This window comes from Pinus tabuliformis, chromosome 6, assembly GCF_031772625.1.
Source record: "Pinus tabuliformis cultivar Carrire ecotype Pingquan chromosome 6, CPIR1, whole genome shotgun sequence".
Classification (NCBI taxonomy): domain Eukaryota; kingdom Viridiplantae; phylum Streptophyta; class Pinopsida; order Pinales; family Pinaceae; genus Pinus; species Pinus tabuliformis.
The window spans coordinates 2,099,990,466-2,100,062,554 of record NC_142292.1 but is presented as its reverse complement, the minus strand read 5'-3'; positions in this window follow the sequence as shown (position 1 = coordinate 2,100,062,554).

Below are 72,089 nucleotides of genomic sequence, written 5' to 3'. Positions count from 1 at the left end.
CATCATTGATAAAGCTTCTTCTGTGAGCCTATAGAAGTTGGCTTGAGCCCTAGCGGACTTGTGCCAGCTGACCAAGTGACAGCTGCAACAAGAGCTAGTACTTGTGCATACAGCACCGTCGCTTCCAAGTTTGTACGAACTACCAGGTTGATAAAATGAGAGACAGGAAGCCCCAGGAGTTGTAGCATTATTGCTCTAATACTGGAGCTCACCACGGAGTATCTCTGATATATATATCGGCGATTGCCCTGATCGGCGCCGATAATGTCGGCATGATAAAAGGTGTCAGGGCGATATATATATCATGGCTTCGGGGTGTGGGCTGGGTCCACCGTCGATGGCCCATGCCCACCCCATAATAATATATCGGTATGTTATATATATGTGTGAGGAGGGTTTGGCGGGGGTTATGGCCGCCGATCCCGAATATATTATTGTTGCAATTTGCGATTTGCTATTTATGATAAAGAGCCAACAAATATGTTGGAGCATGAGGCATCAAGGACATCTCAAGGAAAGACAATTGTTGTACAATCTTTGCAGGAGCCTAACAAACCCTCGTATTCAGTAGATGTCTCGAAAAAGAAAAGCAAAAAGGAAAAATTGATGTATAATCTAGGAACCTAAATCTATAAAGAAAGAAAATGTAATGTTGTTTAGTGTTCTTTTAGTATAGGGCTCTCCAATGAAACATGTTGGTAAACGATAAAAATATCTTTATGTTGATAAATAGAATGTTGATTTAAAAAAATATAGATTTTGAAATTAAATTTTAAAATATTCTTAAAAATCGAAATATTGAACAGTATCTCTTGATATTGAATAAGATCTTTTTTGACATTGAATGAATGTTGCGGGGTTTGAGCACATTGAGAGAAGGCGTATAAGTACCAAAAATGTCAGTATGAGTACGAATCATGCGCAATGTGCCTCGAACCTTTAACCATTCGATCTTTGCTTCGACTAGGGAAGGATGTCCGGGTGTCGATGTCGATGAAACGAAGGCTGTGTCGGGTGGGATAGTGACCGATCCATTCTGGAGTGGTAGTTCCTATCGCAGATTGCAGATATCATTCTGGAGTGGTAGTTGCTATCAAAAAAAAAATAGAAAAATGGGCAAACAAAACATGTAAAAAATTGCAAAATATGGGATAACTCATAAAAATTCTAGGCAACCTGAAAAACATCTTAGAGTAAAATCTAAGTTTGTTTACAACATGGTGTTTTTGTAGCTCCAGGGCACACGGTAGGGAAGCCGGAATTTTGTAGCTACAGTCCACACGGTCTACTACTGAACCACCGAAATGCTTCGCTTTGGAATCTGTATTGTAAGTTGTTTGCTTAAGCTGATCTTGTAGTAAATTGATTGTTTGTAGCTATCAATTTTATAAAAACCTAAAAGAAAATTCAAGGTTGAGTAGAGGTTTATCTGAAAGAAATTTCAAGGTTAAGTAGAGATTTTTATTGATGCATAGGGGATGATGGAACAATGTTTTGCCCAATTTTCAACAAAATTCTCATCAATGTTTTGCCCAATTTTCAACAAAATTTTCAAGGAAGTAGAGCCAACACACATTCTTCTTTGAAGACAACATTATTGAAGAAGTAAATGAATAAAAATACCTCAGAATTGATTTCAACAAAAATCTTAATTGGGAGGACTGCGGAAACAAGAGAAGTTTAGGAGGATGGAAGGCATTATATGCTCTTCAAAATAGATGTAGAGAGGAAGAGTTATGGCATTGGAAAACATTTAAAGTGATTTTTGGGCTCCTAGTTTGTCCAGTGATATTATAAGGGTGTGTGTTGAAATCTGCAACCAGGTTCGGTCTTCATAATGAAATATGTAATCATGATTTTATGTATTTGATGTAAAGAGAAAAATAAATTATTATTGTCATTCTTGAGGCATGGGTTTCAAGTTCAAAGGAAATTTATTTATAGGTCAAGAAACCATTGAGTGCTTCTAGGGATTTTCATTAATTATAAAATTCAAATGAGTCATTGTCATGTATGGAATACCCTTTTGGGCATGTTACATATTGTAAAGAAAAATTTATTTGAGTCAAACACCCTCCAAGACCTAGTCATGGTGCCTCAAGCAAGTTGACCTACATGAAAGATCAAGTTAGCCTCAAGGAAGCAATTCGTACCCCTAGAAAGCCTATAAATAAGAAGGAACTCAACTTCATTTGGATACACACAAGCAAGTTCGATATCCTCAAGATAGAAGTTGCAAAATGACGAAGAAAAGAAGAACTAGATCAAAGTTCTGGGCCTCTCTCTCTCTCTCTCTCTCTCTTGTGTTAGGGTTTCTAAAGTTGCTTGGAAAGTTAAGTTGTTGCAAAATTGCTACGAAATTCAAAGTATTGGAAAGTTGTTGGGAAAGTCAAAGTACTAGAAAGTTGTTGGGCAAGTCAAAGTGTTGGATAGTTGTTGGGATTGAAGTTGCAGAAGAAATTGTTGGGTCAAATTTGTAGAAGAAACTCTGGGTCAAAGTTGTAGAAGACACTGTTGGGTCAAAGTTGTAGAAGAAACTACTGGGTTGAAGTTGTAGAAGAAACTGTCGGGCCAAAGTTGCAGAAGAAGTTATCGTGGTTGAAATTTTTGGAAATAAAGATCATCAAGGAAAAAGGTTGACTTGGCCTTGGTGATCTGAATCAGATCCATCAAGAACCATCAAAGAACCATGACTGTATCAGGTCGGGAAAAATCTCAAAGAACTCAGAACCGTGACCAAAAAACACCCCTAAACCAGTGGCAATGGCAGCTAGCGTGAAACGATGAGGACCTCGGTCAAAGCGCGCTGACCGAGGCCCATGGAGACTACGCGGGAGGTCGAATTAGCCCCTGGGAGGCCCGGATCGGGAAACAGAGGTGGATTTTGATGGGAAATTAGTAATCGCGCATCGCTGGGAAAACAGGGCCATAATGGGGGAAGCCCGAGCATTTGGTCACGTTGGGAACCAGAGAACCGCAGGCAAAAAGGAAAAAGTGCTAAACGTACAAGGCGGGACCCGCACTCTGGAAACCAATGGTATTGATCGGGGCGCCCTCAAATGGTAAACGGGTTTGGACAAGGGCGGAGCGATCCCACTCAACGATTGATGTGTGGCGAGCGAAGGTGAGAGAAAACCATCGTTGATCACGTGTTATCGGTCGAGCAAGTCAACCGCGCGGGACGTGCGTATGGTGTCAGATCTGGAGGCCCCCAGATTGGACGGCTGAGATCAAACCCGATGGAGGAAGCAGAATCGACGAAGGAGTATGCCGCGATTTGTGAAAAATTGGAATCCGTTTGACTGCCCCAGTGGAGGAAGAACGCATCCATGATGTAACTAAAGAAATGAACCGACGAAGCATACTGGTGCCATTTAGAGGAGGACACGTGGCCACTCCCTGAGCGTTCATGCTGACGCCGAACAGGGAACTCCAAGCGCAGCTGCAGAAGGTGAATTGACAGTGGCGAAAGAGGAACTGAACCGGTATGAGTTCGAATGGCTAAAAACCATGAACAACGAAACAGAACAAAAATAAAAGTCCAAGAGATGAGGAGAGACCAGAATCCCGAGAGGAGGACGAAATACACAGAGAAGAGGTAGTAAAGCAAGCGAAACGTAGGACGGGACAGAGGGCCGAGCTGACCAGCGACAGCTTCGAGCACCAGAGGCTTGAGGAATTCAAGCCATCCCATAGAGGATCTGCCTGAGTTGAGCACCACATTGGGCTCTTGCCACTATGGACCAGAAGGTCACAGAGCTGGTAGGAGGAAGAAGAGTCTGTGTACACCAGTGGCTTGGGGAATCCAAGAACCACCCTGCCAAGCATACTTGCTTCAGGAGAACTCACATTGAGTCCCTGCGTTGTAATTCTCTGCTTAAAGGCACAATAAAACAAGGCCACCACTGAAAGCTGGACCGGAGACGTAGCCCAGGGAAAATAGGGTGAACTCCTTATTAAAAATTGTTTGTGTCTTTGTGTTTGCTTACTGCATTTCTTTGTTGTCTTTCCATTTTATTGTCTGTGTATTGGCAATCTGATCGATCCGTTGCTTCAATAACACAGAACACACACACACCAACACATGAGTCTGTAATACCTTTAAACAATAAATCTTTAACTGATGTCACTCATAGGGTGAATATCAGATCAAGTGGTATCAGAGCTCTAGGCTGTAAGGTTAGACAAGCTTGTGTTGGTTTAGCTGTTGAATGCTCACTAGATCAAAGCTCAAATTAGGAGAAGGAGAGTTGGTGGAAACTAATCCTGAGATTGGGAGAGTCTATCCTCAGAAGACAATGTCAGAGGAAGGTTCTATGGGGCCATACCCTCAATTCATAGAGAGTTTCCTAGCTATAAAGTCTATGGTAGAAGAAATGTATAGGGACTTTAGAAAGCACAAGGATGAGGATTCATTAGGTTCTAAACAAGATAAAGAAGAAGATGAGTCTCATGACCACTCCAAAGGAAAAGGGAAAGAGGAAAGCTTTCTCACACCTCCTAATAGCCCTGTGCATAATAAGAAAGCATCTTTGATTAAGCTAGATGTTAAATTTGATTTGCCTATATATGATGGAGAGCTAAATGTTGAGAAGTTGGACAATTGGATTAGACAAATTCAGCTGGCAAGCCTACGCCTAGGAGGCACTGCCTTGGTTTGTTGGGAAGGCAGAACCCAAGATGATATGAAGAAACATGGCAAGACCATCTCTATCTGGAGTGAATTTGTTTCTACAATCAAGAAGCAGTTCTATCCATTGGCCTACATGTAACAAGCCATGATGAATTGGCAAACTCTTCGACAGTTGAAAGGGCAAAGTGTGCAAGGGTATACTCAAGAATTTAGAAAGAGAGCATTGATGTTGGGTATCTCATTAGACTCACCGGAGACTCTTTTGAAGTACATTGGTGGTCTACACAACTACATGAGGCATACCATCCTCATGTTTAATCCCACTAGTATAGATGAGGTATCTGTACAAGCTACTCATCTAGAAGCTAGAGGAAAGAATGGAAATCTAGAAGTTGGAGGACCATCCCAACCCACTGTAAGCAAGAGCAAGGAGAAAAGAAAGTAGAAGTGGAAAGCAAGGAAGGCTAACACTGCACAAAAAGGCAAAGCCTCATGCACTCACTGTAAAAAGGAGGGGCATGATGATGAGCACTGTTGGATTCTGCATCCAGAGCTGAGACCTAAGAAGTCCGAGGGCAAGAAGAAGAAGGCTACTGCAGCTATTCAGAAAGATTTGGGGTCAGACTCGGGAGATGAAACAACTATTGCAGCCACAGGTATAAGAGGTAAGAATTCTGAAGCATCTACTAGTATTTCTGCTCAAACTATTATTTATGAAGAACATGAGAGAAAAAGACATGAGCTTTTCCATACTCGAGTTATTTCCAAACATCAAAAAATTGATACTTTGTTTGATAGTGGCTCCCAAGTAAACTTGATTTTTGAGGCAATTGTAAAGAAAATGGGATTAGCAACTACACCTCACAAGAAACCATACCCATTAGGATGGTTGAATGATAAAGCACAACTACAAGTGACTAGATAGTGCAAACTCAAGTTTTCTTTTGGGTCAACATTTGTAGATGAGGTTGAGTTAGACATAATTCCTTTGGATATATGTGGAATTGTTTTAGGAAGTCCTTACTTGTATGATAGAAAGGCCATTTTCTATAGAGATGAAAACAAGTATCTTCTTGTTAAAGATGGAATCGAATACTTTGTAAGAGCTCATAAGCTCAAGAATAATTATACTCTCATAAATTCTGGGCAAATGAAAAGAATGATAAATTCATGCAAACAATTCTTACTAATGGTTGTAAAGGAAAAGAAACCTGATAAAACCAATGTATTTGAGGGCTGTAATACTCAGCAGCAAGCTGATATAGAAAACATTGTTTCAGAGTATGATGTCCTGTTTCAGGAACCTAAAGGTCTGCCACCCAAAAAGGAAATAGTACATGATATTATTTTGCAGCAAGATGTTCCATTTCCTAACATTGGGATGTACAGGTTGTCTACTTTAGAGAATGCTGAAATCAAGAAGCAGGTGTAGGAGTTGCTCGAGAAAGGGTTCATCAAGCCTAGCACATCACCATGTGGATCACCAATCGTTTTGGTGAGAAAGAAAGATGGCTTGTGGAGAATGTGCATTGATTACCGAGCACTGAATAAGATAACAATAAAAAATCGTTATCCCCTTCCTCGCATAGATGATCTTTTAGATCAATTGAAGGAAGTTGTTTATTTCACCAAGCTGGATTTGCACAGTGGATACCATCAGGTCAGAGTTGCGGAGCAAGATGCATCGAAGACTGCTTTCAAAACAAAGCAGGGATTGTATGAGTGGCTGGTTATGCCTTTTGGCTTGACCAATGCTCCTGCTACTTTCATGAGAATCATGAATGATGTACTCAGACCTTTTCTTGATGATTTTGTTATTGTGTACCTGGATGACATTCTGATTTTTAGTAAAACGTGGGAAGAACACTTAAAGCATGTTAAGCAGACATTAGATGTTTTGAAAAGAGAAAAACTTTATGTTAAACTCTCAAAATGTGAATTTGGCAAAACATCTTTAAATTATTTGGGTCACATAGTAGGGGGTGGTGAACTGAAAATAGATCCCTCTAAAGTGTCAGTCATTGTAAACTGGCCTAAACCCAAGTCTGCTACAGAAGTGAGAAGCTTCTTAGGAGCAGCACAATATTGGAGGAAGTTCATTTCTAATTTTTCCTCAATTGCAGCTCCCTTACATGCTTTAACAGGATTGAACAAGGTGTTTTAGTGGGGAGGCAAACATCAGAAAGCCTTCGACACCTTGAAAGAAAAGATCAGTACAGCACCTGTATTAGCACTGCCTGATCTACAAAGACCATTTGAAATCCAAATAGATGCCAGTGACTATGCCATGGGAGCAGTGTCGACACAACATGGTAAACCCATATGTTATCATTCTTAGACTTTTAATTTTGCGGTAGTAAACTATCCTACATATGATAAAGAATTGTATGCATTAGTTCAGAGTATGAAAAAGTGGAAACATTATTTAATGGGAAAAGAGACAGTAATACATACTGATCATCAACCACTTCAATATCTACACTCCCAAACTAAGTTGCAGCAATCAAGACATTACAGATGGATGGGTTTTCTACAACAGTTTCATTTAGTCATCATATATAAAAAGGGCATACATAACAAGGTTGAAAACATATTATCTAGACCTATTATAAATGCATCTACCATACTTAAGCATAATTCTGTACTACATGAAAGCTATATAGAACAATATGCTCAGGATATGGATTTTAAAGATGTATATGCAACTTTGAGTCAAGGCAAAAAGGTAGAAGAATTGGACTATCATGTGAAGGACCGACTCTTATATCGTTGTGGGAAACTCTGCATTCCACAAACCGAGAGAGTAAAGATAATTAAAGAGGCACACACTTCTCTGATATCAGGTCATTTTGGGGTAAGTAAAACAGTTGCACAACTGAAAAGGTTTTGTTATTGGACGAAAATGAATGAGACAGTTTCTAGATATGTAAGAGGGTGTACTATGTGTGCAAAAAGCAATCCCAGCAACAGAAAACTAGGCTTGTACACTCCTTTACCAGTTCCTTCTCACCCTTGGGAAAGTGTTTCCATGGATTTTGTTGGAGGACTGCCTAAATCTAGGAAAGGTCATGATTATCTATATGTGGTTGTGGATCGGTTCAATAAAATGTGTATTTTGATACCTTGTAATAAACAGATTACAGCTGAACAGACTACAAATTTATTCTTTGAACATGTATGGGTTCATTTTGGATTACCCACTTCCATTGTATCTGATCGAGACACCCGATTTGTGGGGAAATTTTGGTCGAGTCTGTGGGAACTGATGGACACCAAACTGAAGAAAAGATTTCATCCACAAACCGATGGCCAGACAGAAGTAGTTAACAAGACAGTGATCCAATTACTCTGGGAATATTGCAGCAAACATCCTAAGCTTTGGGATGAACATTTGTGTTATGTGCAGCATGCTTACAACAGGGCCAAACACTCTTCTACATTGAGATCTACTTTTGAGACCTATTTTGGTTTCACGCCAAGGTCACCTTTGGATTTTGTCTTTGGTAAAGATACCATGGTTGATGGACACAGTGACGTGGACAAGGCAACTAGGTTCATTGAGCAGATCCAGGAGATCCACCAGGCAGTACAGGAACAACTGGAAAAGAGCCAAGCCAAGTACAAGGCTAGGCATGATAAGCATCGGATGGAGCATAGCTTTTAAGTTGGAGACCAGGTCTGGTTGTATATCAACAAGAATATGATGCAAGGTGAAGGTAAAAAGCTAAAGCGTATCAGGTATGGACCCTTCAAGATACTTGAGAAGATTGGTGAAAATGCTTTTCGCCTTGATCTACCAGCTTACATGCACATCTACTCAGTCATAAATGCAGATTGCTTGAGATTGTTTGAACCTTCAATGATTGAGGACCTTGAAGAGCAAAGTCAATTGCCTTCTATTGATGACCTACTACCTGAATATCTTAATGAATTGCGGGAAGACACAGTGCTGGACAGGAAGGTAAGGACAACATGCAGGGGCGATGTTGAGTACCTCAGAATTGGACTCAAAGGTTCGAAGCCAAGCAGTGCAAAGTGGATTGAGATTGGACAAGTGAGACAATAGTATCCTCACTTAGTCGATGCTTGAAAGAAAACCAACTTTTGGTGGTTCAAAAGCTTTTTCAGTGGGAAGGTCGTGATCCAAATCGGATCCATCAAGAACCATCAAAGAACCATGACTGTATCAAGTCGGGAAAAATCTCAAAGAACTCAGAACCGTGATAAAAAAACACCCTTGAACCAGTGGCAATGGCAGCCAGCGTGGAACGATGAGGACCTCGGTCAAAGCGTGCTGACCGAGGCCCATGGAGACTGCGCGGGAGGTCGAATTAGCCCCTGGGAGGCTTGGATTGGGAAACAGAGGTGGATTTTGATGTGCGATTAGTAATCACGCATCACTGGGCGAACAAGGCCATAATGGGGGAAGCCTAAGCATTTGGTCACGTCGGGAACCGGAGAACTGCGGGCGAAAAGGCAAAAGCACTAAACGTACAAGGAGGTACCCGCACTCTGGAAATCGGCGGTATTGATCGGGTTCCCTCAAATGGTAAACGGGTTTGAATGAGGGCGGAGCGATCCCACTCAACGATCGACGTGTGGCGAGCGAAGGTGAGAGAAAACCGTCGTTGATCACGTGTTATCGGTAAAGCAAGTCAACCACACAGGACGTGCGTATGGCGTCGATCTGGAGGCCCCAGATCGAACGGCTGAGATCAAACCCGATGGAGGAAGCAGAATCGATAAAGGATTATGCCGTGATTTGTGAAGATTTGGATTTCGTTTGACCACCACAGTGGAGGAAGAACACATCCATGATGTAACTGAAGAAATGCACTGACGAAGCAGGCTAGTGCCATTTAGAGGAGGACACGTGGCCACGCCGTGAGCATTCATGCTAACGCGGAGCAGGGTACTCCAAGCGCAACTGCAGAAGGTGAATCAACAGTGGCGGAAGAGGAACCGAACCGGTATGAGTTCGAATGGCTAAAAACCATGAACAACGAAACAGAATAAAAATAAAAGTCTGAGAGACGAGGAGAGACCAGAATCCCAAGAGGAGGATGAAATACACAGAGAAGAGGCAGTAAAGCAAGAGAAAAGCAGGACGGGACAGAGGGCTGAGCTGACCAGCGGTAGCATCGAGCACCAGAGGCTTGAGGAATTCGAGCCATCCCATAGAGGATCTGCCCGGGCTGAGCACCACATTAGGCTCTTGCCACTGTGGACCAGAAGGTCACAAAGCTGGTAGGAAGAAGAAGAGTCTATGTACTCCAGTGGCTTGGGGAATCCAAGAACCACCCTGCCAAGCATACCTGCTTCAGGAGAACTCACATTGAATCCCTGCATTGTAATTCTCTGCTTAAAGGCACAATAAAGCAAGGCCACCACTGAAAGTTGGACCGAAGACATAGCCTAGGGAAAATAGGGTGAACTCCTTATTAAAAATTGTTTGTGTCTTTGTGTTTGCTTACTGCATTTCTTTGTTGTCTTTCCATTTTATTGTCTGTGTATTGGAAATCTGATCGATCCGTTGCTTCAATAACACAGAACACACACACACCAGCACATGAGTCTGTAATACCTTTAAACAATAAATCTTTAACTGATGTCACTCATAGGGTGAATATCAGATCAGTTGGAGAGATCTTCATCGAGGGTCATAAGTTTTGAAATTCATCATTTGAAGATTCTATAAGAAGAGAATAATTCTTGTGGGTTTTCCTCTCAAGAGGAGAGGTTTTGGCCCTGACTAGCAACCTACATTTTGTGTCCTCTTGTATCTGTGATATTCATTGTTTGGTAGTTGTTTGATGATATAAAACATGAAAGTAATCAAGTTAAAGAAGAAGCTAATAAAGATTAGTAAAAAGACATCACAAGTAGTTATAAAAGTAAGAGAAATATGTTAATTTAGTTGCCCTATATTTCACAACATGCTATTGGAGCTAAGGTCACAAGACAAGGGAAGTCAACTTGAAGAACAACCATCAAATGGAGTATCACGAGAGGTTAAAACATCAAAGAGGACACTGAACCATCAATAAGGGATTCATAAGGGCCAAGAAATCTAAGAAATATCATAGAATACCTCATAACCCTAGCTAATCCAAAGAAGGGTTCCACACTTGAAGCATTCTTAGGAAGCTCACACATTTTACAATAATCATCTCAAGGATAAGAATACCTCAAGGACCCTACCTCCACTCAAAGAAGGGCTACACATTTGAAGCATATTGAATTCTCCATTTCAAGGAAGAAAACATCATAATCAAAGTCAAGAGGGCATCAAGTTGAAGATATCACCATTAAAGGAGCATGTTCACTTGAAAAGTAAGTATCTTTATAGCTATTTTTGAATCTATAAAAATGACTTCATTTTGCAAGCAGAGCAACAATTTTGTTGGGTCATCAAAATTTCCTTGCATGGAAGAAGATGATATATTTGATCCTCATAGAAAATGAAGTCATTCGACATACTAAGGGTTTAATTGTTGAACTGACAAAGGAAGAAGCTCAAGCTCTAGAAAAGTATGTGAATGGGGAGATAAGGGCTCAAATAATCCTTATAAAATAAATCATGGTCTCTCTCATCCCTTATGAGAAAAATTGGAGAAGTCAAAAGACATCTATGACAAGCTGGTAGAATTATTCTTTGTAAGCTCTGCAGGAGAAGTAATATATTTGAGAACCGAGCTATATAAGATGAAGGTATCAAAGGAAGAAGGGATAACCTCATATCTTATGAGGGTGTTGCAAATACGAGACCAACTGTAAGAGTTGGGGGAAATAAATCGCGACAAAGAGATGACCACCATGGTGCTCAATGCACTACCTGATGAATAACGTAACTTTGTATCGAGGATGCCACCCCATTCAGTGAACTCAAGTCATTGTGTGAGATTGAAGAAACGAGGTTGAAGGAAAAAAGTAATGTAGGATCAAGTGAACAAGTTCAAGCATTTGCTGCCATGGCTAGGAGAAAAGGAAAGTTTGGTAAGTCCGGTCCTCAGAAAAAGAAGAAGATCAATATGTCAAAGATCCAATGCTATGGTTGTCAGGAATATGTGCATTCCAATAGAGATTGTTCGAAACTCAATAATGACAACAAGAAAAGGAAAGAAAGAATTGAATACCATATCATCGAAGAAGTAGAAGAACCCAATGAGAAGAAATCCAAGAAAGAAGGGATAGATATTCACTATTAAGGTCTCTCAGATATATAGTAAGGAGAGGTAGGAGGTGAAAAGACCTCTACTATGGTTAAAAATTGCTATTAAATGGGAAGCATTGTAAGTATGATAGGATGCATCATATTAGCATATGACATCATATTAGAAGCATACTATTGAAGAAAGAGCTCATGACATCATTATAGAATCTTGAAAGGATAGTTGAAGTAAAAGTCTACATGGTTGTAGCAGTCATAATGATAGTAGCTCATACCGAAGTAGTAATATGATTGGAAGAAAGTAATATAGCATAGAAAGAAATAATCATACATCATCTATAGGAAGGAGCATTTTTAGGATGAGGATAATCAAGATCATTCATTGGAATCTTCTTTAGAAGGTTCACCTTTACTTGGAAGACTCTACATTCCACGTTGTGTGGATATGTTTTTTAGAAGGACGTGATGGTATGATGACAAAGGATTGCAGCATGTTAAGTACTTTCAAGCAAGGAAAGGAATCTACAAAAGGAGGTCTAGATGACCAAAAGGAGAAAAGAAGTATGTATGCATGTATTTGATAGATTAATTCATGTCATCATATAGTTGCAGATAGCATGGGTAAATGATCTATCTCATGAGCATGATCAAAAAAGAAGGATCTCTTCCTTTAGAAAGATGCATGAAGGCATATACCTTGAACTAGTTCACATATTTTGATAAAATGAAGACAAAATAATATGTCCTCATATGGAATATGAGGTATTCGACAAGATGAAGGAACTATGTATGGAAATTCCTTGGGAACAATATGTGAGGAAAGGAAGGAGAGTCCGTGAAAGATGCAACTATGGTCACATAAGGTAAGATAAGTGATCAACATCCAATGACTAAAATAATTGGCTATGGTATCTCCATAGAAAGGATATGAAGACTATGATAAAGCATGTAAAGAAAAGAGACCCTTGATATTGAAATTCTTGGGGATATATTTATGAATGTGCAAGATGTTGATATTGCAAGAAGCAAATGTCATGATGAAAGTCCATCACAAAAGGTAACTTTGATTTAATGTTCATTTTTTATTTTTGAACAACATCTGGATGGGTTGATACAGGGCTATGGAAAGAGAGCTGTAGATGACACCTACAACTAGCACTCATGCAGTTGTGTTATAACTTAGGGAAAACCCTGGTTGTAGGGAAAAAACCCCAAGGTAACCTCAGAACCTCTTTTAGGTTGAAGCTAGCCATTCAACTTGGAGAGGGATCTCTCTATAAAACTCAACTACCCTATGGTCAATGTAGTATAAGGTTTTGGGAAATTGAGCTGAGGCGACCAGATTTAAATGTAGGAATGAGATTGGTTTGGTAATTTTAAAAACCATTGGGCATGGAGTCCAACTATTGAACAAATGAGGCCACATCTCCAATGAGAAGGTTGACCAAAATACTCCCCGTCTTTGACATCAAGGGAAAAGGGTGGACCAAAATATTCTCCCCCTTTGAGATACACTATGTTGTCCATGCTCCCCTTTAGTACATGCAGAGTCTGCAGAGATATGTTTCAAAAGAATAACATGACTTTATAACTCAACTATGTGAGTATGACCTTCCTATCACCAATGACTCATACATACATCAATCACCCAACCAAGTGGGGATACACCAAATTTGACTCATCCACCCAACCAAGTGGGGATATATCATTGTTTATACATGGATAAAATATAACAATTATTACATCATCCTTCCCATGCATAGTGGGGAAACAAATTACATCATATGTCCAATAGGACTCATTCGAAAATAGACTATGATAGAATGTGACATATTACACCCTAGATCTTTACATGACCTATGCAACAATGAATATCTGAAACCATAGCTGAAATCAGCAACCATAATTCCAACAATGCAGAATGTTTGTGAAGGCTAATGCTCCCCCTGAACCTGTGCTACCTATGCATTGTCAACAAACCATTCATCAAGGCATCTTCATCAGTCAGATAAAAATCAATGAACAAAGCATATCAGCAGACAGTAATCATCAATATCAGATTGAGCACCCATGTCAGAGTTTGACCCACTGTTTTTCTATCAGAAAAACATATACACTCCTTAAACCACAGAAACTCGCGTACATACGCGACTATCCTTCATGAAACCCACGTATAGGAACCTTCTTCTAAAAATTGGATTTAATAGTAGGATGATGCAGAAACTACTCCCAACTTTTGTCTGAGATATTCAAATGTTTCTCTGGGAAGCGGTTTGGTAAATATATTAGCAACCTGTTCTTTGGAGGGAACATACTCCAATTTAACCTTTTGTTCAAGCACTTGTTCTCATAGAAAATGGTACTTAATGGGTATGTGCTTGGTCTTGGAGTGCATGACAAGATTTTTCGAAATACTGATGGCACTTGTATTATCACATAAAATGGATATGGGTGGAGAACATGTGATTTGAATGTCTTGCAATGTTTGCATCATCCATAGTAGTTGTGTGCAACATGATGCAGCAGCCACATATTCCACTTCAGTTGTAGATAAGGTAATCGGACTTTGTTTCTTGTTGAACCAAGATACTAACCGCAATCCCATATAGATTGCACCTCCACTGGTGCTTTTTTGATCATCAACATTTCCTGCCCAATTTGCATCTGTATATGCATGAAGAGTAAGATCTATATCTTTAGGATACCATAGACCAAAGTCTTGCGTTACTTGAAGATATTTGAATATTCTTTTTACAGCCTGAAGATGTGATTCCTTTGGATTTGCTTGGAACCTTCCAACAATTCCTATTGCATGCATGATATCAGGTCTGGTACCTGTTATATAGAGCAGACTTCCAATCATAGATCTATAGGTTGGTTGATTCACTGTAGGTGATTCATCGTTAGAGATGAGACTGCATCCTGTTACCATTGGAGTACATACTAGTTTAGAATCTTCCATTTCGTATTTCTTTAGAATCTGCTTGATATATTTGGTGTGTGAAAGAAAAATACCATATTTTGTTTGATGTACCTGTAGACCAAGAAAATAAGTAAGTTCACCAAGTAAGGACTGTTAGCTCTGCTACAGTTTGCAACATTTGATGGAGTAAATCAGGCCAGATAGTGCTGGTTTGGGTTGCAAAGGGTTTGCAGCTGTCTATTAGATCCTTCCTCCTTCATTTTCATTACACCCTTATAACTCCCCATACCTCCGTTTCCTCATTCCTCTTAAATTCCCCTTATTCCCATTTAAACTCCTTTATCCCTGTTTTCGTCTCAAAACCCCTCATAAACCTTTATTTTTTTATTTCCCGGGTGCTTAAGTCTTAACACTTATAACCGCACACATAATGAAAACCATAAACCCGCGCTCCGTCCCTGTCACATCAACCCCGAAACTTGTGCATTAAATTCTATCCGTCCAATCCTCCGCCTCAGGATCTAACTCTTTTCGCAACTCCCGCTCTTATAAACTGCTCGACTATTAGCTTGCAGGGAAAGTGGTTTCCTCGCTATCACATCCACCACGTGCCTTAATCTTATTGCATCACGCTACCTCGTACGTAAACCATCTTTGCCCAAAGAGTGGTGCGAGGAAACCGTTTACCGCCATCCAGTACGGTCCCCCGCCCATTAATTGTTGATTACCTCTGTCGCCCGTCAGCCGTCCAATCATCCATCCCGCGACCGGACGGCCCTCGATCCTCCTCTTCGCCTACCCGCTCGATAGCCTCTCAAATCGAATCTCCACTATTCATTCTCATGATCTGACGGCCCAGACTCTTCCATCCGCATATGTCTTTCGATGGCCCACGCATTCTGATCCCGGCCATCTGTTTGAGCCATCCAATGGCTAGCGTTCTTCCTTAGATCTTCGTCCATTTTTAATGTATTTTGTAGTGTTTTCAGCCTGTTTTGTGCGCGAGGAAGGAAGAGATGATTCAGCAATTTTCACATTAAATCCTCAGCAACTTTATTCAAAGAACAGCACGGTCAAGGATGAGAAAGTAATGCCTCGAGCAGTTGAATTCATTCAGCGGTTATGGACATTTATTCATGAAACATTCCACCTGTTCAAGGAGTACAACAAAGCAGCATAAAGGCCGATTTTGTTCATTAAGACACTGAGATTGCAGCAGAGGCCCATTTCTAATTGTAGATGTGGTTGGTGGTCCATTAAGACACCTCCATGCATAGCATAGCAGAGCAATTTTGTAACCAACCTCTATATATACCCAGAAGCCAAATGTATTGAGGTTGATGAATGTTATCTTGTTGTAAGCTTCAACTTCTGGAGACTGTAACTACTGTGATACCTATAGTGTCTGGTCTTCATTTTCAATGAGTACAAGCTTCTTTTGCTGTTAATTGCTCACTTTCCACTTCTTCTTTGTTCCAGGTTGTGCCTGTTATCTATTCTTAATCTTCTTTGATGTTTAGCATTAGAGGGGCTATCATCCCACCTCTGTGTTAGAGTCTAGTTAGTATTATTGAATGTGTTCATGTTTCTATTTGTTTAATACCAAAGAGCTGTCATCCTATCTGTGTATTAGGGAACAGATTTATAGACCTTTAAATTGGTTGTAGCCGGCCATCACAGGGTCCAGTGTATCTGTTGGTGTGGTCAGTATTCTCCATGTCCACTTAATCCTCAAACTGTGAGTAGTTGGTGGTCTAAAGCCTTGTAGTCTGGGGGTGTTCACCCATGTCTGGGGTTAAGCACAGTAGAAGTGGTTATCTGGCTTGAATATGCAGCATTTCTTTCATTCATCCACCATTTATCCAATATTTTGTTGAGTTTGTAATGTTCCCGAGCATCTCCGGGATACAACCTAGGAGAGTTTCTTGGGGTGATAACATTAATTGGCGCCGTTGCCGGGGAAAGGAGAATTGAAGCTCAGCTTCCCTAGGAGAATGACATAGTTTCAAGATTTGATGATAGACAATGTTTGAACACAGTTTTTGGTTGTAATCATCTATCTGGCGACTCCACTGGACGGACACCATTCTTTAGCGACTCCACTTTGCAGTTCTGGCTCAGTTTGTGAGACATACTTGAAGAAATCCTCAGAAATCTCCAGTTGAACCATTGCATGACCCTGAGAGGACTGCCAAATCAAGGAAAGCTTCATAGAAAGGGGCATCAGGATTAGGTAAGCCTAAAAAATCTCATTCATCTCTGAAAGATAAAGTTATTGCTGAAGATATATAGTTTGAAGATTTAGAACTCAGCATTGTTAATAAAGAAATTCCTTCAGAGAATAATTCAGCCCCTTGTGCAGTTAGTTCCCCTTTGAATCTCAGTCCAAAGCAAACTTCGCATATAGTCCATAACATCCCTTTGTCTCTGCCATCCATCACATTACTTCCTACTATTCAATCTCCCAATCATGGTAGGCCAGCAAGCACCCACAAAGATAGAGAGAATTGTTGCTGCTAGATATGGACCTTTAGTCTTGCCTATGCCTTTAAATCCTATGCCTGTGGGGGAATATCGGAAATATATGCCTAAATTCACTAGTACAGAGGGAGTAACAATAGAAGAACACCTTGAAGCTTTTTACAGTTATGCTGATAATTTAGATATAATTGAAAATGATGTATGGATGAGAGTTTTTGTCCAGAGCCTTGATGGAGAGGCCAGAAAATGGTTCAGATAACTACCCCATAGGTCCATAACCGATATTGAAGCCTTGGATGATGCATTTCTAAAGCATTGGGGAGATAAAAAAGACTTGATGTACTACCATACTGAGTTTGGTAACCTGAAAAGGGAAAGTGGGGAATCATTGTCTGATTTTAATAAAAGATTTAATCGTATGTATAATAAGATCCTAGCTGAGGTAAATCCTACCCCCACCACTGCCAAACTCAGTTATGCCAATGCTTTTGACTCTGATTTCTACCTGTTATTGAGAGAAAGAAGATGTGCCACTCTAGCTGATATGCAGGATGCAACGCTAGAAGTGGAATCTAATATTATGGCTGCAGAAAAACTAAAAAGTCAAGCTAATAGAAGGAGGCAAAGAGGTCAGGCTTCTACTTCTTCTGCATCATCTTCAGAGCCAAAATTAGATAAAATGACTAAGATGATAGAGTCATTGGCTGCTGAAATTTCTAAGCTAAAGGTTGAGCAGAATTCAGGGAAAACAAGGCAGCAAAATACATTTGCTCCAAGAAATCAGAATCCATTCCGAAGAGAAAATGAGGAGTTACAAATAATGCAAAGGGGTGAAGAATCAAAAAAAGAATATAAAGTTAAGGCTCCTTTCCAAAATGTAGTCATGGAGGAGAAACAATTTGAAGAAGATGAGGATGAAATTCACTGCATGGAAGATAAAGGCAGCGCGATTTTTTTTACATTGGCTGCTTATGAAGAATCATTGCTGCAAGAACAAAACAGTCAGGAGTGGAACAGAGAAGCTGTTCTACAAACTGAGCAACAGCAGAGATATAATCTAAGGTCCAATGTAAAGAATGTCAAAGAGAATCCTGCACATAGAGCTGTTGTCCAAACAGAGCCACAGAATATCAAGCAGAGAAGACCAACAGCTGATCCAGTCATCCTCAAAGATCTAGTTCAAGAGGTAAAAAGTTCTGATAAGTCATCTTCTTCTTTCAGCTTTGAGTCAGAAGTTCAGAAATTGAAAATATCTGTGCCTCTGGTTGAGTTGTTGAAGAGTGAAGTATTTAGGAAGCCTATCCTTGAAGCCCTGGAGCTAGAAACCAAACAAACCTCCACTGACTCTATCAATTTGCAAGATGACAAGCCTGCCATTATGCTCAGCCCTATGATTGAACCTGCTGATAATAATTCTCCATCTTTTTATGTTTCCTTGACCATTCATGACAAAATCCTTCACAATTTCCTGCTAGACACAGGGGCCAGCCACAATTTAATGCCTAAAGCTGTCATGGAAGAGTTAGGCCTTGATATCACTAGACCTTATCATGATTTATTCTCTTTTGATTCAAGGAAGGTGAAATGTCTTGGATTGATTAAAGATCTAGCCATTACCCTAACTCAGCTGCCCATGAAGAGTATGATGATGTATATTGTGGTATCAGATGTCCCTCCTAATTTTGGCATGTTGTTGTCGAGAGGGTGGATTAAGAGACTAGGTGGGACATTACAGAATGATCCTTCTTATGCCACTATCCCAATTTTTGGAGGAGAAAGCAGGAGATTGTACAGAGAAGCACAGTTGGCATATATCATTAGTGATGAAAAGAATCCTACAAATCATCCCATATATGCAGTGGACACTGATTTTTGAGCATGTATTCTCCAAATAGAAGAGTCTCAAAAGGCCTCACTGCAGATCAGGAAACCAACAGTTCAGGCTGAGGAAGAGCAAGGAAGTCAAGTTTGGGAGATGTTCTTTGATGGAGCATGTTCCAGGGAGACTGCAAGAGTAGGGTTGGTGTTAGTATCTCCACAAAAAGAAAGCACACAGCTGTCTTTTAAGATGGCTTTTCAAGTCACAAACAGCATAGCAGAATATGAAGCTCTGCTATTGAGCCTCAATGCAGCAAAAGACAGAGGAATCAAGAATCTGAAAGCGTTTGGAGATGCTGATTTGTTTATTCAGCAAGTGAATAAAACATTTCAAGCAAAGCACCCAAGGTTGAAAGCATACAGAGATGAGGTATGGAGAATCAGAGATTCTTTTGATTATTTCTGTATTTCATATATTCCTAGAGCCCAAAATCAGCTTGTTGATTCCCTTGTTGTTTCTGCTAGTCTATTTATTCCTCCCATGCCTCCCAGACTGGTTTATGAAGTCCAGATGAAATACAGACCATCTTTGCCTGATAATGTCCACCATTGGAAAGTTTTTGAAGATGATGATGAGATAAATAGGTTCTTGCAAGTTATTGATGAGTTTTCTGAATTGCAAATTGACCAAGAAAATGAAGCCATGTTAGAAAGCCCTCAATCCCAGCTTAGAAATAAAATTGGTAAAAATAGCATTGTCCAGTTTCCTAGTAACCATATTCCTAAGGGTCTAATTCCTCTTGAAAGACTGTTTGACCAAAATGATGTGCCTTACAAAGTTGCCCAAAAAGAATACCAATTTGCAGTCTGTAAGCATGATATAGGAAGTCCAGGTCAACCTAGATATGTAAAATTGTCCACTCATTTGTCAGCTGATCAAAGTTCTGAATACTGCAATTTAATGAGGCAATTTGCTGATGTGTTTACCTGGGAGTATAGTGATCTGAAAATATATTATAAGAACATAATTCAACAAAAAATCCCTCTAGAGAAAGACACTGTTCATTTCAAACAGAAGCTAAGACCAATGAATCCTATGCTTCTTCCTCTGATTGAGAAAGAAATAAAAAAGTTGTTGGCTGCCAAGATCATAGTTCCTCTCAGATATTCAAAATGGATAGCCAACTTGGTGGTAGTGAGGAAGAAAAGTCAAGAAATCAGACTATGTGTTGATTTCATAAATTTAAACAAATGTTCCAAGAAAGACAACTATCCTCTGCCCAAGATGGAGCATTTACTGTAAAAAGACTCAGGAACTAAAGTAATGTCTTTCTTGGATGGATTTTTAGGCTTTAATTAGATTGCCGTTGATGCAGGAGCATCATCTCCGAAAAACACCTTGTATTTTACCTAAGCTAGGGGGTTTCATGCTTTGAAGAAATATTAAAATTTCATATAAATATTAATATTATTTTGAGTGATTAATTAATTATTTGTGAGAAATTGTAAATGTGATAGAAATTAGTTTCTAGATTATTTAGAATTAATGAGGGAGCCTAAGTTGGAATTAGTTTCTAAGTTTTAGGGATGAGAATCTATCTTTTAGGGATGTTGAGAGATTTAGGGATTTGTTGAGATATTAAGGGGATTGAGCATTTAATTAGACCATTTTTTAAAATTGTATAAATAGGAAGGGGTTTTCAGAGAACAAGACATTGAGATTGTGAGAAAGTGTGATTGAAAGCAGGCTTGAACAACCAAGGCTATAAGCCTTCAGGCAATTGTAAGGGCCAATTTATTGGAAATCAGGCCACGGAAGGAAGTTGTATTGTAAGTGTTTAGTGTGTTAATACAACAGTTTTTTTTTTTACTGAATGTCAATTATTGAGTTGCGTAAGATTGAATTTGTGTGAAAGGAAATTCGTTCTTCTTTGAAATCTGGGGTTATTATGTGCAAAGGAATGGTGTTTAGTTTATGAAAGAAATTCAATTTCTGCAGAGGTTCATTATGTGAGACTGCACCTTAATTTAAATCATGGAATTGGTAAATCGATCACCATGGATCGATTTCAAGAAGAAAAACTTCCTGTATCAGTAGATTGTTAGTTACTGTTTGAAAGAGGGTGTTATTTTATGTGATTACCGAGAAGTTCTGTTTGGAATGTTTTTGTTTACCGTCTCTGAAAATGAAATACGCTGTCACTAAAAGCAATGATCTTCACAAATTTGAATGGAACACATGGAGCGTTAATGAAATGGTGGTTACTTTAATGTTAAATAAAACATAATGAAATTGTAAACTAGAGTGGATTGTATGTTGTGGTATGCGGTGGAGCGTATTCACACCATAGTAGAGTGCGTATTGGGAAATCAATGGTATAAGTACCATAGCCAGTATTAAAATCGATCTGTGGAGGCGCTGAACCAGAATTAAAACTGGAATGGTGAGTCGATTTAATAATGGAATGAGAAGTGGTTTAAATGAGATCAGAACGTATGGGGTCAATGTTTGCAGCGTAAATGTATTAATGTCTGGCTTTTAAATGCTGAAAGAGCAGTACTGCGTTGAACTCCTATTGTCTAAAGTCCAAATGGGTTGCAGAAGAATGAATGCAGTGTTAATGAATGCCGGAAGGGCGTTATAAAGGAGCTAAACAGCGTGGAATACCTGTCTGGAATGAAATTCGATTGGCAGACTTTTAAACTTGCAGAATTGAAAATGATTTCCTTGTTTCATTAAGAAGAACATATTTTGGTTGACGCTGAATTAATTGTGTTTATTAAGTTGTAGGTGGAAAAGCAGTGGAACGCTTTTTGCATCGATATGATCAGTTTACAATTATTAAGTGACAGGCTCTGCGTGCAGGAGGACGATGTGTGCAAACAAAGTGCAACGAAACTTGGAGAGTCGATTTTTGGAAGGCGCTGAATTGGTTGGAAGATGTGTGAACAGTTACTTTTAAATGCAATTGTTGAACGCTTATGCAGAGAATAGATCAGAACAATTTGTCAGGTCTCTGTGCAGTATAAAGGGTGGAACGTTGAAAACCGGATGTGGAAGTAGTGAGAGTTGCGTGGCCAGATTGTAGATTGTGGAGGTAAGCTAAGTTACATGATCAAATTGTCATAGACTTTAAATTGGAAGCGCTGGTATTTTCTCAAATTAAAGCTGTATGAAGTTTTCATAGGCACTAAATCAAATAAAAATGAAATACATGAATTGGAACCTTCACATGTATAATGATAACAAGGGGCGCATTTATTTAATGACTTTTGATTGTGAAATCCGATCTTAAAAGGGTGTATGTACAAGATTTGGCTTTGTAATTGAATGGTGGGTATGAAGGCATACACACATGGATTGGATTTGAACTTCTGTATAAAGTTATGTTTTAAGATTTGAGATTTGGGTTTTATAAAAACCCTATGAAATGGGAATGAGGTATGATTAAAGTAGATGAGTTAATCATGGAAGTTATGGTGAAAGTTTGGGATGATGTGTATTAATCATGGTTTCATAACCATTGTTGTTTTGTAACAAAGAGGCTTCCATATGAAGATGAAATTGCCGTGTATTGAGGTTGATTTGGGAAATTGTTTGAGGCGTATGTTTGTATATGCATGAGTGAGAAAAGATCCTGGTTATTTGCAGGCTAGCCCTGCGTCATTTTTGGTATCAGAGCCAGAATGCTCTGTTGAAATATTTATTTTCTGAATAACGACAAGAAGGTTTTGTTGAATTGAAATGTATTTTGTTGAATGACTGAAAGGAAGATCAGATTTCTAAATCTGATATGCAAACTACACAAGTGAATAGGATTGCAGGGAGGAAAAGATCATGCAAGATCTTAAGAGGTGAGATGATTTTTCTGATTTGAAATTTGTAAATACAGTTTATGGTTGCAGAGAAGATGGCATTGAACCGACATTCAGCTAAAGGCTGGATAAGGAGGACAATTGTAGTGTCCTGAAGAAGAAGGTGAGTTGAAGAGACAGCCTAGAGAGTGAGCAGAGGAGAGTGCTCAAAGAGGTTCTAGAGGCAGTGAACCAGTACTTACCAAAAGACTGAGTGAGGAGGGCTTGGTGAGGTAAGTGGCAGCAGAAGAGATTGCTGTCGTAGAGGCTAGTACAACTCATAGTGAGTGAACAACTCATGGAGAAAGTGATCATGGAGGATCAGAGAAAAGGTTCAGAGGGATGCCACAGAGGTGAGATGACTGATGAAGTCAGAGAAAGAGAGATTGCAGTAATAAAGGTACAATTGCAGGTACTGGAAGAATGGCTGCAAGAGCAGGAAAATCAGAATAGAGGTTGGATCTTTCCACTGAAGGGAAAGAAAGTGATTTGGCGACAATTGCAGAGGAGGTTGAGGCAAATTGTGATTGCCTTGTTGAAAAAGGAACTTAGAGTTCTTGAGCCAGAGTTGGAATTTGAAGATTCCACATGCAGATTTGTTCAGAGGGGAGTGCTTGAGGAAGCAGTCAAGACTGAAAAGTCTTGTGGTTTTAAAACTGATGAATTGTGTGTGTTTGCAGGTACAGTACAGGGAGATGGGCAAGCTTTAGAGTTTGTTCAGGAGAGAGAAGAGTTGAATCTGAAGGCTGTTCAGATTGATGCTGAGATAGCAAGATCTCAGAAGGGAATAAAGACAGAGGAAGCAGAAAATGATAAGTATTCTGAAAAAGAAAGCAGTGATGCTTTTGCTGTTACAGTACAAGAGAAAATTCTTGTGGATGCTGAAGAAGAGAAGCAGTTTGAAGCGCAGATAAGGGAAGTAACAGCTGATACTGTTAAACATTCTATGCAAACTGAAAGTTTATGTATGAATGCAAGTGATGATGATATGCTTCAGCAATGCTACAAAGAAATTGCATTGTTGGAATACTTGTTGATAAATTCAGAGTATGACAAGGAGATTGCAGTAGATGAAAGAATTCAGTGTAGTGAACGAGTGCAAAAAGATATCATGGAAGCAGATGATGTGAGAGAAAGAGTAGTTGACAGTCTTGAGAATTCTTCAGAGAATTCTTTGGGTAAAAAGAATCAGCATACTGATGTGCTGATAGTGGAGGAGAATTCAGAACAGCATACTGAAGTGCTGGCAAAGGAGGACAAGGCACTGATGCCTTATGATTTTTGTTCTAACAAGTGTTTTGTGAATGCAGGTATTGTTGCAGAACATTTGACTCAGTTGAGTAGTCAAATGAAGGAAGAAGAAGTTTTATGTTCCAGAAGACAAGAGGGCATGGATGATCGGGTGGCAGTCAGAACAGAAACAAGCAAAGAAGCAAGAAGTCAGCAAGTGACAGTACAAATAGAGAAAGTAAAAACTGAGCAAGCCGTCTTAGCTCAGCAGGCAACAAGAAATCAACAGCCGGGAGATTATTTGGACCGAGAGATTGAAAGTATCAGAAGACTGATGACAAAAGAATCCCGGAAGAGACCAGCAGCGACAAGAAAGAAAAGGAAAGACAACAAGAGAAAGACAACGAAAGATTGCAAGAGCACAGCAAGTGGAGCATTACAGCACAAAATATGGAAACCTGGAGAACAACAACAGTAAAGCAATTGACAAGCAAAGAAAGATTACAAAATAAAATTTGGGATCCAGGAGGAAATATCCAGACTTATGACCAGGTGGTCATGAATTTTCTTACATGGGGAGTCTGGTGCAGGAGCATCATCTCCGAAAAACACCTTGTATTTTACCTAAGCTAGGTGGTTTCATGTTTTGAAGAAATATTAAAATTTCATGTAAATATTAATATTATTTTGAGTGATTAATTAATTATTTGTGAGAAATTGTAAATGTGAGAGAAATTAGTTTCTAGATTATTTAGAATTAATGAGGGAGCCTAAGTTGGAATTAGTTTCTAAGTTTTAGGGATGAGAATCTATCTTTTAGGGATGTTGAGAGATTTAGGGATTTGTTGAGATATTAAAGGGATTGAGCATTTAATTAGACCATTTTTTAAAATTGTATAAATAGGAAGGGGTTTTGAGAGAACAAGACATTGAGATTGTGAGAAAGTGTGATTGAGAGCAGGCTTGAACAACCAAGGCTATAAGCCTTCAGGCAATTGTAAGGGCCAATTTATTGGAAATCAGGCCACGGAAGGAAGTTGTATTGTAAGTGTTTAGTGTGTTAATACAGCAGTTGTTTTTTTTACTGAATGTCAATTATTGAGTTGCGTAAGATTGAATTTGTGTGAAAGGAAATTCGTTCTTCTTTGAAATCTGGGGTTATTATGTGCAAAGGAATGGTGTTTAGCTTATGAAAGAAATTCAATTTCTGCAGAGGTTCATTATGTGAGACTGCACCTTAATTTAAATCATGGAATTGGTAAATCGATCACCATGGATCGATTTCAAGAAGAAAAACTTCCTGTATCAGTAGATTGTTAGTTACTGTTTGAAAGAGGGCGTTATTTTATGTGATTGCCGAGAAGTTCTGTTTGGAATGTTTTTGTTTACCGTCTCTGAAAATGAAATACGCTGTCACTAAAAGCAATGATCTTCACAAATTTGAATGGAACGCATGGAGCGTTAATGAAATGGTGGTTACTTTAATGTGAAATAAAACATAACGAAATTGCAAACTAGAGTGGATTGTATGTTGTGGTATGCAGTGGAGCGTATTCACACCATAGCAGAGTGCGTATTGGGAAATCGATGGTATAAGTACCATAGCCAGTATTAAAATCGATCTGTGGAGGCGCTGAACCAGAATTAAAACTGGAATGGTGAGTCGATTTAATAATGGAATGAGAAGTGGTTTAAATGAGATTAGAATGTATGGGGTCAATGTTTGCAGCGTAAATGTATTAATGTCTGGCTTTTAAATGCTGAAAGAATAGTACTGCGTTGAACTCCTATTTTCTAAAGTCCAAATGGGTTGCAGAAGAATGAATGCAGTGTTAATGAATGCCGGAAGGGCGTTATAAAGGAGCTCAACAGCGTGGAATACCTGTCTGGAATGAAATTCGATTGGCAGACTTTTAAACTTGCAGAATTGAAAACGATTTCCTTGTTTCATTAAGAAGAACATATTTTGGTTGACGCTGAATTAATTGTGTTTATTAAGTTGCAGGTGGAAAAGCAGTGGAACGCTTTTTGCATCGATATGATCAGTTTACAATTATTAAGTGACGGGCTCTACATGCAGGAGGACGATGTGTGCAAACAAAGTGCAAAGAAACTTGGAGAGTCGATTTTTGGAAGGTGCTGAATTGGTTGGAAGATGTGTGAACAGTTACTTTTAAATGCAATTGTTGAACGCTGATGCAGAGAATAGATCAGAACAATTTGTCAGGTCTCTGTGCAGTATAAAGGGTGGAACGTTGAAAACCGGATGTGGAAGTAGTGAGAGTTGCGTGGCCAGATTGTAAATTGTGGAGGTAAGCTAAGTTACATGATCAAATTGTCATAGACTTTAAATTGGAAGCGCTGGTATTTTCTCAAATTAAAGTTGTATGAAGTTTTCATAGGCACTAAATCAAATAAAAATGAAATACATGAATTGGAACCTTCACATGTATAATGATAACAAGGGGCGCATTTATTTAATGACTTTTGATTGTGAAATCCGATCTTAAAAGGGTGTATGTACAAGATTTGGCTTTGTAATTGAATGGTGGGTATGAAAGCGTACACACATGGATTGGATTTGAACTTCTGTATAAAGTTATGTTTTAAGATTTGAGATTTGGGTTTTATAAAAATCCTATGAAATGGGAATGAGGTATGATGAAAGTAGATGAGTTAATCATGGAAGTTATGGTGAAAGTTTGGGATGATGTGTATTAATCATGGTTTCATAACCATTGTTGTTTTGTAACAAAGAAGCTTCCATATGAAGATGAAATTGCCGTGTATTGAGGTTGATTTGGGAAATTGTTTGAGGCGTATGTTTGTATATGCATGAGTGAGAAAAGATCCTGGTTTTTTGCAGGCTAGCCCTGCGTCAGCTGTTAACCCAGATGATCAAGAGAATACTGCATTTACCACTCCTTGGGGAAATTTTATGTATGCCAAGATGCCTTTGGGATTGATGAATGCTGGAGCAACCTTTTAGAGAGCTATGGATATAGCATTTGTGGGAGAGAAGGACAAATTTGTCCTCATCTACCTTGATGAAATAACAGTATACTCCAGCAGCCATCAAAATCATTTGTAGCATTTGAAAGAAGTGTTTCTGAAGTGCAGGAGGTTTGGAATTTCAGTCAATCCCAAAAAATCTCAATTTGCTTTAGAAGAAGGCAAGCTGTTGGGACATGTTGTGTCTGCTGTAGGTGTCTGAATTGACCCAGAAAGAGTAAAAGCAATACAGACTCTGTCTGTACCGAGATCAAAGAAGGATATTCCATCCTTTCTGGGCAAAATTAATTTTGTGAGGAGGTTTATACCAAATTTTGCAGAACTAGTGAAGCATATTACCTCCATGTTGAGAAAAGGATCAGAGGTAAGATGGACTGATGCAGCAAGAAAATCATTTGAGTCTATTAAAAAAGCTATTATGGAAGCTCCTACTTTGATAAGACCAGATTACAGCAGGGAGTTCCATATATTTTCTTTTGCTTCTAAAGACACCATTGCAACAGTTGTATTGTAGCAAGATGAAGAAGGTTCAGAACATCCGGTGGCATTTTTCAGCAAGAATTTGAGGGATGCTGAACTGAGGTATGATATTATTGAAAAACATGCATATGCTCTTATCAAATCCTTGAAAGCTTTTAGAGTTTAATCTTGCATTCAAAGATAGTTGTATATGTACCCTCTGTTGCAATTAAAGATGTCTTGACACAACCTGATGTTGATGGAAGAAGGGCAAAGTGGATTGCAAAAATGATAGAATTTAATATAGAGCTGAAGCCCACAAAGCTGGTCAGAGGTCAGGGACTTGCCAAGTTATTGGCTGAGGAAAATTGCAGGTCCTTAGATGTTGATTTCCTGTGCACAATTGCAGAAATTGGCCAGACAGGTGAAGAAGAGGAAGCAGCTGAACTTGAAAAAATTCAGACAGTGACCCAAAATCTAGCTTCTTGTAATTGGTATTCTGCAATAATTAATTTCTTGTTGAAGCTAGAAATTCCTTTAGGATTTACTCAAAGTCAAGCTAGAACATTAAATCTTAGAGCAGCTAAATATTGCATCAATGAAAATCTTCTCTACTCGAGGGATTCATCTGGAATATTTTTAAGGTGTCTGGACAAAGAATAGTCAGAAGAAGCTATGCAACAATTCCATTCCAGCATGTGTGGAGGGCACCATTATTGGAAAACTACAGCCCATAAAATTCTCAGAGCTGGGTACTATGGCCCACTTTATTTTTTGATGTATTTTCTTTTGTTAAATCTTGTGACAAGTGCCAAAGATTTGAATGAAAACAACAGTTGAAGTCCCTGCCCGTAAAACCAATTCAAGCAAAAGGACCATTTCAGCAGTGGGGCTTGGATTTTATTGGAGAAATCAATCCACATTCTAGTGGCCAACATAGATGGATATTAGTAGCCACTGATTATTTCACAAAGTGGATTGAAGCAATCCCTACAAGGAAGGCTGATCATAATGTGGTCATGAAGTTTTTGATAGAGAATATCTTTACCAGATTTGGTTGTCCACACAAATTAGTCACAGACAATGTAGCAGCCTTCAGAGCAAAAGAGTTGGTGGAAATGTGTGATTCAATGGGTATTAAACTTGTTCATTCCACCTCATATTATCCTCAAGGTAATGGTCTAGCAGAATCCTCTAATAAAATCCTGATAAGGATAATTAAAAAGTTGTTAGAGGACAATTAAAAGAATTGGGATTCAAAGCTAAAGTATGCACTATGGGCTGACAGAGTGACCATTAAAATATCCACAGGGAATTCTCCTTTCAAGCTGGTATATGGCATTGAGGTTGTATTCCCAATTCAATTAGCTCTCCCTGTGGCGAAATTCCTTCAAGAAGAGCAGAATGAGGAAGAAGACATGGCAAAGGATCACTGATTTAGAAGAGGTACATCAGATTAGAGAACAATTGGTTGAAAAGGCTGCAGCACATCAGAGAAGGATCAAGGAAGCCTTTGACAAGAAGGAAAAAACAAATAAGTTTTAGATTGGTGACTTGGTTTTGAAATGGGATGCACTAAAGGAAAAGAAAGGCAATCATGGGAAATTTGATGCTTTCTAGACACGGCCTTTCATCATTTCACAAGTTCAAGGGAACAACACCTTCATACTGAAAAGTATGGGGGGAGAAGCAATTTTTGATGGCCCAGTCAATGGGTGTTTTCTGAAAATTTATATGATTTAAGGTCTTTGGCCTTAAAAGTTGTAAATATTTTATTTTATCAGTTTTAATGTAGGATCAGCTAGACTCCATGCCCAATGGAACACTAGGAATTTTGGTTTTTATCAGGAAGGCATTGATCTGCAGGTTCTTGAGACCTCGCAGGGAGGATCTCATCCCTAGAAGGAGCTAGTGTTAGCTCTGCTAGAGTTTGTAACATTTGATGGAGTAAATCAGGTCAGACAGTGCTGGTTTGGGTTGCAAAGGGCTTTTAGCTGTCTATTGGATCCTTCCTCCTTCATTTTCATTACGCCCTTATAACTCCCCATACCTCCATTTCCTCATTCCTCTTAAATTCCCCTTATTCCCCTTTAAACTCCTTTATCCTTGTTTTCATCTCAAAACCACTCATAAACCTTTATTTGTTTATTTCCCGGGCACTTAAGTCTTAACACTTATAACCTCACACATAATGAAAACCATAAACCCGCGCTCTGTCCCTGTCATATCAACCCTGAAACATGTGCATTAAATCCTATCTGTACAATCCTCTGCCTCGGGATCTAACGCTTTTCGCAGCTCCCAATCCTATAAACCGCTCAACTGTTAGCTTGCGGGGAAAGTGGTTTCCCCGCCATCACATCTGCCACGTGCCTTAATCTTATTGCATCACGCCACCTCGTACGTAAACCATCTTTGCCCAAAGAGTGGTGCGAGGAAACTGTTTACCACCATCCAGTACGGTCCCCCGCCCATTAACTGTTGATTACCTCCGTTGCCCGTTAGCCGTCCAATCGTCCATCCCGCGACCAGACGGCCCTCGATCCTCCTCTTTGCATACCCGCTCGATAGCCTCTCAAATCGAATCTCCACTATTCATTCTCATGATCTGACGGCCCAGACTCTTCCATCCGCATATGTCTTTCGATGGCCCGCGCATTCTGATCCCGGCCATCTGTTTGAGCCATCCAATGGCTAGCGTTCTTCCTCAGATCTTCGTCCATTTTTAATGTATTTTGTAGTGTTTTCAGCCTGTTTTGTGAGCGAGGAAGGAAGAGATGATTCAGCAATTTTCACATTAAATCCTTAGCAACTTCATTCAAAGAACAGCACGGTTAAGGATGAGAAAGTATTGCCTCGAGCAGTTGAATTCATTCAGCAGTTATGGACATTTATTCATGAAACATTCCACCTGTTCAAGGAGTACAACAAAGCAGCATAAAGGCCGATTTTGTTCATTAAGACACTGAGATTGCGGCAGAGGCCCATTTCTAATTGTAGATGTGGTTGGTGGTCCATTAAGACACCTCCATGCATAGCATAGCAGAGCAATTTTGTAACCAACCTCTATATATACCCAGAAGCCGAATGTATTGAGGTTGATGAATGTTATCTTGTTGTAAGCTTCAACATCTGGAGACTGTAACTATTGTGATACCTACAGTGTCTGGTCTTCATTTTCAATGAGTACAAGCTTCTTTTGCTGTTAATTGCTCACTTTCCACTTCTTCTTTGTTCCAGGTTGTGCCTGTTATCTATTCTTAATCTTCTTTGATGTTTAGCATTAGAGGGGCTGTCATCCCACCTCTGTGTTAGAGTCTAGTTAGTATTATTGAATGTGTTCATGTTTCTATTTGTTTAATACCAAAGAGCTGTCATCCTATCTGTGTATTAGGGAACAGATTTATAGACCTTTAAATTGGTTGTAGCCGGCCATCACAGGGTCCAGTGTATCTGTTGGTGTGGTCAGTATTCTCCATGTCCACTTAATCCTCAAACTGTGAGTAGTTGGTGGTCTAAAGCCTTGTAGTCTGGGGGTGTTCACCCATGTCTGGGGTTAAGCACAGTAGAAGTGGTTATCTGGCTTGAATATGCAGCGTTTCTTTCATTCATCCACCATTTATCCAACATTTTGTTGAGTTTGTAATGTTCCCAAGCATCTTCGGGATACAACCTAGGAGAGTTTCTTGGGGTGATAACATTAATTGGCGCCGTTGCCGGGGAAAGGAGAATTGAAGCTCAGCTTCCCTGGGAGAATGACATAGTTTCAAGATTTCATGATAGACAATGTTTGAACACAGTTTTTGGTTGTAATCATCTATCTGGCGACTCCACTGGACGGACACCATTCTTTGGCGACTCCACTTTGAAGTTCTGGCTCAGTTTGTGAGACATACTCGAAGGAATCCTCAGAAATCTCCAGTTGAACCATTGCATGACCCTGAGAGGACTGCCAAATCAAAGAAAGCTTCATAGAAAGGGGCATCAAGATTAGGTAAGCCTAAAAAATCTCATTCATCTCTGAAAGATAAAGTTATTGCTGAAGATATACAGTTTGAAGATTTAGAACTCAACACTGTTAATAAAGAAATTCCTTCAGAGAATAATTCAGCCCCTTGTGCAGTTAGTTCCCCTTTGAATCTTAGTCCAAAGCAAACTTCGCATATAGTCCATAACATCCCTTTGTCTCTGCCATCCATCACATTACTTCCTACTATTCAATCTCCCAGTGTTCCTCTACATATCCCAATCATGGTAGGCCAGCAAGCACCCACGAAGATAGAGAGAATTGTTGCTGCTAGATATGGACCTTTAGTCTTGCCTATGCCTTTAAATCCTATGCCTGTGGGGGAATATTGGAAATATATGCCTAAATTCACTAGTACAGAGGGAGTAACAATAGAAGAACACCTTGAAGCTTTTTACAGTTATGCTGATAATTTAGATATAATTGAAAATGATGTATGGATGAGAGTTTTTGTCCAGAGCCTTGATGGAGAGGCCAGAAAATGGTTCAGATAATTACCCCATAGGTCCATAACCGATATTGAAGCCTTGGATGATGCATTTCTAAAGCATTGGGGAGATAAAAAAGACTTGATGTACTACCATACTGAGTTTGGTAACCTGAAAAGGGAAAGTGGGGAATCATTGTCTGATTTTAATAAAAGATTTAATCGTATGTATAATAAGATCCTAGCTGAGGTAAATCCTACCCCCACCACTTCCAAACTCAGTTATGCCAATGCTTTTGACTCTGATTTCTACCTGTTATTGAGAGAAAGAAGATGTGCCACTCTAGCTGATATGCAGGATGCAACGCTAGAAGTGGAATCTAATATTATGGCTGCAGAAAAACTAAAAAGTCAAGCTAATAGAAGGAGGCAAAGAGGTCAGGCTTCTACTTCTTCTGCATCATCTTCAGAGCCAAAATTAGATAAAATGACTAAGATGATAGAGTCATTGGCTGCTGAAATTTCTAAGCTAAAGGTTGAGCAGAATTCAGGGAAAACAAGGCAGCAAAATACATTTGCTCCAAGAAATCAGAATCCATTCCGAAGAGAAAATGAGTAGTTACAAATAATGCAAAGGGGTGAAGAATCAAAAAAAGAATATAAAGTTAAGGCTCCTTTCCAAAATGTAGTCATGGAGGAGAAACAATTTGAAGAAGATGAGGATGAAATTCACTGCATGGAAGATAAAGGCAGCGCGACATTTTTTACATTGGCTGCTTATGAAGAATCATTGCTGCAAGAACAAAACAGTCAGGAGTGGAACAGAGAAGCTGTTCTACAAACTGAGCAACAGCAGAGATATAATCTGAGGTCCAATGCAAAGAATGTCAAAGAGAATCCTGCACATAGAGCTGTTGTCCAAACAGAGCCACAAAATATCAAGCAGAGAGGACCAACAGCTGATCCAGTCATCCTCAAAGATCTAGTTCAAGAGGTAAAAAGTTCTGATAAGTCATCTTCTTCTTTCAGCTTTGAGTCAGAAGTTCAGAAATTGAAAATATCTGTTCCTCTGGTTGAGTTGTTGAAGAGTGAAGTATTTAGGAAGCCTATCCTTGAAGCCCTGGAGCTAGAAACCAAACAAACCTCCACTGACTCTATCAATTTGCAAGATGACAAGCCTGCCATTATGCTCAGCCCTATGATTGAACCTGCTGATAATAATTCTCCATCTTTTTATGTTTCCTTGACCATTCATGACAAAATCCTTCACAATTTCCTGCTAGACACAGGGACCAGCCACAATTTAATGCCTAAAGCTGTCATGGAAGAGTTAGGCCTTGATATCACTAGACCTTATCATGATTTATTCTCTTTTGATTCAAGGAAGGTGAAATGTCTTGGATTGATTAAAGATCTGGCCATTACCCTAACTCAGCTGCCCATGAAGAGTATGATGATGTATATTGTGGTAGCAGATGTCCCTCCTAAGTTTGGCATGTTGTTGTCGAGAGGGTGGATTAAGAGACTAGGTGGGACATTACAGAATGATCCTTCTTATGCCACTATCCCAATTTTTGGAGGAGAAAGCAGGAGATTGTACAGAGAAGCACAGTTGGCATATATCATTAGTGATGAAAAGAATCCTACAAATCATCCCATATATGCAGTGGACACTGATTTTTGAGCATGTATTCTCCAAATAGAAGAGTCTCAAAAGGCCTCACTGCAGATCAGGAAACCAACAGTTCAGGCTGAGGAAGAGCAAGGAAGTTAGGTTTGGGAGATGTTCTTTGATGGAGCATGTTCCAGGGAGACTGCAAGAGTAGGGGTGGTGTTAGTATCTCCACAAAAAGAAAGCACACAGCTGTCTTTTAAGATGGCTTTTCAAGTCACAAACAACATAGCAGAATATGAAGCTCTGCTATTGGGCCGCAATGCAGCAAAAGACAAAGGAATCAAGAATCTGAAAGCGTTTGGAGATGCTGATTTGTTTATTCAGCAAGTGAATAAAACATTTCAAGCAAAGCACCCAATGTTGAAAGCATACAGAGATGAGGTATGGAGAATCAAAGATTCTTTTGATTATTTCTGTATTTCATATATTCCTAGAGCCCAAAATCAGCTTGTTGATTCCCTTGTTGTTTCTGCTAGTCTATTTATTCCTCCCATGCCTCCCAGACTGGTTTATGAAGTCCAGATGAAATACAGACCATCTTTGCCTGATAATGTCCACCATTGGAAAGTTTTTGAAGATGATGATGAGATAAATAGGTTCTTGCAAGTTATTGATGAGTTTTCTGAGTTGCAAATTGACCAAGAAAATGAAGCCTTGTTAGAAAGCCCTCAATCCCAGCTTAGAAATAAAATTGGTAAAATAGCATTGTCCAGTTTCCTAGTAACCATATTCCTAAGGGTCTAATTCCTCTTGAAAGACTGTTTGACCAAAATGATGTGCCTTACAAAGTTGCCCAAAAAGAATACCAATTTGCAGTCTGTAAGCATGATATAGGAAGTCCAGGTCAGCCTAGATATGTAAAATTTTCCACTCATTTGTCAGCTGATCAAAGTTCTGAATATTGCAATTTAATGAGGCAATTTGCTGATGTGTTTTCCTGGGAGTATAGTGATCTGAAAATATATTATAAGAACATAATTCAACAAAAAATCCCTCTAGAGAAAGACACTGTTCCTTTCAAACAGAAGCTGAGACCAATGAATCCTATGCTTCTTCCTCTGATTGAGAAAGAAATAAAAAATTTGTTGGCTGCCAAGATCATAGTTCCTCTCAGATATTCAAAATGGATAGCCAACTTGGTGGTAGTGAGGAAGAAAAGTCGAGAAATCAGACTATGTGTTGATTTCATAAATTTAAACAAATGTTCCAAGAAAGACAACTATCCTCTACCCAAGATGGAGCATTTACTGTAAAAAGACTCAGGAACTAAAGTAATGTCTTTCTTGGATGGATTTTTAGGCTTTAGTTAGATTGCTATTGATGCAGGAGCATCATCTCCGAAAAACACCTTGTATTTTACCTAAGCTAGGGAGTTTCATGTTTTGAAGAAATATTAAAATTTCATGTAAATATTAATATTATTTTGAGTGATTAATTAATTATTTGTGAGAAATTGTAAATGTGATAGAAATTAGTTTCTAGATTATTTAGAATTAATGAGGGAGCCTAAGTTGGAATTAGTTTCTAAGTTTTAGGGATGAGAATCTATCTTTTAGGGATGTTGAGAGATTTAGGGATTTGTTGAGATATTAAGGGGATTGAGCATTAAATTAGACCATTTTTTAAAATTGTATAAATAGGAAGGGGTTTTGAGAGAACAAGACATTGAGATTGTGAGAAAGTGTGATTGAAAGTAGGCTTGAACAACCAAGGCTATAAGCCTTCAGGCAATTGTAAGGGCCAATTTATTGGAAATCAGGCCACGGATGGAAGTTGTATTGTAAGTGTTTAGTGTGTTAATACAACAATTGTTTTTTTTACTGAATGTCAATTATTGAGTTGCGTAAGATTGAATTTGTGTGAAAGGAAATTCGTTCTTCTTTGAAATCTGGGGTTATTATGTGCAAAGGAATGGTGTTTAGTTTATGAAAGAAATTCAATTTCTGCAGAGGTTCATTATGTGAGACTGCACCTTAATTTAAATCATGGAATTGGTAAATCGATCACCATGGATCGATTTCAAGAAGAAAAACTTCCTGTATCAGTAGATTGTTAGTTACTGTTTGAAAGAGGGTGTTATTTTATGTGATTACCGAGAAGTTCTGTTTGGAATGTTTTTGTTTACCGTCTCTGAAAATGAAATACGCTGTCACTAAAAGCAATGATCTTCACAAATTTGAATGGAACGCATGGAGCGTTAATGAAATGGTGGTTACTTTAATGTGAAATAAAACATAATGAAATTGTAAACTAGAGTGGATTGTATGTTGTGGTATGCGGTGGAGCGTATTCACACCATAGCAGAGTGCGTATTGGGAAATCGATGGTATAAGTACCATAGCCAGTATTAAAATCGATCTGTGGAGGCGCTGAACCAGAATTAAAACTGGAATGGTGAGTCGATTTAATAATGGAATGAGAAGTGGTTTAAATGAGATCAGAACGTATGGGGTCAATGTTTGCAGCGTAAATGTATTAATGTCTGGCTTTTAAATGCTGAAAGAACAGTACTGCGTTGAACTCCTATTGTCTAAAGTCCAAATGGGTTGCAGAAGAATGAATGCAGTGTTAATGAATGCCGGAAGGGCGTTATAAAGGAGCTCAACAGCGTGGAATACCTGTCTGGAATGAAATTCGATTGGCAGACTTTTAAATTTGCAGAATTGAAAACGATTTCCTTGTTTCATTAAGAAGAACATATTTTTGTTGACGCTGAATTAATTGGGTTTATTAAGTTGCAGGTGGAAAAGCAGTGGAACGCTTTTTGCATCGATATGATCAGTTTACAATTATTAAGTGACAGGCTCTGCGTGCAGGAGGACGATGTGTGCAAACAAAGTGCAACGAAACTTGGAGAGTCGATTTTTGGAAGGCGCTGAATTGGTTGGAAGATGTGTGAACAGTTACTTTTAAATGCAATTGTTGAACGCTGATGCAGAGAATAGATCAGAACAATTTGTCAGGTCTCTGTGCAGTATAAAGGGTGGAACGTTGAAAACCGGATGTGGAAGTAGTGAGAGTTGCGTGGCCAGATTGTAAATTGTGGAGGTAAGCTAAGTTACATGATCAAATTGTCATAGACTTTAAATTGGAAGCGCTGGTATTTTCTCAAATTAAAGCTGTATGAAGTTTTCATAGGCACTAAATCAAATAAAAATGAAATACATGAATTGGAACCTTCACATGTATAATGATAACAAGGGGCGCATTTATTTAATGACTTTTGATTGTGAAATCCGATCTTAAAAGGGTGTATGTACAAGATTTGGCTTTGTAATTGAATGGTGGGTATGAAAGCGTACACACATGGATTGGATTTGAACTTTTGTATAAAGTTATGTTTTAAGATTTGAGATTTGGGTTTTATAAAAACCCTATGAAATGGGAATGAGGTATGATGAAAGTAGATGAGTTAATCATGGAAGTTATGGTGAAAGTTTGGGATGATGTGTATTAATCATGGTTTCATAACCATTGTTGTTTTGTAACAAAGAAGCTTCCAGATGAAGATGAAATTGCCGTGTATTGAGGTTGATTTGGGAAATTGTTTGAGGCGTATGTTTGTATATGCATGAGTGAGAAAAGATCCTGGTTATTTGCAGGCTAGCCCTGCGTCATTTTTGGTATCAGAGCCGGAATGCTCTGTTGAAATATTTATTTTCTGAATAATGACAAGAAGGTTTTGTTGAATTGAAATGTATTTTGTTGAATGACTGAAAGGAAGATCAGATTTCTAAATCTGATATGCAAACTACACAAGTGAACAGGATTGCAGGGAGGAAAAGATCATGCAAGATCTTAAGAGGTGAGATGATTTTTCTGATTTGAAATTTGTAAATGCAGTTTATGGTTGCAGAGAAGATGGCATTGAACCCGACATTCAGCTAAAGGCTGGATAAGGAGGACAATTGCAGTGTCCTGAAGAAGAAGGTGAGTTGAAGAGACAGCCTAGAGAGTGAGCAGAGGAGAGTGCTCAAAGAGGTTCCAGAGGCAGTGAACCAGTACTTACCAAAAGACTGAGTGAGGAGGGCTTGGTGAGGTAAGTGGCAGTAGAAGAGATTGTTGTCGTAGAGGCTAGTACAACTCATAGTAAGTGAACAACTCATGGAGAAAGTGATCATGGAGGATCAGAGAAAAGGTTCAGAGGGATGCCAAAGAGGTGAGATGACTGATGAAGTCAGAGAAAGAGAGATTGCAGTGATAAAGGTACAATTGCAGGTACTGGAAGAATGGCTGCAAGAGCAAGAAAATCAGAATAGAGGTTGGATCTTTCCACTGAAGGGAAAGAAATTGATTTGGCAACAATTGCAGAGGAGGTTGAGGCAAATTGTGATTGCCTTGTTGAAAAAGGAACTTAGAGTTCTTGAGCCAGAGTTGGAATTTGAAGATTCCACATGCAGATTTGTTCAGAGGGGAGTGCTTGAGGAAGCAGTCAAGACTGAAAAGTCTTGTGGTTTTAAAACTGATGAATTGTGTGTGTTTGCAGGTAAAGTACAGGGAGATGGGCAAGCTTTAGAGTTTGTTTAGGAGAGAGAAGAGTTGAATCTGAAGGCTGTTCAGATTGATGCTGAGATAGCAAGATCTCAGAAGGGAATAAAGACAGAGGAAGCAGAAAATGATAAGTATTTTGAAAAAGAAAGCAGTGATGCTTTTGCTGTTACAGTACAAGAGAAAATTCTTGTGGATGCTGAAGAAGAGAAGCAGTTTGAAGCGCAGATAAGGGAAGTAACAGCTGATACTGTTGAACATTCTATGCAAACTGAAAGTTTATGTATGAATGCAAGTGATGATGATATGCTTCAGCAATGCTACAAAGAAATTGCATTGTTGGAATACTTGTTGATAAATTCAGAGTATGACAAGGAGATTGCAGCAGATGAAAGAATTCAGTGTAGTGAACGAGTGCAAAAAGATATCATGGAAGCAGATGATGTGAGAGAAAGACTGGTTGACAGTCTTGAGAATTCTTCAGAGAATTCTTTGGGTAAAAAGAATCAGCATACTGATGTGCTGATAGTGGAGGAGAATTCAGAACAGCATACTGAAGTGCTGGCAAAGGAGGACAAGGCACTGATGCCTTATGATTTTTGTTCTAACAAGTGTTTTGTGAATGCAGGTATTGTTGCAGAACATTTGACTCAGTTGAGTAGTCAAATGAAGGAAGAAGAAGTTTTATGTTCCAGAAGACAAGAGGGCATGGATGATCGGGTGGCAGTCAGAACAGAAACAAGCAAAGAAGCAAGAAGTCAGCAAGTGACAGTACAAATAGAGAAAGTAAAAACTGAGCAAGCTGTCTTAGCTCAGCAGGCAACAAGAAATCAACAGCCGGGAGATTATTTGGACCGAGAGATTGAAAGTATCAGAAGACTGATGACAAAAGAATCCCGGGAGAGAGCAGCAGTGACAAGAAAGAAAAGGAAAGACAACAAGAGAAAGACAACGAAAGATTGCAAGAGCACAGCAAGTGGAGCATTACAGCACAAAATATGGAAACCTGGAGAACAACAACAGTAAAGCAATTGACAAGCAAAGAAAGATTACAAAATAAAATTTGGGATCCAGGAGGAAATATCCAGACTTATGACCAGGTGGTCATGAATTTTCTTACATGGGGAGTCTGATGCAGGAGCATCATCTTCGAAAAACACCTTGTATTTTACCTAAGCTAGGGGGTTTCATGTTTTGAAGAAATATTAAAATTTCATGTAAATATTAATATTATTTTGAGTGATTAATTAATTATTTGTGAGAAATTGTAAATGTGATAGAAATTAGTTTCTAGATTATTTAGAATTAATGAGGGAGCCTAAGTTGGAATTAGTTTCTAAGTTTTAGGGATGAGAATCTATCTTTTAGGGATGTTGAGAGATTTAGGGATTTGTTGAGATATTAAGGGGATTGAGCATTTAATTAGACCATTTTTTAAAATTGTATAAATAGGAAGGGGTTTTGAGAGAACAAGACATTGAGATTGTGAGAAAGTGTGATTGAAAGCAGGCTTGAACAATCAAGGCTATAAGCCTTCAGGCAATTGTAAGGGCCAATTTATTGGAAATCAGGCCAGGGAAGGAAGTTGTATTGTAAGTGTTTAGTGTGTTAATACAACAGTTGTTTTTTTTACTGAATGTCAATTATTGAGTTGCGTAAGATTGAATTTGTGTGAAAGGAAATTCGTTCTTCTTTGAAATCTGGGGTTTTTATGTGCAAAGGAATGGTGTTTAGCTTATGAAAGAAATTCAATTTCTGCAGAGGTTCATTATGTGAGACTGCACCTTAATTTAAATCATGGAATTGGTAAATCGATCACCATGGATCGATTTCAAGAAGAAAAACTTCCTGTATCAGTAGATTGTTAGTTACTGTTTGAAAGAGGGCGTTATTTTATGTGATTACCGAGAAGTTCTATTTGGAATGTTTTTGTTTACCGTCTCTGAAAATGAAATACGCTGTCACTAAAAGCAATGATCTTCACAAATTTGAATGGAACGCATGGAGCGTTAATGAAATGGTGCTTACTTTAATGTGAAATAAAACATAACGAAATTGTAAACTAGAGTGGATTGTATGTTGTGGTATGCGGTGGAGTGTATTCACACCATAGCAGAGTGCGTATTGGGAAATCGATGGTATAAGTACCATAGCCAGTATTAAAATCGATCTGTGGAGGCGCTGAACCAGAATTAAAACTGGAATGGTGAGTCGATTTAATAATGGAATGAGAAGTGGTTTAAATGAGATTAGAACGTATGGGGTCAATGTTTGCAGCGTAAATGTATTAATGTCTGGCTTTTAAATGCTGAAAGAATAGTACTGCGTTGAACTCTTATTGTCTAAAGTCCAAATGGGTTGCAGAAGAATGAATGCAGTGTTAATGAATGCCGGAAGGGCATTATAAAGGAGCTCAACAGCATGGAATACCTGTCTGGAATGAAATTCGATTGGCAGACTTTTAAACTTGCAGAATTGAAAACGATTTCCTTGTTTCATTAAGAAGAACATATTCTAGTTGACGCTGAATTAATTGTGTTTATTAAGTTGCAGGTGGAAAAGCAGTGGAACGCTTTTTGCATCGATATGATCAGTTTACAATTATTAAGTGACGGGCTCTGCATGCAGGAGGACGATGTGTGCAAACAAAGTGCAACGAAACTTGGAGAGTCGATTTTTGGAAGGCGCTGAATTGGTTGGAAGATGTGTGAACAGTTACTTTTAAATGCAATTGTTGAACGCTGATGCAGAGAATAGATCAGAACAATTTGTCAGGTCTCTGTGCAGTATAAAGGGTGGAACGTTGAAAACCAGATGTGGAAGTAGTGAGAGTTGCGTGGCCAGATTGTAAATTGTGGAGGTAAGCTAAGTTACATGATCAAATTGTCATAGACTTTAAATTGGAAGCGCTGGTATTTTCTCAAATTAAAGTTGTATGAAGTTTTCATAGGCACTAAATCAAATAAAAATGAAATACATGAATTGGAACCTTCACATGTATAATGATAACAAGGGGCGCATTTATTTAATGACTTTTGATTGTGAAATCCGATCTTAAAAGGGTGTATGTACAAGATTTGGCTTTGTAATTGAATGGTGGGTATGAAGGCGTACACACATGGATTGGATTTGAACTTCTGTATAAATTTATGTTTTAAGATTTGAGATTTGGGTTTTATAAAAACCCTATGAAATGGGAATGAGGTATGATGAAAGTAGATGAGTTAATCATGGAAGTTATGGTGAAAGTTTGGGATGATGTGTATTAATCATGGTTTCATAACCATTGTTGTTTTGTAACAAAGAAGCTTCCATATGAAGATGAACTTGCCATGTATTGAGGTTGATTTGGGAAATTGTTTGAGGCGTATGTTTGTATATGCATGAGTGAGAAAAGATCCTGGTTTTTTGCAGGCTAGCCCTGCGTTAGCTGTTCACCCAGATGATCAAGAGAATACTGCATTTACCACTCCTTGGGGAAATTTTATGTATGCCAAGATGCCTTTGGGATTGATGAATGCTGGAGAAACCTTTTAGAGAGCTATGGATATAGAATTTGTGGGAGAGAAGGACAAATTTGTCCTCATCTACCTTGATGAAATAACAGTATACTCCAGCAGCCATCAAAATCATTTGCAGCATTTGAAAGAAGTGTTTCTGAAGTGCAGGAGGTTTGGAATTTCAGTCAATCCCAAAAAATCTCAATTTGCTTTAGAAGAAGGCAAGCTGTTGGGACATGTTGTGTCTGCTGTAGGTGTCTGAATTGACCCAGAAAGAGTAAAAGCAATACAGACTCTGTCTGTACCGAGATCAAAGAAGGATATTCAATCCTTTCTGGGCAAAATTAATTTTGTGAGGAGGTTTATACCAAATTTTGCAGAACTAGTGAAGCATATTACCTCCATGTTGAGAAAAGGATCAGAGGTAAGATGGACTGATGCAACAAGAAAATCATTTGAGTCTATTAAAAAAGCTATTATGGAAGCTCCTACTTTGATAAGACCAAATTACAGCAGGGAGTTCCATATATTTTCTTTTGCTTCTAAAGACACCAATGCAACAGTTTTATTGTAGCAAGATGAAGAAGGTTCAGAACATCCGGTGGCATTTTTCAGCAAGAATTTGAGGGATGCTGAACTGAGGTATGATATTATTGAAAAACATGCATATGCTCTTATCAAATCCTTGAAAGCTTTTAGAGTTTAATCTTGCATTCAAAGATAGTTGTATATGTACCCTCTGTTGCAATTAAAGATGTCTTGACACAACCTGATGTTGATGGAAGAAGGGCAAAGTGGATTGGAAAAATGATAGAATTTAATATAGAGCTGAAGCCCACAAAGCTGGTCAGAGGTCAGGGACTTGCCAAGTTATTGGCTGAGGAAAATTGCAAGTCCTTAGATGTTGATTTCCTGTGCACAATTGCAGAAATTGGCCAGACAGGTGAAGAAGAGGAAGCAGCTGAACTTGAAAAAATTCAGACAGTGACCCAAAATCTAGCTTCTTGTAATTGGTATTCTGCAATAATTAATTTCTTGTTGAAGCTAGAAATTCCTTTAGGATTTACTCAAAGTCAAGCTAGAACATTAAATCTTAGAGCAGCTAAATATTGCATCAATGAAAATCTTCTCTACTCGAGGGATTCATCTGGAATATTTTTAAGGTGTCTGGACAAAGAATAGTCAGAAGAAGCTATGCAACAATTCCATTCCAGCATGTGTGGAGGGCACCATTATTGGAAAACTACAGCCCATAAAATTCTCAGAGCTGGGTACTATTGGCCCACTTTATTTTTTGATGTATTTTCTTTTGTTAAATCTTGTGACAAGTGCCAAAGATTTGAATGAAAACAACAGTTGAAGTCCCTGCCCGTAAAACCAATTCAAGCAAAAGGACCATTTCAGCAGTGGGGCTTGGATTTTATTGGAGAAATCAATCCACATTCTAGTGGCCAACACAGATGGATATTAGTAGCCACTGATTATTTCACAAAGTGGATTGAAGCAATCCCTACAAGGAAGGCTGATCATAATGTGGTCATGAAGTTTTTGATAGAGAATATCTTTACCAGATTTGGTTGTCCACACAAATTAGTCACAGACAATGTAGCAGCCTTCAGAGCAAAAGAGTTGGTGGAAATGTGTGATTCAATGGGTATTAAACTTGTTCATTCCACCTCATATTATCCTCAAGGTAATGGTCTAGCAGAATCCTCTAATAAAAGCCTGATAAGGATAATTAAAAAGTTGTTAGAGGACAATTAAAAGAATTGGGATTCAAAGCTAAAGTATGCACTATGGGCTGACAGAGTGACCATTAAAATATCCACAGGGAATTCTCCTTTCAAGCTGGTATATGGCATTGAGGTTGTATTCCCAATTCAATTAGCTCTCCCTATGGCGAAATTCCTTCAAGAAGAGTAGAATGAGGAAGAAGACATGGCAAAGGATCACTGATTTAGAAGAGGTACATCAGATTAGAGAACAGCTGGTTGAAAAGGCTGCAGCACATCAGAGAAGGATCAAGGAAGCCTTTGACAAGAAGGAAAAAACAAATAAGTTTTAGATTGGTGACTTGGTTTTGAAATGGGATGCACTAAAGGAAAAGAAAGGCAATCATGGGAAATTTGATGCTTTCTAGACACGGCCTTTCATCATTTCACAAGTTCAAGGGAACAACACCTTCATACTGAAAAGTATGGGGGGAGAAGCAATTTTTGATGGCCCAGTCAATGGGTGTTTTCTGAAAATTTATATGATTTAAGGTCTTTGGCCTTAAAAGTTGTAAATATTTTATTTTATCAGTTTTAATGTAGGATCAGCTAGACTCCATGCCCAATGGAACACTAGGAATTTTGCTAATTGGTTTTTATCATGAAGGCATTGATCTGCAGGTTCTTGAGACCTCGCAGGGAGGATCTCATCCCTAGAAGGAGCTAGTGTTAGCTCTGCTAGAGTTTGCAACATTTGATGGAGTAAATCAGGTCAGACAGTGCTGGTTTGGGTTGCAAAGGGTTTTTAGCTGTCTATTGGATCCTTCCTCGTTCATTTTCATTACGCCCTTATAACTCCCCATACCTCCATTTCCTCATTCCTCTTAAATTCCCCTTATTCCCCTTTAAACTCCTTTATCCCTGTTTTCATCTCAAAACCCCTCATAAACCTTTATTTGTTTATTTCCCGGGCACTTAAGTCTTAACACTTATAACCTCACACATAATGAAAACCATAAACCCGCGCTCTGTCCCTGTCACATCAACCCTGAAACATGTGCATTAAATCCTATCCATGCAATCCTTTGCCTCGAGATCTAACGCTTTTCGCAGCTCCCGATCCTATAAACCGCTCAACTGTTAGCTTGCGAGGAAAGTGGTTTCCCCGCCATCACATCTACCACGTGCCTTAATCTTATTGCATCACGCCACCTCGTACGTAAACCATCTTTGCCCAAAGAGTGGTGCGGGGAAACCGTTTACCACCATCCAGTACGGTCCCCTGCCCATTAACTGTTGATTACCTCCGTTGCCCGTCAGCCGTCCAATCGTCCATCCCGCGACCGGACGGCCCTCGATCCTCCTCTTCGCCTACCCGCTCGATAGCCTCTCAAATCGAATCTCCACTATTCATTCTCATGATCTGACGGCCCAGACTCTTCCATCCGCATATGTCTTTCGATGGCCCGCGCATTCTGATCCCGACCATATGTTTGAGCCATCCAATGGCTAGCGTTCTTCCTCAGATCTTCGTCCATTTTTAATGTATTTTGTAGTGTTTTCAGCATGTTTTGTGCGCGAGGAAGGAAGAGATGATTCAACAATTTTCACATTAAATCCTCAGCAACTTCATTCAAAGAACAACACGGTCAAGGATGAGAAAGTATTGCCTCGAGCAGTTGAATTCATTCAGCAGTTATGGACATTTATTCATGAAACATTCCACCTGTTCAAGGAGTACAACAAAGCAGCATAAAGGCCGATTTTGTTCATTAAGACACTGAGATTGCAGCAGAGGCCCATTTCTAATTGTAAATGTGGTTGGTGGTCCATTAAGACACCTCCACGGATAGCATAACAGAGCAATTTGTAACCAACCTCTATATATACCCAGAAGTCGAATGTATTGAGGTTGATAAATGTTATCTTGTTGTAAGCTTCAACTTCTGGAGACTGTAACTACAGTGATACCTGCAGCGTCTGGTCTTCATTTTCAGCTAGTACAAGCTTCTTTTGCTTTTAATTGCTCACTTTCCACTTCTTCTTTGTTCCAGGCTATGCCTGTTATGCATTCTTAATCTGCTTTGATGTTTAGCATTAGAGGGGCTGTCATCCCACCTCTGTGTTAGAGTCTAGTTATTATTATTGAATGTGTGCATGTTTTTGTTTGTTTAATATGAGAGAGCTGTCATCCTGTCTATGTATTAGGGAACAGATTTACAGACCTTTAAACTGGTTGCAGCCGACCATCACAGGGTCCTGTGTATCTGCTGGTGTGGTCAGTATTCTCCATGTCCACTTAATCCTCAAACTGTGAGTAGTTGGTGGTCTAAAGCCTTGTAGTCTGGGGGTGTTCACCCATGTCTGGGGTTAAGCACAATAGAAGTGGTTATCTGGCTTGAATATGTAGCATTTCTTTCATTCATCCACCATTTATCCAATATTTTGTTGAGTTTGTAATGTTCCCGAGCATCTCCAAGATACAACATAGCAGAGTTTCTTGGGGTGATAACAAGGACATTTCAAAATCTTGCTGCATAACCGAAGCAAATCTCTAACTCATAGATTCTTCATTGCTGCCAAAGATGATATTGTCAACATAAACAACAATAATTAGTAGTTTATCATTCTCAATATCGGTGTATAAGTTGTTGTCCACAGATCCTTTTGTGAACCCTTCTTGTTGAAGATATTTGTCAAGGCGATAATGCCAAGCCCTTGGAGCTCGTTTCAGTCCATAAATAGCCTTTTTGAGCTTGCATACAAACTTTGCATCATTTCCTATAATGAATCATTCTGGTTGTCCAATATAGACTTCTTCTTCTAACTCTCCATTAAGAAATGCAGATTTTTCATCCATTTGATACACTTCAAATTTTTGAAAACTTGAAAGAGCAAGAAAAATTCTTATGGCTTAAAATATGGCAATAGGTGCAAATGTTTCTTAAAAATCTATACCTTCTTGTTGAGCATAGCCTTTACATACAAGTCTTGCTTTTTTTCTAATAACCTCTCCATTTTCATTCAATATATTCTTGAAGTTCCATTTTGTTCTTATAACATTTTTATCAAGAGGTCTAGGAACTAGTTCCCAAGTATCATTCTTCTCAATTTGGTCAAGTTCTTCATTCATTGCCTTAACCCAACATTCATCATTGCTAGCTTCATTAACATTCTGTGGTTTTATGGAGGATAGTAATGCTAGATAACTGGAAGTTCCTACAAGAGTTCTTCTTGTCTGTACTCCAGACCCTTTTTCTCCTAGAATTTGAGATTCTGGTTAATTATTTTGAACATACCTGGATGGAGTCTTTTCCCTGTCAGTTGTATCTTCTTCTGATGCTTCATTGGTTTCTTCCTCTATATAATTTTGATTTGATACAAGAAAGCATTCACCGTCTTCCTCATTGTCATCATCCTTTTTCTGTTCTGGGTTTCTGCATGCTTCATAAATTACTACATCAATGCATTCAACAATTTTCCAAAGTCTCTTGTTATAACATTTATATCCTTTACTTCTTGATGAATAACCAAGAAGAATTCCTTCGTCTACTCTGGGTTCAAGCTTACCAAGTTTCTCATCAGTCTTTTTGATGAAACATTTGCTTCCAAAAACTCTAAAGTGTTTTATAGTAGGAGGCTTACCATACCACAGTTCATATGGAGTTTGATCACTATTTACCCGAACATTAGCTTTGTTGAGAATAGTCATGGCAGTAAATGCAGCTTCACCCGAGAAGGTGGCAGGAGTTCCAGATTCATCAAGAATAGCTCAAGACATTTGTTGAATTGTTCTGTTCATTCTTTCAACTACGCCATTTTGTTGAGGAGTTCTAGAAATAGAGAACCGCCTTTTTATTCCATGTTGTTCACAAAAATAAAATAAAAAATCATCTAATATGAATTCTCCCCCTCAATCCGATCTAAGACATTTGATTTTTCGATCTGATTCATTTTCAACTAGAGCTTTGAAGGCTTTAAACTTTTCAAATGATTCATTTTTATGCTTTAGTAGACCTATCCAACACATTCTAGAAAAATCATCAATGAATAAAATAAAGTATTATTCTCCACAAGGTGACTTTTTCCTTGTTTGTCCACACAAATCAGTATGGATGAGTTCAAGAGGCTTACTTAGTGATCCTTCTTTTTCACTGAAATGAACTCTGGTTTTCTTACCAACTTGACATGGTTTGCATATGGTATTTTATGGGATGTTGATATCTGGAAGATCACGAACTGCCTTGAGCGTGCATGCTTTTCTTATTTGAGAAAATCTTAGATGCCCCAATCTTCTGTGCCATAACCAGTTTTCATCAGTTTTTCTTAGATAACATTGTTTTTATCCTCCTTTCATTATATATAGATTGTTTGGAGTTCTTGTACCTTTGATTATGGTTTTTCCTGTATCAATCTCATGAACCACACATCCGTTTGATCGAAACACAACTTCATTTCCTTGATCACACATTTGACTGACACTCAACAAGTTATGATTTAAACCATCAACATACATGACATTTCTAGCTTTAACCTTTTCTTTCAAATAAAAAGAACCTTTACCTTTAATGACAGTTGGTGTGTCATTTCCAAAGGAGACATTATTTTCTTTTTCTAAAGCATTATATAAATGAAGTTTCTCTTTATCACCTGTCATGTGTTTAGAGCATCCACTGTTAATGTACCACTGATTTTCTTGTCCTTCTGCAAACAGATCTATGCCACATCTTTCTGGTTGAAATTCCTTCTTTCTCCATACCCTGGAATTTGATGATGTTTGATCCTTTTGAAGTGTTAGCCAAAATTTTCTCCTGCATTCAGATTATTCATGACCAAAGTTATTACAAAATGAACATTCAATTTCATCTTCAAGAGGAGAAAAGTTATTACAAGAACTTGTCTTGATTCCTGTTACGCTCCTTTGATTTGGTGCTTCTCTAGTCATGATAGTTTTGTAAGCAACTCATTGAGTAGCCTTATGCCCAAATTTATGGCATGAAAAGCATTGTCCATTAAAGAAGTTTCTGTGATCATATAATCTTTTGGTATTGTTTATCTTTTGGTTGATGCTTTTATTGATGTTCATCCTTTGAGTAAATTGAGCATGATTTACCTGATGAGTACTTGTAGGATTTTGCTGACGATCGACATACTGTTCACTGGTCTTTGTTGCATCAAGATAGCTTCTGGTGGAGGTCGATGGCATTTGTGATTCGGATGATTCTTCAGTATATACAAGACCTCTCTTTATAAGAGGAGAACGGTGAACCTTGATGATTTCATTTAAAGTTTTTGATCCTTTAGCAAATATAAGATTAAGAGATTTTGTCTTCTCAAGTTCTTTTCTTAGACCCACAACTTCACATTCTAGTTTTTCATTGTGCTTTTCTCTTTTAGTGAGTTTATGTGTCAATGTGTCTATGATAATATTCTTTTCTTCCAAACAGATTTTGAGTTTAGTGACTTCTTCAAGAAATTCTTCCTCTTCTAAGGCATCCAAAAAATCATCATTGTCATAAGCCATGAGTAGTTTATAATCTTGTTCAGTTTCATCTTCATCATTATTAGATAATCCATCACTATCATCATGAGTATAGTAACTTCTTCTATTAAAAACCTGTTTTCTATAGCGTTTTTCAAATTCCTTTCCTTTTTCATGGTTATCTTTATGAGGACATTTTGCAACATAATGACCAACTCTACCACAAGCAAAGCATTTGAATGGTAGCTTACCTCTGAATCTTCCAGAACCTCGTTGAAGCTTCTTGACAAAGTTTACCTCATCTTCTTCTTCTAAAATATATCTTGATTCATTGTGCTCTTCCTTTTCTTTTCCTTTAGTTGAAGCTTTGAAAGCAGCTTCTCTCATATCTGATGGACCTCCTTTCCTCATTTAAAAGGTAGTTAGAATTCCATGTATTTGAACCACAATAATAGATTGAAGATCCTGCTTTTCTTATATGGAAGATACCTTTGATTCAAATTTAGAAGACAAGGATCTCAAAAATTTCTCTACTAATGTAGCCTCCTTTATCTCTTCACCCAGATTCTTCATATAATTAAAAATATCATCTATACAGAAAAAGTAACTAGTAACACTTTCATCACTATGCATCTTAAGAGTTTCATACTGAATACTGAGAGTTTGGAGCTTAGCACATTTTACCTAGGAGTCTCCTTCATAGCTCTTAATGATTTTATCCCATATCTCTTTGGCTATCTTGAGTTGCATGACTTTGACGAATTCTAATTCTAACAAACTTCCCAATAAAGTATTGACTACTTTGGCATTTGTTTTGTCTAACTTCTTACCTGCTGTATCTGTAGGTATTGTTGCTAGAAATTGGTATCCTCCTTCCACAATTTCCCAAACATCGGCTCCAAGCGACTGAAGATAAGCTCTGGTTCTTATTTTCCAATATACCAAGTTGTTCCCATTAAAGATTGGTGGTCTGATACATCCCATTCCTTCGTGATTATTCATCTTGAAATATCTCCCTTCAAGCAATCAAGCTTCTTCTGAAGGACCTTCTCTGATACCAATTGTTGGAAATAATACTATCAATATTTACAATTCAATAATCTTTCATTTCCCAATCATATTTATATACGCTACTTTAGTGAAGTGAACTTGCGTGTGCACGCTACTGTGATTAAAGAAACCAGCGTATACCCAAAGAACTTATGATTTAGTTAATTTATCACGTGTTGATCTTTAATCAGTGCATCAGTATCTTATTATATAGTAACTATGTGCAGTAATAGCAGAATAAACCATCACACAAAAGCAACACACATGAACACCAAGATTTAAGGTGGAAACCTAATGCGAGAGAAAAACCACCTGCTGTTGTCGTCTCTATCTTCTTAATATAAAGAAAATCGGTTTACAATGTTGTACTGGTACAGACTTATACCAGTACACAAGCACCCACCTACAGAAGGCTACAACCTTCTCTCGTTTTCCAACTTCTACTAGAAGGGAGCTATAACCCCCTAGCTCTTATATTAGCTGATATGTTTACTAGTACGTAGGTGCCAACCCATAGAAGGCTACGACCTTCTTTCTTCCTCCAGGGACCACATTTCATTAATTTTCAGACTGGATGCTCTTGGTACACAACAACACAATATGAAGGCCTCGTTTCATCAAATTTTCACACTAGACCCATCAAAAACTTTGAAACTCAAACTACATCAACCAACAATCACTTGATCTGATCAGTCAGATTATTGTCACTAGAACACTATGTTGAACCTAGAAACATGCATCATCATTCAGAACCAACTGCAACCTCAAAAATCATACATCAGAATGTATATGCTACTTTATTGAACCCAACCTACATGTATACACTACTTCCTTTGATCAAACCTGCGTATACCTCCAAAACTAGTGAATCATAAAAACTTCTGAATCAGATATATATCAACCAGTAATATTCTGAACATCTATTGTCAATTTATAGAGATCTAGACAGTTAGTAGAAAATATAACCCTTCTCACTTAATCAATCAATCAATTAGACATAAACTCCTTATGCATTTAGTTTTACTTTCAGATCTAAGAAGACTTCATTGACAGACAACAATAAAACAGCAGCACTGATTAGATAGATCAGTCATTTCTGAACAACAGGCTTTTCTTTTGCATACGCTACTTGAAAGATTCACACCTGCGTGTATACACACCTTTACCAAGGCGAACCAGCGTATAGATCTGCAAATATTAACTTACAACTTCGTTGCTATTCCAGACTTCAGACATATCCAGATCATGGCATTTAAAGAATAAACCATGCGTAAGCAATTAGATCTAGCCCAACAATATCAGATCATACAATGATAAGTCATTTGACGTCTCATGATCCTGATCAATATTGTATCCAAGGTGCACAAAAATATTTCATATCATATCATAAGAATAGCCCTTGCAACATAAAATATACTTCAACTAGAAGTATTCTAGAGAAACCCTTTCACTTGCACACCTGGTCATTTAATCTTCTCCTCCTTATATAATTTTGGCCTTCCTCAATACCTCAAACCAAAACAAAACTTAGAGCCTTTGGTATGCTTGGACGAGATCAAATAACCATTACTTTTCCCAATATTGTGGGCTAATACCATGGTATTGACCCTTGGTATTCTTTACTCTTGAATTTCCTTGATTTTCCAACTCATACACATTTTTCCTCTTGTGAAAGTGTGTGCATACGTATACGCTCTTTTTGTTCTGTGAACCTACCTGCGTGTATATGTCACTTTGACAAGGTGAACCTACGTATACAGCTTAAACTATCTGAAAACATCCTTTTCCTTCAACTTCTTGATTCTAATCAATAGACCTTTGTTCCAACTTCCTGTTCTTCTGTACCAATGCCCTGTTACCTCTGAATTGACCTGTTACATTGTGAGTTACCTTTTATCAAATCTAAGTTGACCTGTGAGTGATTTTCCATCAAGGACAACACCTTTATCATAATTCCAACAACAAAAAAGTTACCAATTGATCCTCAGAAGCCCTTTTAAGAATGAGGCCTCTATTTTCTTCATTTTCCATTATTTTCCTTCAATTTCCTCCTCACATGCAACCTGTGACCTTTCGCCTCCTTTTTCTCCTAATTTTCATTATTTTCATAAATAAATGTGCCAAAAATTCCATTTGCCTTTCCAAAGCCTGAGCCATTGCCTTTGCCAATTTCCTTAGCCATTAATAAATCATAAGTTATCCCCATCGTTAGGAGTTTTGCCCAACATTCAGCTTGGAATAAGTGTCCCATCAACCGTGGTTATTATTTTTCCTTTATTGACTTTTATTACAAGTAATTTTCACCAGGGTTGTTACAGAACCCTCCCCCTTGGGGAATACTGTCCTCGGTGTTCAACAACACCTATAACCGCAAAACTTCTATAAGAAAAATATATTGTCGATGGAGATTTATAACTTAGCTCATTGCAGTATTTACAAAGATCATCATGCTAAGAAGCAAACCAATATGAAAACATAACAACATAACATCATAATGACATGACACCCATACCGCTATAACATATTTCATGGCGGTATTTATATCCATATACATATGTACATATAGCAAACATCATCAAAACATACACCAAAACATATATCAATACATATACCAAAACCATGCCAAAACACCATGCCAAAACTGATTTGCCTCAACTGGAAAACAAGGAAGGATAGATAGCCCACATCTAATCTGACATCTCCCATGTAGCTTCATTGGGCCCAAAGTGCTTCTACTGCACTTTAACTTGCTTGATTTCTCAGTTCCGAAGCATAAGCACCTTTTTATACAATATACACTAGGGCTATGGCTAGAATTATCCATCTGGTTTCACCTGCAATACAGATCAATCAATCACATGATCAACATCTCTAACATACTTCTTAAGAAATTACACATGGAAAAAATCATGGAATTTCACTGTCGGAGGCCATGCAAGTCGATAGGCTACTGGCTCAATCCTCTTAATGATACTGAAGGGTCCACAAAACTATGGTGCCAGCTTGGCACATGATCTAATCCACAAGGAGCTCTTCTTCAGTTTGATGCGCAAGTACACCTATTCCCCAACCTAGAACTCCTTGAACAACCTATTCCGATCTACATAGCTCTTCAACCTATCCTGTGTTTCCTTTAAATTCTTCTCAATCACATACATTTCCTGTTCCATGTCTGCCAACATGTTTGGTTCAATCAACACTTTGTTAATCGGATCACTCCAACTGACAGGAGTATTGCAACTTCTCCCATACAATGCCTCAAATAGACACATCCTCAAATATTCCTGATACCCATTGTTGTAAGTGAAATCTACTAGTGGAAGGTACTCTTCCCACTTTCGCTTCTGATGCATCACATACATCCTCAACATGCCCTCCAATATCCTGTTGACCCTCTTTATCTATCCATCTGTATACGGATTATAAGTTGTACTGAAGACCAACTCTATGCCCAAACCTACAAATAACTCCTTCGAGAACTTGAAAGTGAACTTCACATCCCTATCTGACACAATCTTATTTGGAACACCATGCAATCTTACCACATCTCTCTGATGAATACCTGTGTTACATCTCTAGTTGAGAATGTATACTTCATTGGAATGAAGTTCATAACCTTTGTCAACCTGTCCAAAATAACTGTGATGGAATCATTTTGTTTCACTTTCCTCGGTAAACCTGTGATGAAGTCCATGGAAATGAATTCCCATTTCCACTATGGAATTTCAATCGCCTGTAGCAGTCCACCTGGATTCTTACACTCTTCCTTCACACGCTGACAGTCAAACACCTAGCCACAAACTTTGTTACATCTCTCTTCAGATCCAGCTAACAATAAAATCTCTTCATAGTTGTCAATGTCTTCTGATAACCTGGGTGACCTCAATATGGTTTTTCATGAAACTCCCTCAAGGTCACCTTCTTTATCTCATTGATGTCTCATACATATATCCTGTCTCTGAATCTAACAAATCCATTTGTTGTAGACAATAGTCCACATCCTGTAGACCTACACCTGTACCTATACCACTACCTGTACCTATACCACTACCTGCACCTGTACATGTACCTGTCCTATCCCCTGTATCTGTACCTATATGATCACCTGTACCTATACATGTACTACCACCTATACCTATACCTGTACTACCACCTGTACCTATACTTGTACTATCACCTATACATGTACCAGTGCTCTGTTGCAACCTGTGCATAATCTTCATATATCTGACATCCTACTGACATGCCTACAAGATCCTATCCTGTAAGTCTATCCCATAGGAGCTCATAGATGTTAAGTGATTTACCTGTATCCGTTTGCTAAGAGCATCTATCACTCTGTTCTCTTTTCCCTTGATATATCTAATCTCAAAATTGAACTCGCTAATTGTAGCCAACCACCGAGCCTACCTACCATTCAAATTTGGTTGGTCAAATAGATACCAAAAACCACTATGATCACTCATAAATGTAAATATCCTACCCAGAAGATAGTGTCTCCACATCTTCAATGCATGTATAATCGTTGGCAACTCAAGATCATGTGTTGGGTATTTTTTCTCATGCTCATTCAATTTCTGTGACTCATAGCATACCACCTGTCCATCCTGCATAAGGACTCCACCAAGTCCTTTCTTGCAATCATCTGTGCATACTACAAACTCTTTGTCTGGATCTGCAATCTTAACCACTAGTGCATGTGTCAACAACTGCTAAGCTACTCAAAACTAGCCTCACACTCCTCTGTCCATTCAAACTTCTTACCTTTCCTCTACAACGATGTGATAGGATAAGAAATATGTGAGAATTTCCTGATGAACCTCCTATAATAGCCTACCAAACCCATGAAATATTTCACCTCATCCACATTCTTATGAGCTACCCACTCCATAATGGCCCTTAAATTTTATGGATCTACTACAATGCCCTCTTTGGAGACAGCATGTCCCAAGTAATGTACCTCAGTCTGAAAGAAAATGCACTTGATGAGCTTAGCATACAACTGATGCTCTCTCAACAACCTCAACATTGCTTCTAAATTCTCAACATGCTCTTCCTCATTTTTAGAATATACTAATATGTCATCAATGAACATAATAACAAACTTATCCAAATATAGACGTAACACACTATTAATCAAGCACATAAATGTAGTTGGAGCTTTAGTCAAACTGAATGGAACTATAACAAGCTCACAATGCTCATACTGGTCCCAAAAGTTGTCTTGTAAATGTCCTCCTCTTTGATGCATACTTGATGATATCCGGATCTTAGATCAATCTTCAAGAACACTGCTTCTCCCTTCAACTAATCAAACAAGACATCAATCCTCGGTAATGGGTACCTGTTCTTAATAGTCACTTTGTTCAACTGTCTGTAGTCAATGAATAATCTGAGAGTTCCATCTTTCTTCTTAATAAAAAATATCGATGTGCCCCATGGTGATACACATGGCCTAATGTATCCCTTTTCCAACATTTCCTTCAACTTCAGCTTCAACTCTACCAACTCAGGTGTGCTCATCCTGTAAGGTTTTTTTGATGCCGAAGTTGCCCCTGGCACCAACTCAATAGAAACGTCTACCTCCCTGTGAGGTGACAACTTTGAAATATCCTCAGGAAATACAACCCTAAACTATCGTAAAACTGGGTACCTGCTCAACACATCTGCATCCTCAACTTCCTTACCTTTATCACTAGAAATGTGTACTGCAAATAACATACACCCTTTCCTGCGGCTACACTTTTCTTGCATAGTTGTCACCATCCTAACTAATGTGACTTTCTTCTTACCCTGTAACACTCTTGGTTCTCCATTTTCATCAAAGCACTCAATGGCCTTATCATAAAAATCCACCTTCGTTCTATGAATATACAACCAATCCATGCCCAATAACAAACATTATGATCCCAATAGTAATACATTAAAATGTGTTGCGGTAGGCATACCATTCAAATCAAATGCACAAGCCCTTACCCAATGATGAACTCACTTCTTTGTACCTATATCCAACTGCACTAACCAAGACTCTGCATGCAATTCCTTACTTAAACCACACTTATCCACAAATTCAGGACTAACGTTGCTATAATAAGATCTAGGGTCAATCAAAATACAAATAACTTGATCATAAAGCTTACCATCCATCTCAATGATAGATGTCTGATGGTCTGCCTATTTGTTGTCTAATGTTGTATAAATACGAGGAATACTCTAACCAACATCCCCAACAGTCTGTGCATTCTGTGAACTGTATATCTTGGGCCTACTACTCTGGTACTATGGATAATCCCTCCTACGATGATCTCCTCTGCAATTCCAACACTACACAGGCTCCTTATTCTTCTCCTCATATTGATGTCCCTATCCTCTATCTGATGCATTGAACTTCTTAGATGGTGCAACATTCTCTTTATTATCTGTTGTTGGAAATAATACTGAGAGGGGGGTGAATCAGTATTAGCAACTTAACAATATTTCATTTCCATAAACAGATTTATATACGCTACTTCTGTTAATGCAACTTGCGTATATACGCAACTGTGTTTAGAGCAACCAGCGTATACCTTGTAAACTTATTATTTAGTTAGTTGATCCTTAATCTGTGTATTAGAACCATATAATCCGTAACAGGTACAGTAAAAACAGAGCAGACAATCACACACAAGAACACAAGATATAAGGTGGAAACCCAATGTGGGTGAAAACCACCTACTGCAATTTGTCTCTAACTTCTTTAAATAAGAAACTTCTTCTTATAGTATTTCTGTACTGGTGCAGTCTTATACCAGTACACAGGCTTCTACCTGCATAAGGCTACATCCTTTTCTCGTTCTCCAACTTCTCCTGGAAGGTAGCTACAACCCCCTTGGCTCTTGTACTAGCTGATGTACTAGTACGTAGGTGCTAACCTACAGAAGGCTACAACCTTCTCTTTTCTTCCAGGGACCACGTTTCATAAATTTTCAGACTGGATCCATCAATAGCATCAAAATATATCTGCATCAATCAATCTCCCTTGCACTTAACCAAAACTGAATCAAACAATCACTTCTCTGAATGTTGTAACCAGAATACAGTAACAGTACCAGAACCCAGAACACTGCAATAGTAAACAGAAGTAGCTAAAACATATTATATGAGACGTACGCTACTTCAATGTGCCTAACCTGCGTGCATACGTTGTTATATGAAGGAAAACCTACGTATACGTTGTTTTGAATTGCTGAACCAGCATGTATACGTGCTTTTGCTATACTGAACCTGCATACAGATCTGTAAAAGATGATTTAACCTTTACAACTATTCAGACATCAATTATACCTAGATCATCAGATTTATAGATTACGACATGCGCCAATTATTCAGATAAAAGATCAAAACCACATAAAGATACTTCTCTTCAAGCTTTAAGATCTTGACCCATCAATAGAACTTATCCTTCTTCAAGCGCTCAGGTTCCTCCTTGATTCAGATCCAGCAATGCACCATAACCCAATGACCAGTGTTCTAGATCTTCTTCTTCATAAGATATTCAATACTTGAGTGCCTTTGCCTAATGATCTCCTCCTCCTTTTATAGTCTTAGGCCTTACTCAATACCATGGTCCAAAACCACTTAGAAGCAATACCTTGGACCAAATACCTGGGGTCAACACTTCGGTCAAGATACCTTGAATCAATACCACGGGTCAAAATACTAGGGACCAAATACCATGGACCAAAACCAAGTTTTCCCACATGTACACGCTTTTCCTTGTGTGAAAGTGTGTGCATATGCATACGCGCCTTTGGGTCGGCGATCCCACGTGTATACACGGCTTGGTTAAGTGGAACTTGCGTATATCTCTTTTTCCTTCATTCTGAGAGCCTGAACTATGATCTGTCATCTAAATGAGTTTCCATCAAGGACAACACCTGTGTCATAGTGCCAAACCTGTGTCATAATGCCAACTTCTGTACCCTCAGGCCTTTCTCGTTTCTTGTTTCATTTTCCTTTGTCCTTTTCATTTCCTCTCCATTCTCACTTAGTCTCAGACCTGCACTTTGATTGTTCATAGCAATGCCTTAGCTTTTGAATGGTCTCCTCTAATGATCTGGGCTCATCGAACTCAATCTTGTCTTTGAATGAAACCAGTAATCCACTAATGAACCTATGAATCTTAGCCTTTTCCTCCGTGAGATAAGGCACATACCTCATTAACTCCAAGAACCTGCTAGTGTACTCATCTTCTGTCATCGATGCCATCTTTAGCTCATAAAATTGTTTTTCCCTATCATCAAAGTATCTCTCCAGCAAATACTTCTTCTTGAATAGCTACTCAAACTCACTCCAAGTAAAATCCTCCTCATGAATACATCTAACATTCTTCACATATTCCCACCAAATGTCTGCTTTACCTTTGAAGATGAATGTAGCTACTCTGGATTTCATGTTCTCTAAATAGTCATGAAACCTGAAGAATTTCCTCATGCCAAGCAACCATGCCTCTGCATCCTGCGGTTTCTTCATATCTCCATCAAAATTAGGTGGATTTGATTTCTTAAAATCATCTGACAAGTATCCCATATCACTCCTCCTGTAAGGATGATAACGATGATGATCATAATGCCTATCTAAATCAGAACTAGAATAATACTTGTGTCTATCCCCTCTCCTATCCGGAGTGTCCAACAATCTTCCATCTCTGACTGTGTCATGTCTATTTTACTTGTGACCACCATGTGATCTATTACCATACACCCTAGCACTTCTATCCTCCTGCTCTTAGTGGATCCGACATGGTCCTTCTCACTACAAATCTAACAAACTCTGAAGTATCACCGCATTTACCTCTGCTTGTTTCTCCTATGCCTACATGATTCTATCATTATCTGCCTTACAACTCCTTATTTCTTCCTTTAAGATTCTCAGTGTAATTTCCAAATCGGAAGAGTTCCCAACACCATATTTCTCTTCTGATTCATAGGGAGAGTCTTTGTAGTCAACCATATTGCTATCCATTTGATATTTCTTCCTACAAGGTATATCATGTCAGCTAAACCAAATCACAATAAACCAATGTACCTTAGTATAGCTCGGGGAGGATACCTTGTATGTAAGATCACCAAATTAGTGTGATACATGTATAACATATTCATGAAAACATATAGAAACCTAACACATAAGCATATGACCATGCAACTATCATTCTAGCTAGGGTCCAGTCATCAATGCATGACGTTATCAACAACACATACTACGACCTCATGCATGGAAACAACCATTACATCATTGTACACTTGACCACATGCAAACATGAACATTCATAAGAAATACATAACCAACTACACATATGCACAAACACATATGATCAAGCATAAACTAACAACACTTGAAACCAAACCTACAAGAATGATACATGCAACCAAGCATACAAGAATGTAACCAAACATACAAGAATGTAACCAAGCATACGATAACGATACATGTAAGCGACATATAACAACATGTAACTACTCATACATTCACAACGATGCATTCCACATCAACAACATCAACTTTCCAAATGAAGAGATCACTAAAACCATGTTTAACATCATGCAAATGAAATAAGCACATGGAATGCAAGTGTAAGAGACACACATACAACTGACATGCATTCATGACCAGCACACATCCCATCCAGTCTGAGGGGTAAACCATGCTCGGATACCACTCCGTAGCACCCTCCTCCCACATCTATCCAAGAAATCGACTAGCCAAGGTAAACATGCGACGAGAGGCCACTATGATATGATTCAACCTCCTAAGTCTTGTTAAGGACGTGGAACTGATATAGACACACCATCCAGACATTCAACATTAGCCTTAGGACCCTCGTGAACCAATCCAACACTTCAGGAAGCTTGCCCTTGGGTCCCACTGAACTTTTGGACAACTTGACCTCTGTACACTCTCATGCTATGGCATGTCAACATCTAGGGACCTATGGATGCTCTCACAGGCCTGCAGTCCAGCGTCGAGGGACTCCTTTTCTCAGTTATGTGCCAACATTCCCAAGAATTAAGCCTCATTTTTAGGCCTAGAGCCTAGGTCACAACCCAAAATTGCATGATACCTCGAGAACAGTAAATTAATAAGGAAATGACAATGAAAAAGGAAATAATTTGAATGACACCTTGAATTGACCCCTACTAGCCATGACATGCATTTCATCAAACATATCACAAATATGTAATCTACAGGTGTAAAAAACAAATACGAGCATAGGGGTCTCGTACTTAGTTGAGAATCGCTAAGAAATATTGATGCCTCAACACATCAACTACCATTTCATCCATTAGGTCATAGATACATTGATCATTCATTTATAATTAAAAACATGATGAGAGCCATACATGGCCACTGTCATAAAACATAGAAATAAACAACATATAAGCAACATAAATACTCATGAAGTGACATCCATATAAACCACATATAATCCAGTATAATACTCATATAAATACAAGCATAAATAACCTCATTTTTATGATGCAAAATCCAAACTCGGGATGGGACTTCCACGTTCCACCTGACTGTAGAATGGCTGAGCCAAATCTCTCTTCAGTCATTCATCCTCGTGCCATATTCCAAGCATGAATGTGGGATCTTATAGACCACATCAATAAAAACTCATCCAGGGCTTCCAGATGCCATCCACCTCAACCCATCAAACAGTGATTCCACCTCATGGTCGGACATCACAAAAACCATCATTAGATTGGTCTCTATCCCAACCATACATGGCTCTAGAGCATTTGTTCCAACCAAGGTTCCAAGACTAGTAACTCAACCCACAGCTGCCACCGGGCTCGAGAGTGTTTGTCCAACCAAGGCTCCAGGACTAGTAGCTCAACCCACCAAGGGCTCCATAGCATTTGTCCAACCAACACTATGAGAGTAGTAAATCAACCCAAGTTGTTACAGGGCTCCAGATCATTTGTCCAACCAAGGCTCCAGGAACTAGTAACTCAACAAGCTAAGGAAACATGAGAACCAACCAAAAACAAAACAATGAAATGAACCCACAGTCTCCATGGCTATCTAGGAAATGGAAAGGCTAGGTAATCCATTTTCAATCCAAGCAATCCTCCATGCCAGTGATAGATCATGACCAAAACTCCACATGCATATGCCATGCATGCCAAAACTAGTGAGGAAAACATACATGCAACTCGGTACTTGCAAGCAAATATCGTTGTAGCTACTGATCCTGATGTCCTATTGCATTTTCCTTCTCTTCCTCACCTTCTTGCTCTAAAAATTCATGTATGCCACACCCTCCAAGAGTGCTCCAAGAAAACTCTAAGTCTCCAAGTGTATAAGAGAGAGAGAGAGAGAGAGAATAATGAGAGAGCTCCAAAACTGAACTGACAAAAAGGTTACCAATTGATCCTCAGAAGCCTTTTTTTGAATGATGTTATAACCCTATTTTCCACTCCATTATAGTAAGAGAAACCCAATATCAACTCACCTTAGTTGCTTGGCTATAATTTATCACTTTTCACCTTTTATTTTACTTATGTGAGATTTATCCCATGATAAAAAGGTGGAATTACATGATTGAGTTATTTCTCATAATTAATTTTCCAAAATATTATAATTATGAGATATAATTATTTAATAATTGAGATAATTTAGAACAAGGATAATTTTAGGGGCAAATGTTCGCCCTTTGGCGAAATTAAGGGTTTTAAATTTTTAGTGGGCGAATATTTTGTATCATAGTACATTTTTACAAATCACCTCAAATAGCCCACCTTATTTTAAGGGAGAGGGTAAAAAAGGTAAATTTAGCCCTTGAAATTAGGACTTACAACCTTCCATTCGCCCATTTTCAAGAATAGGTTTTATTTAAGTGAATCCATTCGCCCATTTTCAAGAATAGGTTTTATTTAAGTGAATCCTATGGGCCAAATACGATATTTATAAAAGAGGTATGGTAAATTAATAAAAATATAAATAAATGAGAGGTATGGTAAATAAATAAAACATTTTTTATATTTACTCCATAAGTCACCTTATATACATGTAAGGGTGTAAACAAATAAAAATATAAGTAAAGTGGAGGTATGGTAAATAAATAAAACGTCTTTTTATACTTACTCAAAAGGTATGGTAAATAAATAAAAATATAAATAAACTAGACGTATCGTAAATAAATAAAACCTCTTTTTATATTTAGTCCATAACCCTCGTTCTATTTATGAAGGCTCAAGAAAGAGGTTTTATTTAAGTGAATCCTATGGGCCAAATACCATATTTGTAAAAGAGGTATGGTAAATTAATAAAAAATATAAATAAACGAGAGGTATGGTAAACAAATAAAACATTTTTTTATATTTACTCCATAAGTCACCTTATATTTACGAACACTCAAAAAATGGGTTATATTTAGGTGAAACCTATGGCCAAAATACTATGGGACAAATACCATGGACTATATTGTTATTAATACCATGCAAAAAACCATTGTTAACCCTACTATTAGAATTAATAAAAATAAAAATGGCACATGGTATTGACCCATGGTATTCACCAAAATGGCACATGGTATTGACCCATGGTATTCACCTGGAATGTAGCCTATTTAAATGGGGGAATTAAACCAGCATGTAGCCTATGCTAAGATTCACTAGGACTTTACAAAGTTTTATTATTTAGTGAAAGACTCGCCAAGATCTTAAAAGATTTTATAATTGAGTAAAATATTCGCCATGCCTAGTGAGAGATTCGCCAAAAAATTATATATACATATTATATTATTGATAAAATCGCCTTCCATTTTTCCTATATACCATGGAGATTCGCCCATTTATTATATTTATAAATTTAGGGGGGGTTCTTAAAATTTTCCCTGATTTAGAAAACACTCATAGTTGTGAAAAATGTTTCTAGAGTCTGGCATTATGCTGGGGGCATGCGAACTTATAACAAGCATAGTTTATCGTTTCAAGCTTGTGTAAACATGAAACTGAATCTGAGCATATGTTGTCTCATGGTTCAAGCTCATTAAAAAATGAACCAGGCCATGAGCAGTCTTATGCGAAGTTCAAGCTCATTAAAAAATAAACCTAGCAATGAGCATATGTTCCACCAGAGTTTAAGCTCATTAAAAAATGAACCCACCTCCGATAAATAACCATTGGGATCAAATTATTATCATCTTTTGAGCCTTGGTCGTGTTCTTACCATCACCTCCACTCTTTTTTAGCCAATCATACACCTCCATTTGATTGTTTACCCCTTTTGAGGAACAATTGCGATGAGTGACCCAATTAGCCACCTTCTTTACACTGTCGTGATTGAAAAGTTCCAAACATTACCTGGAACCAGCTACTATTCGAAAACATCACTCGTTCCTCAAAAAATGAGTCTCCTTTAAGCTCTTTTCATCTGACTTGTAAAATATGAAAAGATTTCCGAGAAAATGGCCTCTCAAGCTCGTCAAAGTGATTGGAAGTGTCATCCCTCCTCTAGATTTTAATCTTTTTGGACTTGAGGGATTATTACACAAAAAGATCGAGTGTTTGTCTTGTTCGGCTCATTAAAACTATCGAAAAGTCATCCCTTTTTCATTGTTTTGTACTTTTCCAGACTTAAGGGATTATATTATGAAAAAGGACTATTGGAGTCTCCTTTTCGTCTCTTTTCAGACTCTCTAAAATTGAAAAGAACCGAGTTATCCTTGTCGTTAAATGCGTTAAAACAATAGCAACAAACTTGTCCATTCAGACAAGAGCGAGTTTCACTGTCGCTAGGCTTGTTAAAACATAGGGACAGGTTTGCCCAAAGGTAAAATTATAGAACAAGCATATGTTATCCTCCTCAAGCTTGACAAAAATAAAGAGGTACTGGTCAGAAATGACTGGGGAAAATTGGGAAGAAAACTTGAAGAAACTTTATTAGTAGCAGGTTGCTCTTGAACATGACACTTTCACTCCATCACCATGATTGAGTCGGGTTGGTTTATTCCATTCACCGGTCATATCACCATCGGTCCACTGTACCATCCACTTTTGGGGTTAACACTACCAATCCATTTCAGTGTCGCTGATATGTTCAAGAGAAGTTGCTCAGAGAATTCACCTACCCAGCTTGTGTCTCATCCGCTGCAATACCTTCACGCCTCATTCTTTCATGACCGCCACCCTGAACCTTGTATCATCGGATCGTTTTCACCTCTATAAAATCATTTTCTCCGTTCCATGTCATAGATGTGGGATTCATTAATGCCCTCCTATGATGGGTCACTTCTTGTCGACATCAGCTCATTATCCAAGAAGCCAACCTAGGAACAACCCTTTCAGTACTTTGAAGCTTGCATACCTTAATGGCAAGTTTCTCACCTCTGGCAATAGGTTTACATTAATGGCCTTCGACCGAAATATTTTTCGTGGTGTTCGACATCGACTCATGTATTCACGCCACGTGAATTGTACTGCAGTACCTTGAGGGTCATCATCATCGTCGGTGATTCCTCTTGTGCCTGTTAACAGCTTACATCACTGGCTGGTAATCAGGCGATGTCTTTCCATGTTCGACATCAGAACATCTTTTCACATGGACCAACTTGTACTTTCGGGCGAAGATCGAACGAGTTTTGAAGACCCCGGATCTAGTTTCGTCCATCCGGGCTGTGATATATTCAGGAAAATAAAGACATCAAATTTACATCATTATATTCAGGAAAATAAAGACATCAAATGTACATCATTGTTGCACAGATAATCATCCAAACTAAGGGATGACGACTCTATCAGAATCATCAGTCTGCACACAGACGATTGTCTGTCCTATGTACATGAAAATGAATTTATCAAATTTGAGCATGGGAATGCTCGCCTCATCTAGATCATGAAAATATTATGAAGATAATTTATTGTATTGTAACTTATTACAGGTCACCTTCCAGTTCGAAAAACCTCGGATCCTCATTATAAAGCATTTCACCTGACATCAAAAAGATTTACGACCTCATGCTTTAGGGGGCAACTGTTATAGACATATTTGGGCACTGCAACCCCAATCACATATGTCCATAAACCAAGGGCTTCTAAGTCCCTAAAAGTGTTTTTTCATACCCTAAATGAGCAAGGTCAGCTGATTACATCATCTCCCAGAAGTTCTCCATGAAAAACTACTCAGAACTGGTCAAAACTGGATCATCTCACCTGCTCCATGGCCAGGGTGCAATGCATCTCACCTTGTACACACAAGAGGTGCGATGCATACTTAAAAGGCCTTCTGTAGGGTGCGATTAGTGAGAATAGACAAATGGCAGAGACAGTTTGCTAAGTGGATGATCAATGAATCTTCTAGAAACTTCTCATATGATACTTGCCTCTCAGAATTTACCCAAGGATGAGTAAGAGATCAATGAAATCTCCAAGTGGAACCAAGAACTATCAATGGAATGACACTAATAAAAAACCCAGAGCTGACTCACACCTCTGCAAATATCTATATATGGATCTGTCATCTTAGAGATCCGGGAGGTTGGAGGCTGGTGTTAGCCTCCTGCTGCAGCAGGTTAATCATCTTTCATGATCGACATTTTTACATGCCAAATATGTCGTACTATGCATGCTGCAATGCTCCATATTTGCTACAGATGTCCAAAGAATTGTCCATGAAAGTGTGCTAGTCTAAAAGCCACTGCTGTGTTCCAATTTTTGGTAAGAAATTCATTTTTGGTTTGAGGTAGTTTCTCAGTTGGGGGTCTTCAAGCGAGGCATGTCTAACTTCCCCTTCTTCCTCTTTTCCCAAATCACTCGCTAACCTCCCCTAAAAGAGGTCAAGATCTGCTTGATACCTCTTAGTTTCATCATTCTCCATATCATTTGCCTTGGTGAAGATCTGCTTCACTCAAGGAATGTTCACACTTCTTCTATCAGTCATTTTCCCCCATTTGATAGCCTAAGACATCATACTTAGCACTTTTTCTCATCGTTGTCATATTAACTATTAACTTTACTATGTAGCTCCCTATCTATTTCCCCTTCCCCTACTAAAGCTATGTATATTACTCCCCTATATACTTATCCCCTCCCCTGGTTGAAAGATAACCATATACATCCTCGGGAATTGCTAAGTTTATCAGAAACTCAGCAAGAACCCACACTGCCCTCCTCTAACCATCTTCCAGATGCATTTCGGACTCCTTCCGATGCATAAAGCCCTTCATCACTCTATAAAACCCCTCTAGTGCTTTTTGATTCCTTCACAAAGCATAAATTCCCTTCATATGTATAAAAAACCATCTTTTGGCCTTGTTTCTACCTTTTCCAAGGCACAAACCCTTTTAAAGGCCATTAAACCCCTCTCAAAACACATAAAAATCATCCCAGGTGCCTTTGGAATCCTTCCAAGGCATGAAAAATCCCTTTTTGGGCTTTCAGACCCTTCCGATGCCTTGAAATCCCTTCAAAACATCAAAAATTCTGCCTCCGATCATAAAAGCCCCATCACTTACCTTGGGCCTTGCTTCAATTGCAAAAGAGTTCTATTTGGACCCCCTCGATGCGATATCGCAGTCCGGAGGGGAGTCATGTGTTAACATAATGCATATATGGGAGTCCGATCAATAAAGGCTGATTGCGATTTTGCCGATCGGCGTATCGCATGGTTGCAAACAATGTATATAAGCCTGACAAATGGTCCGCCGATCGCCGATTGCGATATCGCCTCGGCAGTCATATGTATATAATGTCCCGCCCCCATCTTGCTCCGACAGCGAAACGCCGAGCAAATCTCAGCCATCCATTTTTGGGCCCCAGATCAATGGCCCATATTTAATCGCATCGCTCCCATATGGCTCCAACCAGCGGAGCCGAAAAGTAATAAAGCGCGGCATAAACATATTTCGGGTCCGATGGGTTTCGGCATTTCTATGTGGCAGCCCCCATGACCCCGCCGATAGCGAAGTGCCGACTCAATCTCAGCCGTCCATCGCCCTCACCAAATCAACGGCCCATATTATATCGGCGATCACCCCATGTATATGGCTCCGACCAGCAAAGCCAAAATATTATCAGGGCGGATTTGTAAAGGCTTTCGGGTCCTTAAGGATCCTTTGTACAGCGAAAAGGGAAGGCTCCGATATGGCGGAGCCGAAAAGAAATTAAGGGCAGTTTTTAAGGCATTTCGAGTCCGCGGACCCTTTCAATTGTAAATCCACCGATATGCGGGTCCCGATGGCTCGGACCCGAAAAGAGATAAAGTGGGCCTGTAAAAGCAATTCGGGTCCGATGATTTCAGGGAGCTTATGTTTTGTTCCGCCGATTTGAACTCGCCAATGGGCCGGACCCGATTCAAATAAAGAAAGGGCCTATAAGCATTTCGGGTCCGCGCGTTTCGGCAATTGTTTATGTGCCGCCCCCCTGGTCCGCCCCGATGCGATATGGCGATGAGATTTGGGCCGTTGGATTGGCCCGCGCCGGATCCAATGGCCAGAATTTAATAAAATGAACAGTTGCCGCCTGCGCCCAAATTTCATGAATTTGCACAATTTTGAAAGCATTTTTGTATTATAATAAAAGGGCCATTTTTAAAGTTTTGTGTACAGCGCTCTCGCCCGCCACAACTGCAAAGGAGCGATGCCTTCCTTGGCCATTTTGAGATCGCTCCGGGCCCAAATACTTCCAAATGCAGAGATTTCTCCTCGGCATGCCGCCAGAGCTCCTTTATTCGACCCAGTGTTGCAAAATTTATCAGTTTAAGGACCATTTTTGATCGGCCATGCGCTGATAGCATTCTAGGGGCCACGGAAAGCACTTGCAGCAGTTATTTTGCATTCAAAGAGTAGAATGGGGCGATTTGACAGTTAAAGAGTATCAGAGAGAGAAAGCGGCCCGATTCAGTGTCAAAGTGTATCAGAGGAAGCGGCAAAGAGTATCAGTTCAAAATATCAGCAGCCTAAAAGCAGCAGAACATTAAAGAGGCCCCCATCAAAGTCAATAAAGCAGCTAAGAGCCATCAAAGCCCACCAGATCACAGTCATGAGCATTAAAGCCACTTTGCAGTAGCAAAACCGCCTAAAGAGGCAATTCAAGTGTTTAAAGCCCAGTTATTGCCAGAACAGTGTATAAAGACACCTGAGAGCAGCGCTGCAAGTTCCCAAGGCGTAGTTATGGAAAATTTCCAGCACAGAGCTCCAAAGGACCATATTAATTCATTCTTGAGGCTGCTGTCCCTACACAGCTGTTAGATAGATATTTTTTCATTCATTCCAATAAATGTTAGGTTACAATCATTCATTTCTCCAGATCTGCCCTCAGATCTGTTGTTGGTACATATTTTTAGATATTTTCTCTATAAAGACCACCCTCTGTATAGTGTAAAGGGTTGGTTGGTTGTATTTCTCATTCTAGACTTGCGCTGTATATGTTGAGAACTTCTGTAATCAAAGATTGCTGGAATTTTTGCATCGGAAATGGCTGGTTGTGCTTTCAATGGCTGAAAAGCTTGATATGGAATTCTCGTGCTTGCTTATGGTCCAATAAGTCTTTCCTCCCTATGTTTATTAGTTTATATGTATCTGTATCATCTATATATCATAATCTAAGTTGCAGGAAGAAGGAATAGATTAGAACTGGATTTCATGCCCTCTGTGCTCAATTCTTGTAACTTTTCTATGTTTTCCTCTGAATTAGTGATGAATATGCAGACTTAATTGATCATGTTTAAGATATTTCCTTCATTATATGAATGCTGTCTAGGAATCCTTCATTGCTCCTATTTAGCCTTCATCCATTTTCCCTCTTTGGCTGGATGAGAGATCCTTAATTGCCTCTCATCCCCTAACCTCCATTTCATCTGAATTCCAACATTTAATCATTGTGCCATGTGTAGCTATCTGCTTCATATTCCCCTCTTTTTCCATGGAAAACACACCCTTCAGTTCACATCCATAGACTCCATGCCCAATGGTTTTAAATTCTTACACTTTGCATGCCAACTCTGCTTGAATAGATCAACCATCCCACCAAACTCAAACAAAACCCATGTGCATCATATCTAGCCTAAAATCATCCCTTAAACAAAGCTAAATCCTAAAGAGAGAGCCCTCTCTGACTGCAGGTAACCTAGGACCTGCAGTCCAAAGATTGGTTTGTGGTTACCTCGGCCGTATTCCCTTAGGAGTCAAAGGGAACAACCTGAGTGATCACATAATGGCGACTCCACTGGGGACCTGAATCATTTGTTTATTACTGTAAATCCCCAATTTTGATCAGTTTGCCTCATTTTCTGGAGAAAGTGTTCCTTTTCTTCAGGGCTATTTTCATGTTTAGCTCTGATCTGTGACGGTGGACAGAGATCAGGCACTTCAAGGTTAATTTATCCACTGGCGACTCCACTTCATCCTCATAATAAAGACTCCGCTGGAGAAATGAACCCAAAAGAAATGTATAAGCAGATCTGGCTTCTGACTTGGATTATTATCCAAGAGATCATGTTCTTTCTCTTCCATAAAATTTTGCAATATATATTGTATTTTAAAGGCGATGTTATATCAGATTTTTATGATTTTCCTTTGGAAAATGTTGTTGAAAAGCCTCCTTGCACATTAGAGCAGCACAGTCTTCAAATGTTGTTGAAGATCATCATACAGCCAAGGAGGAACCAAAAATAGAGCTCAGTCTTCCAGTTCCTGTATATACTCCTGTGTCTCGTAAAGTTCCTGATAGATATAAGCCTCTTGTTTTGCCTCCCGTGCTCAATCCTTTGCCTAAAAATCATCCTGAGTATCTCCCTAGATTTGATGGAGAGAATGGTATTACTGCCCAGAAACATATCCAGGATTTTGAAGACTATCTTAATATCTTTGAACTGGAAGAGGAAGATGTTAGTCTTAGATTGTTTGCCCTTTCTTTGCAAGGCGAAGTTAGGACTTGGTTTAAAGCATTGCCTGAGGCCAACATCTATAATCTTCAGTAGTGTTCCAAGGTCTTCCTTGATAGATGGATGGTCAGAGTTAATCTCCTCATGCTCATTGAAGAATACAATCATTTAGAAAGGCATCCAAATGAAACCGTTCAACAATTCTCTCTACAGATTCAATCAAGTCTACCATTATATGCCGCTGAACATAAGACCTCCCCCTGATTTAGCTCTATTGCAATATCCAAGAGCTTTTGATCCAGAAATGGAATTTCATTTGAGAGAAAGATGCCCATCCACTTTGAAACTGATACAAGACATAGTTGTGGACATGGAAGCAAATCTAAAGAGGAGGGAAGAACAGCGCAAGGCAGAGCAAGAAGAAAGACTTCATAGCTTGTTACAAAAGTCAGAGGAAATGATGCAGTTGATCACAATGAAAGTAGAAAGTTTAGAGCGCCAGGACACATCTGTTGTGCAAGAGGAAAGTAGTGACATTCACGAACAAACCTACCACAGAACAGATGATGTATTCATACAGCCATACGTGAAGGAGCAGTCTCCGGATATGCTATATGAATATAATAGCTTCCCCTCTTTCAGCTGCTTGCCAAAATATGATGAGTATGATGATTATTATGAGCCTAACGACCAAATCAGCCTTGCAGAGGAATCAGATCCTATTTTGGCAGGAAGCGAAGTTCAGGCTCAGCAGCTTGAATGTGATGATCAGCTTGCCTAATTCAGCTATGAAGTAAAGGAGGAAAGCGCAGAAAATTTTGATATCAGCGAAGGAACTTTACCTTTCTGTTTTGAATCTTTTCAATTTATTAAGGAGAACTATCATGCAATTAATAAGCAAGTGTCAGCAAGTGTTGATAATGACCGTCTGGAGGATGATCAAATCATTGTTCAAAATGTATTGCCTCTAGTTTTGCAGCCCCAAAGAGACATCGAATATCAGATTGAGGAAGACTTAGAAACAACAGCATATGATCAAATGATCCAAGTGGATCCCCTGCCTCTTCATTTTCAGCCATCTGAGTTATTCGAAGAAGAAGAAGAGGAGTAGCTTGCGCAGATCAGTCAAGTCCTATTCGAGCCAGATTGTAATAAATTGCAGGCACCTCTGCAAGTTTTGAATGACCCATCTGCTGGCAGGCAGAATGATGAAAGAGATGAGCGCTCTTCTCCATTAGCAGGCTGCAAGACTCAGCATCAAGTTGTTGATGATATCCCGTCTCCAAGGCATGGTAGCGATCCTGAACCTTTGTACAGTTCTTTATTTCAGCCTAGCAATTGTATATATATGTTGCAGGACAGTTTTGTACAGTGTTTAAACACAGCGAAGGAGGTCAGTAGCTTCCTGATCTTCTCAAAGATTAACAAAGCCACATCAAATTGCAAGATCTCAGTTTTTCTCACCAGCAAGCACAAGCAGCAAAGCCCACTCATGTTTTTATTGCTTAAGTGGCTGCATTGGTTATTTCATTTCACCTAACAGCAAAGTAAGTGCTGGTTAGGGTAGGTAGGTAGGATCAATAAGGCAGCTAGCCAAAGGGAATTTTGCAGAATACAGCAACAATTGAATACAAGGCAGTCTGACCTGCTGTTCTTGGCTTTTCACAAGGAAAAGCCATCCCCAAGTGGAGCCACTGTTAGCCTCCTGCTGCAGCAGGTTAATCATCTTTCATGATCGACATTTTTACATGCCAAATATGTCGTACTATGCATGCTGCAATGCTCCATATTTGCTACAGATGGCCAAAGAATTGTCCATGAAAGTGTGCTAGTCTAAATGCCACTGCTGTGTTCCAATTTTTGGTAAGAAATTCATTTTTGGTTTGAGGCAGTTTTTCAGTTGGGGGTCTTCAAGCGAGGCATGTCTAACTTCCCCTTCTTCCTCTTTTCCCAAATCACTCGCTAACCTCCCCTAAAAGAGGTCAAGATCTGCTTGATACCTCTTAGTTTCATCATTCTCCATGTCATTTGCCTTGGTGAAGATCTGCTTCACTCAAGGAATGTTCACACTTCTTCTATCAGTCATTTCCCCCATTTGATAGCCTAAGACATCATACTTAGCGCTTTTTCTCATCATTGTCATATTAACTATTAACTTTACTATGTAGCTCCCTATCTATTTCCCCTTCCCCTACTAAAGCTATGTATATTACTCCCCTATATACTTATCCCCTCCCCCTGGTTGAAATATAACCATATACATCCTCGGGAATTGCTAAG